We start from the raw sequence: 72,089 nt of genomic DNA on the forward strand, positions 1-72,089 counted from the left end.
ACAAAAGAACTTGTCTGGTCTAGTGGTTAAAACTTCTTTGGTCACTTAAGGAACTTGGCTTCGAGTCTTGTGAGGATGTGCTTGAAGAAAAATTAGAAAAAAATAAAAAAGTAAGTAGAAAAACTTATTAGATACCACAGTCAAAGGTATCTAATAAGTTCTAATAAGACTCCCCTATTAAGTTTCATTATCATTCTCCATACACCAATAATTCACAACTTATTTCACTCATAGTCACCCAATCCCACCAAATTCCGCGCCCCAAAATACAACACAAAAGACTCATAGCAATGCAAGCTAGGATTTTATCAAATGGTATCTAGAGCATTAGGTTCACGGTTAATCAAGAGATAAGTTCTCAAAAATTTTGTTCTTCAATTTTTCATATTGTTTACATGTTGTATTTCATGTCTTGATTTTTTGTTTGTTTTAGTTCTACCATTTTATTTGGTTTAATCGGTTCAAATAACTTGTTCTTTCTTGAACCATCTATATTGGTATTTAGGAGTTCTTTTTTAGTTTATCTTGTGTGCTTTTGAATTTAGTTGAGTCTTCTTTTAATTTCTTTTGGTAAAAATAGTTTATGTTGGTTTCATTTCTATTTTATGATCCATTTCTAGTTTTCTAAATTCATGTTGTTTCCATATATGTCATAAAATCAAGTAGTCTTTTGTTTGATTTTTTTGTTTCTTGTTTTTACAATGAATATCCATGTGGTTTGAGTCATTGGGTTCCTTTTGTGTGCTCTTCTTTTTATGTTTTTGAGTCTCTTATCTTGTTATTAGATCATTAAAAAGTTCATTAGAGTTATATTTCTATTATGTCTTGAGTTTCAATTCTTTTTATTCAAATCCCTTAGGTTTCTTCTTTTCCAGTTTTTGAGAAATTGTCTTTGTTTTTATAATTTGTTATGAGTTTTTTATTTCAGTAAAAAATCTCAAAAAATTCACAGAACTATACTAAGATGTTGTTGGTATCTATTTAAAAAGGAACATCCAAAAAACAATAGAAAAAATTTGTAAACAGTAAAAGTCAAGACGTTTCCAACCCAGAAAAACAGTTTCAGTGTGGTGTTGCTCTCAGTATAAAATTTACTGCACCTTATTCCTTGGGATTTTTTACCTGAAATTTTTACCACACCTTACTTGATGTGTTGTGGAGTTGGGATAAAGTTTGGAATTCAAATTCGTTATAATATTTCCCCAATAAATTTTTGAATCATCTTTGCCAGTGCTAAAAATAAGTTTCAATTTTCGAATACTGGTGCTGCAGTGTTTGATTTATTTCTCTTAGAATACACATCTGTTTGACCTAAAATTTGTTTCATTTGATCAAATATTGTGTTTATATTCTCACATAAAAAGTTCATACAAAAAATGTTTATGGATGAAGTTTCAAAAATTTTGGAAGTTTCAGTGTCTGTTTCATTCTAGATTTTTTTTTTTAAAAAAAAAATCTATTCTAGTGCTATTCTTAGGTTTCCTATTAGAGTGCTTAATGTTTTTGTTATCTTTAATTGTTGATTGATGTCTTAAAATACTCCTTGCAGTTGTCAAATTAAATTCATTTGAGTTTAGAAATTTTAATTGAACTTTGTTTGATTTTTATTTTTTTTTTACTTGTTGGCCTCATAAGGTGAAATTCATATTGAGTGGAAGTTTGGTTTTGAAGTTGTCAAGTTAATTTTTACTTGATGATTCATAGCTAAAGGCTAAAAACAGTGATTATTTGAAGAGGGCAGCAATTGAAGACAAGAATCAAGTTCATAAAAGGAGAAGGAAGATTTGACAACTTAAAGAAAATAACTTTATTAAAAAAACATGTTGTATCTTTAGCTTTGTATCATGGAACCTTTGTGTACAAGTTTAATTTCTTGCTTACTTTTGTTTTGTTTGGGAAAATGCTTTCAAAGAAATCCCATTAAGAAAATTGTAATAGTAAAGTTCTTAGTCTTGTGGAAATGTGTCAAGGGACTCAAAGTATCACTTGCATTTTCACCTAGGATTTTTGTCTAGATTTTCTTCCTTTACTTTACTTTCTTCTTGCTAATTTCTTGATTTTTTTATTTCTTTTAAGTCCCCGTGATACTTAGGTTTTGTTCTTCATTTGTAGTTTATCTTCTTTTGATCCTTAGGAAGCCTTGCACACACATAGGGAAAAATGTTTTGTAGTTATTTGAGAGAACTTGTTTTGAAAACTATCTAAGGTAAGCTCTGGCTAGGAAAATCTTGGTACTTAAGCAGTCCATTGTGACTCACCTTACTTTCCTAGGAGTGAACTTGGAGAAAGCTCATACTTGAACTCTTGATTTACTTCACCAAAAAAATATAAAAATATTTTCAAAATTTTTCATCACTCCTTGTTGAATCAAAACTCTTGTTAAATTTTTTTGCATTTTTTCAAAATGAGTGATCATTTACATGACAAGGAAGTAATAGGGAACAAGAAGATGCCTATGGGTGCAGAGAGGATAATAGAATTTTGATAGAAGATAAAGATAGAAAATGGAATGAGATAAAAGAAATTTTTGGCAAAATGGTTCTCAACCAAAATAAGGATAAAAGGTTTGAAGAAGAAATACCTATTCATAGAAGAAAGATTTATAACTCCCATTATCAAAGAAAGTAAAGGGTGTGTTTTGAGCCTAGAAGTTTATATTATTCTACAGAGCCTGAAGTATACATTTCCTACTTTGATGGAAACAAAAATGTTGAAGAATGGGAGACAAAGCTAGATAAAATTTTTAAGAAATACAAAGTGGATGAATATACTGGATTTTTCTTTACCTTATGTTTTCAAGAATATGCTAGGTCTTGGTGGCAACAAAGGAAACTTGATGTTAAAATTGGTACAACATCAAAAGTATAGTATTGGAGTGATTTAAATGCATGCATGAGAAGAAAATTTGTTCCTCCTTCATATGATAGAAAAAAAAAACTTAGAGAAGAAATGAAAGAGCTTGTTAGAATAGGAAGAAAATTTGTAGACAGAGAAAAAGAATATGCTAGAAGAGAAAAAAGGTTTGAAGAAAAATTACAAACTCTTATCAGAAAGAAAGAAGAGAAAGACAAAAGAGAAAGAGAGGAAAACGAAAGGAAAGATAGAGAAGATAAAGAAAAGAGAGAAAAAGTGATGATAGAAAAAGAAAGTACAAAAAACTCTTTTTCTGGATTCGAATCAGATATCGATAACATTTTATCTTCTCTAGAAAACCCTTGTGAGGATGTGCTTGAAGAAAAATCTATGTCTAGAGCTGAACCAGATATAGATATAAATGTTTTCTCCAGAAAAAATACAGAAGAATGTTTGATTGAAAAGGAAGAAGAAGAGAAAACCAACAAAGAAGAAGAGTCTTTTATGATACCCCCTACAAGCATAGTTGAGAAAGAATCCTTAAAGGGGGATAGCAATACTTTGAACTCTTCTTTTCAATTATATAATGCTCATTTTTATTCATAAAAATCTCAAAAACAACACTTTGTGATGTTGTTTCCTAGCTTGGGCAATAAACAACACAAAGTGAACAAAAATATTTTTGAAAAAGGTCTTATGTGTTTCTTTCAAAAAATTTATAAAAAAAAGGACCTTATTTTTATTTTATTTTGTTTTGTTTTAATTTTATTTTAATAAAGAAAATTATCTCATATTTGTTTAATGTCTATTGTAGATTGACATTTGATCCAAGAGGAAAATAACAAATAAACAAAGTTGTTGTCAATGAACATCATTCAGGATCTGAGAACATATCCTTCTCAAGGGGGAGGGAATGATGAAAACCCATCCAGCCTAGATTGGAAGTAGGAAAAGGATCTTAGAAGACTCTAACCTCAAGAAGACCTAATTGTTGTCTACTTTTCCATATTTAGATGGTTTTATAAACATTGTACAGAGTATAGGCTTTATTTTGGGCTTGTATTTGGGCCATGTTTTAGGCCAATTTTCATGGGCCATGTATTGGGCCAATTTTCATGGACCATGTATTGGGCCAATTAGAGTATGGTGTAAATAGAAAAAAGAAAGAGTCTAGCTAGTTACAATTGGGCCTCCTTGGACCCAATGCAACTCTAAATCATCTAGAGTGCACAAATAAATTACTGGAGTGCAAATAGAAAGCATGGAGTGGCAAGAAAGGCATGAAGGTTCACAAGTCATCTCCTTAATGGAAAGAATTCCCACCAATTTCAAAAGGACATTTGTCTTCATGGGAATGGATAGGATTCTCTCCAATTAAAGGAGGACACTTGTCAGCCTCTAATTTGAGAGGATTTGCTCCAATTAGAGAGAGTCACTTGTCCTTCTATGAGTTGAGAGTTTTTATAATTAAAGCTTACATTTTGGCTACCTATAGCACTATAAATACAAGTTTTATCCCCCTTTTAAAGGAGCTTTGAATAGATTATTGAATTGCTGCCAAAATTTCAGCATCAACTAGTCTCTTAGCTCACTCTTTGCTAGCCCTATTTCTAAGTGTTTTAGCAAGGAACCTCTTAGGAGTTGGCCTAACCTCTCTTAAGCTTCATTATCATTCTCTATAAACCAATACTTCACAATTTGTTTCACTCATTTTAGCCACCCAATCCCACCAAATTTTGCACCCCAAAATACTAAACAAAAGACTCATGGCAATGGAAGTTAGGATTGCATCACACCCCCTACAAGCATAGCTGAGAAAGAATCCTTAAAGGGGGATTTCAATACTTTGAACTCTTCTTTTATATTATATAATGCTCATTCTTCTTCACAAAAATCTCAAAAACAACACTTTGTGATCTTGCTACCTAGCTTGGGCAAAAAACAACACAAAGTGAACAAAATTATTTTTGAAAAAGGTCCTATTTTTTTAAAAAAAATTATAAAAATAAAGGACCTTATTTCTATTTTATTTTATTTTCTTTTTCTTTTAATTTTATTTTAATAAATAAAATTATCTCATATTTTATTTTTTCGGTTTCTACATCCATCAACTTATATTCTTTTGCATTCTCCTTGTGTTTGTTGTCTTTTTTCATATAGATTCATAAACTAGGAGGATTTTAAAGTCATTCATTTCACCTAAGGTGGCAATTTAAATTGGATTTGAGGACAAATCCTTTTGAAGGGAGTGAGCCTGATGGAGGACCATCCAAGCCACCATACACAAGAATAAAAGACAGATGAACTGTCTGTATCAATAATAAAATAAACCTGTATAGGATTTTGTATTTTAAATGTCCTTAAAGTATTTTATAGATGAAACAAAGATACTCTTGAAACCCCAACTTGTCACACAAGTAAGGGCTTCTACAACACATTAGAAGAGTACATACAACCTCCTTAAGCCACCACACTTACCATACTTAAGTTTACTTAACTAGAGTTATGGTAGCTAAAGGAGCAAGCTACCTTCATTTATAAATACTCCAAAATACTCTCATGTATTGAGATTTGCAAATATTGAATGAAGAACTCTGAATTTGAGATTCATTCTCTCCCAAATCTCCTTTTGCTAGAAAGCCTCCAAGGCCTAGTAATCCCTAGAAAGTTGACCAAACCTCTTTTTACTTCCTATCATCAAAACTACTCCAATTCTTCACCAAAATCTCTCTTTCTCGATGAAAACTCTTCTCCATTCTACTGCCACTGCATTCAACTTCTTCAATCCATCACCTTGGATTGCATCAGGAAGGTATCTTAATTCATAGATAACAACAACCTTTGGTTTCCATGACCTATTTAAGCTTTTAAGAATTTTGATGTTGAGTTATCCTCTATGAAAATTCTTTCCAAGAGTAAGAAGGTGATTCACTATATGGGTGAACCTTTTTTCTACATCATATATGTTGTTACCTTGAAACATTATAAACATCTCATACTCTTAAATCAGAGTATTTTTCCTTGCTCTTTTCACTTATTTAATACCTTTATGATTAACCTCTAAAAGATCCCACATTTCTTTACCTGAAAAACACACAAAGACTCTATAAAATTCATCAAGAGTTAAAGCATATGCTAATATATTCTTTGCTCTTACATCATAATGTGCTATTTTATTTTCAGGAGTCCACAAAGAAAATTCCTTAGGAACAATATTATAAAAAGATTTAGTAGGTTTAAAATAAACATTTACCACTACATCCTAAACCCCCTTGTCAACAGGATTAAAAAATATTTTTATTCTTATTTTTGAAAAAATAATATTTTTCTCTAGCAAAAAGAGGATGTATGTTTATAGATGCATTATCTCCAAAAGTTTGTGAATGACTAGCTATTTATAATAAAAAAATTGAATAACTCTCAATTTCCAACTCTTGATACCAATTGTTAAAATAAAGTGTGGCTAAAAGCTTAACCAAGAGGGTAAATAGGTTAAAGGAAAGACCTATTTTATTATTAAAAAAATCTTCTTACCATTCGAAATATACACTCTCTCGCATTTTCCTTCCCTCCATACCATCTTCATTCCCAATTTTTTTTTCCGCTAACCTTATCAATTTGACTCTTTGGAAACTAAAACTGACTTGGAACCCTCTTCACTCACAGAACCTCTCACTTTCCCCATACCCTCTTCACTCTCCAGAAACCCTTAAACCCTTCACTCTTCACTCACAGCACCTTCAAACTCTTCACTCTTCTCTACAAACCCTTCCCTTCACCCTTCAATTTGCTCAAAACTCTCACCACAAACACTCTCACACACATTCACCCTTCACTCTTTTCATGAAACCTTCACTCTCGCGCCCTCTCACTCGGTCTCTGCAAACCCTCTCACTTTCGCACCCTCTCACTCAGTCTCTGCAAACCCTCTCACTCCCGCACCCTCTCACTCAGTCTCCTCATAACCTAACACTCCTTCAAAAAAGATTTAACCCTTCCATTCACTCTTCGTGCGAAATCATTGTCATTGTTTATTCTGAACGCCATTGTCGCCGACTTGAAGGACGCCTCCTCGCAACGATTTTAATCGTTCGTCATTGCAACAGTCACTGACTTGCACATCAGTTCGAGATAACCTTGTCTTTGAAATCTATTGTTGGATTATCATTATAATTGTGAACATATATTTGGTTAATGTGTCAAATTGAGGTGTATGGCATGTTGCGGAGAAAAAGTGCCTCCTAATAACTTTTGTAAATTGTGTTATACCTTTAATTGTAATTGATTTCCTCATAAGCCATTTTATTGTTCAAATATTATTATTTATTAGTTAGACAATTTTAGGCTAATTGACAAGTTCTCCACCACTCTAAGTTTGAAGGGGAATTAGAGATGTTAGTTCAATTTACATTTCATAGTGAGTCATACAATAATATATAGCTAGTTCTCTTATTTTCTAAAAGGTTAATGAAATGACTTCAAGTTCCCTCTCATCCTATTTTGTAAACACTGTCCAATTTTTGTTGCAAACTTTTAAATTTCTTCTAAATTTTATTTAGTTTTCACACATTATTTTCTACGTAAAAGATCCAAGTTGTATGATTGTCATGATCTTGTAAAATCTCGTGCACCTTATGATGGAGATCAAGATCAAGAGAACATAGAGGCCAATCAACAAGATCAAGAGGAGGTGGAGGCACAAATAGAAGACGGCCATGGAGGTCAAAGTCCACCTCAAAGGCTTACAAGAAGCATGTTTAAAGCTTTAGGAACTAGAGGACATTTATTTTCTCTTTTTGTAATTTCTTTAGTTGAAGGTGCTTAGAGGGAAACTTTAGAAACCTCTATTGTTATAGCATCTTTTAGGCTTTAGTTAGGAGCTTTAGGGGGGGGGGGGGGGGGGGGTGTTAGTAGATAGGTGTAGAAGTAGAATAGGAGGTGCCAAAGTGAAGGAAGGAGTCACACCTTCCTCATGGCTTGAAATAGGCGCCGGTTTTAGCTTGCTTTAGGAGGGAAATTTGAATTGTTTTAGCTTGCATTTTCAGCACCTTAGGCTATAAATAGAGGTGCTCTCTTTGTAAAATTCAGATTGGAATTAATCTAAGAAACTCTACTCAAATTTTGAGTGAACATTGGAGAGCTTTTGAGCCTTCTTCTCTAGTCTTATCTTGATGGATCAATGGAGTCCTCAAGTGGCGGCATCACTCTCATCTAGGAGCATTCCACACTTCTAGTGGCGAGATCATCCATCATCCTTCCATCTTCATGAGCAATTCTTCTCTCCTTCCTTTCTCCTCTTTCAATTGTTTTTGTTAGCTTGTGTTCTTGAGTTTTGGTTTGGTGTTCTTGCTGTTTTTATGAGTTTTTGGTTCGGCAGTTTTATAATTCTGTCCATTCATCTTGTTCCTTTGCTTTTCTAGCTCATTTGTTCGGTTCAATTCATTCCTTAACTAATATGTTCGGTGCAATTGCATTTTCTTCCACTTAAATCAGTTCAATTTGACAATATGTGGAGCATCCAAATGAGTTTGGGATTTGGTACTAGTTTTTGGTGAGTTCTTGACTTAGAACAATGATCCAACTCTAAGAAAAGTGCCTCTATAATGTCCAGCTCAAGGTGATTCCTAAGAATGTCAAGAATCATTCTCTATGTGGCTAGTGGAATCACATCACCTTACTCGCAATATTTAGTGTTTCTTATTTTAGATAATTCATTTTAATAATGTGGAATTAGCAAGTGTTGTTATTGACCCTATGTAAGAATTTTTAAATCAGTATGTGGTGCATTGTTCTAACTGGTTAATAGGCTGCAACTTTTGTGTTGCTTGTTATCTTGTCATCTGTTGTGAAGCTGCTCACTGCATCTGTTGTGTGCATAACACAAAAAATGCCAAATTTTTATCAAGGTAGGTTGGTGTTGATGGTTATGAGTTTCATTCAATACATGTGTCTTTGGCCTTAGTTTTAATTGATGGAGGGTTTACATTGGTATTTATGGGGTTTCTTAATATTATATTGATACTGAATAGAATATTCACATTCTGAAGAGTTATTTCTAAATTCAATTATGACTTTTATGATTTTGAACATGATTTAGTGCTAAAAATATAATTATTTATATTGATTTAGTTATACAAATTATATCAAATTTTGATTTTGTTGCATAAAAGGGTATCAAGTTGTACAAAAGAATTTCTGAATGAGGGTAGACCATGTATTTCAAAATAGTTCTACATTTGGAAACAATTAAGATAGTGAAAATGGAGTTGACTAGGTCTAAGCAACATCTAATTTGTGCTCTTTGTTTGACAACCTTCGTAATGTGTATGAATGTGTATGTAGCTTATATTTTGTTGATTATGTAGTTGAATAATTTATTTGGAAGAATTTAACTGCAATGTGGAATTCAACATTGTGTATGTTTTTTCCTTTTTTGATTGGTAAAGTAATCTAATAATATCCTCTAACTTTGGTGTGTCTAATGGACATTTTCCAACTTGACAATCATCTAGTAGCTTATTCAGTTTTGACAACCATCACTCCAAGTAAGTTTGGTTTTTAGTTAACTATTTCTTACCTGTTTGAAAAAACTATTTTTTACAGCCCAATTAACTATTTTTTAGTTAAGTACTTTTTTTAGTTAATTCTATGTCATTTAACATAATTAACTTTAGTTACCAAACATGTAGTTACTTATTATTTGGGTAAATGTAGGTTTTAGAACAACATTATTTTAGTTAACTAATAAAATAGAGTTAACTTTAGTTTAATATATGTATGCCATACATATTATTTGTATGATCCCCTTCTCAGATAATAAGTAATTTTTTCTTTTGTTGTTTTGTTGTAGTCATGCCAATTGATAAATTGTGGATTTGTAAACCTCGAAACACCATTGAATATGCAAATGGGTTGAACATGATTTTGGAAATTGCAATTGAACATGGTAATGGTCCTGTAATTAAGTGTCCATGTGAAAAGTGTGGTTTTAGAAAGTAGCAAACAAAGATGTAGTTCAAGAACACTTAACATGCAACACATACCCTCGGAACTACAAAACTTGGTATTTGCACGGTGAAGGACCAAGTGTAACTGAGTCTATGGTCGCTACAAGTGCGCATATCATTAAAGATTTAATGAAATCTCAAAACCCAATGGAAGACTTGTTGAACGATGCATTGGGTTAGTGGGGCATGATAAAGATACTGAAGTTGATGAGGAACAATAATGAACCCTTATATAAAGGTTTGTACAAAGTATTTGAAGTTATCATTCATTTTGAAGTTGTACCATATCAAATGCATGAGTAGAATGCGTGACAAAGCAATTACCATGATTCTAGACTTGTTAAATGATGCATTTCAACATGCTAAGTTTCCTAACTTTTTCTAGGAGGTAAAGAATGTGATTACCAAACTTGGCCTTAATTATGTCAAAATACCAGTTTGCCCAAAACACTATATGCTATATAAGGGTGAAGAGAATGAAGGCTGAGAAAAATGTAAACAGTGTAAAACGTCTAAATAGAAAAATAAAGATAAAGCAATACGTACAAATATTGGGTTACTTTCCATTAAAACTACGATTGCAAATTCTAAGACGATTGAGTTTATAACATGGCAATCATCAAAGGATAATCAAGAGGATTGATGAGGCATCTTAGAGACTCTGAGCCTTAAAAATCATTTAATTTATTGCATCCAAAATTTGTACAGTGAAGGGTGAAGGACCAAGTGTAACTGAGTCTATGATCGCTACAAGTGCGCATGTCATTGAAGATTTATTGAAATCCCAAAACCCAATGGAAGACTTGTTGAACGATGCATTGGGTTAGCAGGGCATGACAAGGATACTGAAGTTGATGGTCTGCAAAATAATAAGGTGGGTGATCAAGGAAATACAAACTTTGTTGGATTGATGAGGGACAATAATGAACTCTTATATGAAGGTTTGTGCAAAGTATTTGAAGTTATCATTCACTTTGAATTGTACCATATCAAAGGCATGATTAGAATGCGTGACAAAGCAATTACCATGATTCTAGACTTGCTAAATGATGCATTTGAACATGGTAAGTTTCCTAACTCGTTCTATGAGGTAAAGAATATGGTTACCAACCTTGGTCTTAATTATGTCAAAATACCAGTTTGCCCAAAACAATGTATGCTATATTAGGGTGAAGAGAATGAAGGCTGAGAAAAATGTTAACAATGTAAAACGTCTAAGTAGAAAAATAAAGATAAAGCAATGCATAAAATATTGGGTTACTTTCCATTAAAACTGTTATTCCAAATTCATAGACGATTGAGTTTATGACATGGCATGCATTAAAGGATAATCAAGAGGATTGATGAGGCATCCTAGAGACTTTGAGGCTTGAAAATAATTTCATTTATTGCATCCAAAATTTGTACGGTGAAGGACCAAGTGTAATTGAGTCTATGGTCGCTACAAGTGCGCATGTCATTGAAGATTTATTGAAATCTCAAAACCCAATGGATGACTTGTTGAACGATGCATTGGATTAGCGGGGCATGACAAGGATACTGAAGTTAATGGTCTGCAAAATAATATGGTGGGTGATCAAGGAAATACAAACTTTGCTGGATTGATGAGGGACAATAATGAACCCTTATATGAAGGTTTGTACAAAGTATTTGAAGTTATCATTCATTTTGAAGATGTACCACATAAAATTCATGAGTTGAATGCGTGACAAAACAATTACAATGATTCTAGACTTGCTGAATGATACATTTGAGCATGTTAAGTTTCCTAACTCGTTCTATGAGTTAAAGAATGTGGTTACCAAACTTGGTCTTAATGATGTCAAAATATCAGTTTGCCCAGAAGACTGTATGTTATATTAGGGTGAAGAGAACGAAGGCTTAGAAAAATTTAAACAGTGTAAAACAGCTAACTAGAAACATAAAGATAAAGCAATGCGTAAAAATATTGGCTTACATTCCATTAAAATTGCGATTGCAAATTCTAAGACGATTGAGTCTATGACATGGCATGCATCAAAGGATAATCAAGAGGATTTATGAGGCACCCTAGAGACTCTGATAATTAACAAAATCATTTAATTTATTGCATCCAAAATTTGTACAGTGAAGGACCAATTGTAACTGAGTCTATGGTCGCTACAAGTGCGCATGTCATTGAAAATTTATTGAAATCTCAAAACCCAATGGAAGACTTGTTGAACGATGCATTGGATTAGCGGGGCATGACAAGAATACTGAAGTTGATGGTTTGCAAAATAATATGGTTGGTGATCAAGGAAATACAAACTTTGTTGGATTGATGAGGGACACTAATGAACCCTTATATGAAGGTTTGTACAAAGTATTTGAAGTTCTACCACATCAAATGCATGAGTTGAATGCATGACAAAGCAATTAGCATCATTCTAAACTTGCTAAATGATGCATTTGAACATGCTAAGTTTCCTAACTCGTTCTATGAGGTAAAGAATGTGGTTAGTTTTGAATTTGTACGGGTTAGTTTTGAATTTGTATGGATTAATTTTGAAATTTTACTGGCTGTACGGGTTTTATAGTGGTACATTTGTTTGTCTCTCTCTATTTGTTGGTTTGGGAGACCAGTGAATTTATCTCATTTTTTTAGGTATGTATGAGGGTTGAACCACCCCTTAAGTGGTTCCTGTTGTTCAATCCTTATTGTTGATAAAAAAAAATGTGGTTACCAAACTTGGTCTTAATTATGTAAAAATATCAATTTGCCCAAAACACTATATGCTATATTAGGGTGAAGAGAGGAAAGGCTGAGAAAAATATAAACAGTGTAAAACGTCTAAGTAGAAAAATAAAGATAAAGCAATGCGTAAAAATATTGGGTTACTTTCCATTAAAATTGTGATTGCAAATTCTAAGACGATTGAATTTATGGCATGGCATGCATCAAAGGATAATCAAAAGGATTGATGAGGCATCCTAGAGACTCTGAGGCCTGAAAATCATTTAATTTATTGCATCCAAAATTTGTACGATGAAGGAGCAAGTGGAACTGAGTGTATGGTCACTACAAGTGCGAATGTCATTGAAGATTTATTGAAATCTCAAAACCCAATAGAAGGCTTCTTGAATGATGCATTGGGTTTGCGCGGGGCATGACAAGGATACTGAAGTTGATGGTCTGCAAAATAATATGGTGGGTGATCAAGGATATAAAACTTTGTAGGATTGATGAGAGACAATAATGAAGCCTTATATGAAGCTTTGTACAAAGTATTTGAAGTTATCATTCATTTTTAAGTTGTACCATATCAAATGCATGAGTAGAATGCGTGACAAAGCAATTACCATGATTCTAGACTTGCTAAATGATGCATTTGAACATGCTAAGTTTCCTAACTCGTTCTATGAGGTAAAGAATGTGGTTACCAAACTTGGTCTTAATTATGTCAAAATATCAGTTTGCCCAAAAGACTGTATGCTATATTAGGGTGAAGAGAATGAAGGCTGAGAAAAATGTAAACAGTGTAAAACGTCTAACTAGAAAAATAAAGATAAAGCAATGCGTAAAAATATTGGCTTACTTTCCATTAAAACTGCGATTGCAAATTCTAAGACGATTGAGTCTATGACATGGCATGCATCAAAGGATAATCAAGAGGATTGATGAGGCATCCTAGAGACTATGAGGCTTGAAAATCATCTAATTTATTGCATTCAAAATTTGTAGATGAACGTCAAAATATACGACTATGCTTAGCTACTAATAGCTTCAATCCTTGTGGAAACATGAGTACAAACCATAGTATATGGTCAGTGGTTCTTATCCCATACAATCACCATCCTTGGGAGTGTATGAACCAAACATCTTTTATCCTCTCCATGATAATTCATGGAAAACAAATGGTAGGAAATGACATTGATGTTTACTTAGATCCACTCATAAACAAATTGAATGAGTGAAAACGTTTGATTATTTAAAAAATAAATGTTTACATCGAAGCGGTTTTGTTGTGGACAACTAGTGACTTCCCTAGGCTAGGTAATTTGTCTGCACACTCGTCTTTCTTGCCCTACTTGTAACTTTGAAACAGACTCTTGTTCGTTGTGCATGGGAAAATTCTGCTTTATGGGACACTGTAGATTTTTAAATAAAGAGCACAGGTTCAAATTGAATCGTCATCTTTTAAGTGGAACAAAATGAACTTTGGTATGCACCAAAACCTTTGTCAGGGTCAAACATATTTAAAAAAGTTGAGGGTGTCAATGTTACATTTGGAAAACCATTTTATATTTTGAGTTGGTTTAGAACGGAAAAATGAAAAACATGATTTTTGTTTTTATAAATATGTCAAGTAATACCATAAAAAAAGGATGAAAAGGTAAAAATAAGATAAACAAAAAAAGTTCATGATACTACTGAAAATGAGGCGACTTCTAATATTTGCTACTTGGAGTAAAATATAAATTTTTTTATAAATAGTCAATATGTTAATAATGTAAAAGAATTATTTTAGGAATGTATAGATTTTTTAAATTGCTATTCCTCCACAAGATTTTTATAACTTAAGATTTATTGATTTTTGTCCCTCAATATTGATTTTTGTTCTGCTTTATGGGACACTGTAGATTTTTAAATAAAGAGCACAGGTTCAAATTGAATCGTCATCTTTTAAGTGGAACAAATGAACTGAGGTATGCACCAAAACCTTTGTCAGGGTCAAACATATTTAAACAAGTTGAGGTGTCAATGTTACATTTGGAAAACCATTATACCCTATAGATACAAGTAAGAGGGCTCAAGGAAAGAATGTTGTTCAAGTTGGAGCAGAACAATAGAGAAAGAGAAGTATATTTTTTAAACTTCCTTATTGGCAGACCAACTTGTTACTGTTAGAATTGTAGGCCTTAAACAAGAGGGGTTGAATTGTTTATAAAAAAAAATTCACAAATTTTTAAGGTACAATGAAGGCCGGAGAGAATCAATTAATCAGAAATCTGTTCAGTTGAATTTAAAAATAGTTTTCACAGAAACAACAGAAAATCAATGGGTTGTTTTTGTGAAACAATCGGTTGTTTATAGCAGCAGTTATAAACTTCAAGCAAAAAACAGATTTAAACATAAGAGGGATACAAAGAATCACACAGTAAATTTATATTGGTTCACTCTTAGCCAAGAGCTACATCTAGTCCCCAGAAAACCTCTGAGTATTCCACTATGCAATCAAAAGACCTTGATTACAACACACACACCAAAGTGGTGATCTTGAACCCTTCAAGAACACACACCACCTTTGACAATCACAACACATAATTCTGAACACCCTTTGAATCTGCACACCAAAAATTATTACGTAAATACAATTGTTAAGAGAAAAGGGATGATCACACCTGATACAATCATAGATTGAAAATAGAAAATACAATGCAATTCCACTCTCAGAAAAGAATCCAAAGCCTTAAGCAATCTTGGAAAAACTTGATTTGAAAGAAATCTTGTGAATCAATAACAACCAGGAGCGTAAAATAGATTATATATACTCCAATCAATTGTTAAAAACATTTAATGCAAAATTCAAATCAGTTTTAAATCAATTAAAATAGATTGAACTAACTTAACAAAATTTTGTTAAGAAAATTCGAAAAACAATTAGTTGATTTTTCGAAACAACCGATTGAATAGGTTTGACAACAAAGTCAATCAAAGTCAAACAGTTTCAAATCCTTTTCAAAAACCTCTAAGGGTAAAACAACTGGTTGAAACGATAATTCAACAGGTTGATTTTCCACTTCTCTTTGTAAACACATCTTTTTCAAAAGGATTTAAAATCAAATAACCTTGGATCAATTCTATGAGTGGATTACAAATTCAAACTACCAAAAACCCACACACACAAGCAACAACAAAGCCTTCCACCAATCTTCATGGATTTGGAGACATCAAAGTCTATCTTCAATAGTTATGCCATTATCTAGATTGATGCATTTTGAGAAAAAAACGTGTGTGATAATGTTTTGTATACGTTACTTAATGATCTTAAGAAGTCCAAAGATAATCTCAAAGTCCGAAAGGTTCTTAAAGAAATGGGTATAAAGAAAGAACTTTGGCCAAATGATAAAGGAAGATTTCGACCAAGTGTGTTTTCATTGCCAAAAACAAAATGTTTTTGCAGACATTGAAAAATGCTAAAATGTCACATGGATACTCAAGTAATATTGCAAGGTGTATTGATTTGAAAGGTGGAAAGATATTTTAACTCAAGAGTCATGATTGTCGTATTCTTATGGAACAATTCCTACCTATTACCATACGTAATGTTTTACCAAACAATATGACTACAGTGGTAGTAGAAATGTGTTCATTTTTTTTGACAATTATGTGGGAAAAGTTTAAGTCAATTTGATCTTAATAAACTTAAGTCTCGCATGATTCAAACTCTTTACCACTTGGAAATGTTATTTCCTCCTACCTTTTTACAATCATGGTTCATTTAACTTCTCACCTAGCTGGTGAGACAAAGCTTGGAGGATCAATACATTACCATTGGATGTATACCATAAAAATGTAAATTTCCTGTGGACCTTTGTATTTTTTTAAGTTCAAAGTTTGATTATTCTAATTGCAAAAGCATTTTATAGGTATTTGGGACACTTAAAATTGTATGTTTGAAACAAGGCACAACCTAAAGGTTACATTGCTGAAGGATACCTAACTGAAGAGGTTTTCACCTTTTGCTCTCAATGTATGGAAGGGATGGTGACAAGAACTAATAGACTTCACATGTGGATGACTCTTTTAACACAGATATTTCATAATTGAATATCCTATTTCCACCAATTGGTAGAGTTGTAAGTGTTGCTTTGTAAGTGTTGCTTCAACTTTAGAGATGTCAACTATTGAGAGAACGCAACCACATTGATATGTATTATTTAATTTCCCTAATGTTCAAGCTTACATTATGTGAGTATTAACACTCAATATAAATATAATTATATTGAAAAGTTTTCCTTTATGGAATTATTAACAATATATTGCTTTCAAACAAATTTCTTAGGGAATTTAGACAACATTTACAAAGAAGGTCTAGAGGGAGAAGAATTCCAAATACAGAGCTAGAAAAGATTTTCAATAAGGACTTCATGAATTGCTTTCCCTAAAGGGTAGGTAAAATATGTTTTTACAAGTTAGAAATGTCAATTTCAAAGATATATTAACACCAATAATTATTTTTGTAGATTAACCCAGGCATTTGGAGTACAGTTGCAAATGATCTTAAGTATCTATCTCAAGGTCCAACACCACATGCTAGAAGAATTTATGCCTTTAATGTAAATGGTTTCAAATTTAGAACTAAAAGTCAAGAACATGGGTTAAAAACCCAAAATTATGGAGTTTTCTTAACTTCTTCAACATCATGTGTTGCAAGTGGTGCAAATCAAAACATTAGACAAGTGAATTTGGCATATTATGACAAATTAGAAGATATAATTGAGCTTAATTACTATGGTCATTTTAAGGTTACCTTATTCAAATGTAAATGGACAGACACCACAAGGGATAGGGGGTTGAGAAAAGATCTTTGGGGTTTCAATTGTATTAATTTTTCAAGGTTAATTCCCATGGGAGATCGTGAGGAGCATGATCCACACATTGAAGCTTCACAAGTTGAAATGGTATATTATATAGATGATGAGGTGAATAAGGATTGGTCAATTGTTGTCCATTTGAAACCACGAGACTTGTATGATATGGGAGAAGAAGATGGTGAAGTTTGTGAAGTAGAATCGTGTCGACAACAAGACTTAAATGAATTATTCAGCAACTCTGACCAATTGTCATTGTTTAAGGATGATAAAGATGGTGAATTATTAAAAGAGGACAAAAGTGATGATGAACTTCATGAAATGACTTAATGTCAGAGTAATAATAACCTTAGTTTATGTTAATATGTTCATTCATCTATTATGCCTTTATATGATACATGTATGAACCTTTTAATATATTTTCACTTTTAATATATCTTTCAATATGATACTTGTATAGCTTTTAAATTATATTGTAGTTGATTATTTCATTTTTATGTGCAGATATGCCTAAACATAAAAGGGTCAAGAACTTGCTTAAATCAGTTGTTGGTTCAGACAAATTTATGGTGAACTATGTAAACATTAATGATACGCCTCCTGCTACACAAGACCAGACAATAACTACTTATGCACATCCACAATTTGGATCTCCACTACCACAAGCATCTTAATCTATACATCAACAAACCTCACCACCAACACAATTAGAAACTTCACAAGTTCTACAATCACAAAATTCACAAACTTTACAAGTTTCACAATCACAAACTTCCGATTTTGCAACACTACATTCCTGTGAATCTAAAATCTTGATTCTTCTCGACTTACACAATCACATACCATTAAATACCTATAGTCACACCACACTAATGTATTACAACACAAAGCTACAAATAGAAGAAAAATATCAAATAAAGTGAGAAATGTTCCTAAAAATCACAAAGCTACAAATACAAACAAAAATATCAAATAAAGTGACAAATGTTCCTAAAAAATTATATCTAAAACCCTAATGTACTTTCAATGCTGGTTGATGATATTTTCAAGTAAAAAATGATTCTTCAATAACTATTATATAAGAAAGCAGTTAAAACTTTCGTAAGTATTTCAACTGATAACAATGAAATATTTTTCTATTTAAAGAAGTTTCAAAAACATGTTACGGACACTGAATCAATTACTTTTAATTATAATCGATTGTTTTGTTTTCAAAAATAATCAAAAAAACATTTTAAATCTATACAATCGATTATTATTAAACTTAATCGATTATATTAGAAAAAATTAATTTTTCAGCTTGCATAATATAATCAATCATTACATAAAATAATTGATTATTTGCAAAAGCTAAAATAAATCAATTTTGATCAATATAATTAATTATTCTTTTAACTAATTACTTAATTGTGAAACATTGAAAAACAAATTTCTAACAATATAATCAATTATTATTGTGAGAAAATTGATTATCTGCAAGCAAAATAAAGTTCAGTTTTAGTTTATCTTGACATAATTAACTATGAGATTAATAATTAATTATGTGTTTATAGAAAGCAGAAAAACAATTTTTAATACAAATTTTCTCGAGAACTTTAAAAATTATTCATGTTTTAAATTTAATTAACAAAAGACTACTTTAAATATCAATTTTTTTTTTAAGATTATTTATTAATAATAAAAATTATTTTAAATATTAATAATTTTTTTAATTTATAAAATCATATTTAATTTAGCCTAGTAACTAATTAACTTTTATCTTTAAAAATAATTTTTATCTAATAATTTTTTTATATAAAACGTAGTTCTCAATGTTACTTTTTAAAGTAAACAATTGTTTCATTAAAATACTTTTCAAAATAACTATTTCTTATTTTAAATATAAATTAGAAACTATGTTTAAGAAATAAATTAATTTAAATTAATTTGTCTAAATAAAGCATTTAAAAATAAAATAAATTTAAATCAAAATAATTCAAATTTAAACATTTAAAATAGAATTTTAAAATTTTCCATAAGAATATAATGTTAAAAATAAGAATATAATGTTGAAAGACACTATTTGAATGATACAAGAATATTTATTTTTCAATCAAGAGACAATATTTTTAATTAATATTTTTTATTTAATTTAATAATTTTATTTTTACAAAATGGACATAAAATTACTATTTTTCTCCTAAAATAATTTATTTGAAATTCTAATATTTCATTGGTATGAAATAAATTTTATTTATTTATTAATTTTTTCAATCATATAGTTAAAAAAATGTCAAATTCAGGATTTAAAAAAAAACAATAAATATTTATATATTTTTTAATAAAGTTGTTTGTAAGAAATTGCTTTATGTATAAAATTAATTTAAATAATTTTGTATGTTTGGTATTACACTATGCGGCCCTAAATAGACGGAATAATTAATATCTATTAAATAATATTATTAAATAATATGATATTAACCACTTGCAGTTAATAATGTGATTCACTAATAATCATTATAATGCGATTATAACCATCAATACGTGATCGATACGTGATCGAGAAACTCGACACCATTCTCTCTAACTAAAGCAGTAGTTATTGATACACATCATTCACTCTCTTAAGTTTATAAATATAATCACATAGAGTATTTATAACTGATATTTTAATACTCATTTACTACTTATTATTATTATATTCTTACTGACTTAATCGTCGGAGAGTTTTTTTATAAGTAGATTTTTACTCGACTTTATCAGTAAAGCTCCGCAATCCTTCAAGACGGAGATGGTCATCATTAAAAACTCCGATTCACCACCTTGAACAATTCAACACCAAACCTGGTAAGAACATTTAGTGCCCACCATGGTATCCTGGTAAAAGTTTTCCAACACCACAAAAAGTATGGTTTTCACCAAAAGACAAACAATCATTTCATCTCAATCTACTATGGATTCTTCAATCCTAGAAGTGCTAAAAGCTCACATTGACTCAACCATGAAAAAGAATGAGAACACAGTATAAAATATCATCGATTCTGCAATGTAGAAGAGCAAAACTATGATTCAAAATGCCATCACTGGAATACGTGAAGACATGGAGACCTTTCAAGCTCAAGATCAGACCGAGATGCAAAACCTCCACAGCAACATCGTGAGGAGATCCATGTTATTCCGCATGAGATGTAGCAAAATTGAATAGTTCATAGATCGGAACATCAACCAACACTCGAGCAGGAAAGCAAGTCCCAACTAACTTGTCATAATGAACAAAGTCAAATTTCAAATATGCCTAGTCACAATCAACATTAGGAGGCCCACACAATCATACCAGGTGTTTAGACACTTACTCATGTTACTCAACCACATCAACAAATTCCTTCAGAAACATTACCACCACCACAAGGAATTGTGGGGTAACAAGCTTTATACTTTTTCACCCCTTTACTAATGACATTATGCAAGCTCAACTTCCAAATTCTCTAAGGCATGCCAACTTTGAGAAATTTAATGGAACATTTGATCCAACTACTCACGTGAAAGCTTATTTTACCCAAGATAGTCTCCTTAGTAGTGATCAAAGAATTCAATGTAATAATATTATTCTTTACCTACTCATTTCATTGACTCATTCGACACCATCTACACAAGATTTACAACTCGGTTTGTCGATAGTTAACCCGTTGTCACTGACTCAGCATCACTCCAATACATTGTTAAAGGTGAAACTGAGTCATTAAGACAATACATTACTTGTTTAGCCAAAGCATCGTTGAAAATTCATGTTATGCATCCGACTGTGGCGACTTCGGTGAGTCCTCTTCCACATTCCACCCTCATTCTCTATTTAGCAGTCTCGTACTTGGCGATATGTTCAGTCTTGATATATAAAGAAGGGAAAAAGCAAAAAGTGTCTACTTCATAAGCTGGAATCTGCAATCGGTTGAAGAAAGATATCAAGTCATAGAGAAGCTCATCCTTGTTATAGTTTTTTCAGCTTGAAGACAAAGACATTCACTACAAGAAAATCATGAAATAGAAACCAATATTTAGAAACCAAAATAATTAGTTGCAATAGTAACTAAATTAGATACCATTTTAGAAACTAAACAAAAAATTGGTTTCTAAATTAGTTTCTATTATTTTCTATTATTGTTAAATAGTTTTTAAATTGGTATCTAATTAGCAACTAAAGTTTTAACTACCAAATATTTAGTTTCTAGATTTGGTCTCTAAAACCTTGGTTGCTAATTAGATACCAATTTAGAAACTATTTAACAATAATAGAAAATAATAGAAACTAATTTAGAAACCAATTTTTAGTTTAGTTTCTAAAATGGTCTCTAATTTAGTTACTATTGCAACTAATTATTTTGGTCTCTAAAAATTGGTTTCTATTTCATGATTTTCTTGTAGTGATTACTTCAGGAGCTTCAACATTATTATCCGCATTGACTACCCTATTAAGCAAGTTATTCAAAAACCCAAGTTAGTTGGAAGAGTGATAGCTTAGTCAGTTAAATTGTTTGAGTTCGGGCTTACCTTTGAAAATCGAGGACCAATGAAAGCATAGTTTTTAGCTGACTTTATCGTTGAGCTTCCTTAGAATAGTGAAAAACGTGAATGGTGGACCTTGAATGTTGACGGTTCTTCTAATAAAAAAAAGGTAGTAGAGTTGGAGTTATACTAGAAGGACCAGATCAAATCATGTTTGAACAAGCAATTCGCTTCAACTTTAAGCGTCCAACAATCAAGTCGAGTATAAGGCCTTTAGTTGCAAGATTGAAGCTTGCGCGTTAAATGGGGTAAAGAAGCTAATGTCACAGTGACTATCAATCGGTGACAAGTCAGATCAATGAGAGTATTAAGCCAAAATACCTTTACTCCACAAGTAATATCATATTGCGAAGAATTTAATCAGCCATTTTGACAAGTTTGTTCAAGCTCGCAAGCATAAGGAAAGTAGGGTAACATCGGACTCTGATTTAAGAAACATTAAACACTCCAGGTAGGGACCATGATGATGTCTTATATATTATTGTATGAAATTTCAGTTGAATGACATCGATCATCAATTACCTCATCAAATATGTGCTCCCGAGTGACTCCAATGAAGCCAGAAAGTTAAGATGACAGGTTTCATTCTACACCATGTACAATGGTGAGTTATTTAGGTGAGGATTCCACTTACCTTTGCTTAAATGTCTAGACAATATCTTTCATGTATCACAATTAAGGAAATATGTACATGATCTCAATCATATTCTAAAGTCTAATTTAGTGCAAGTAAAAGAAAATTCATCTTTTGAAGTGAAACCAATTAGAATTTTTTATTCTTACCATATTTAGTGATTTCAACCAGCGTATGTTCCTATGTACTATAAAGATTCTTTCTTTTTTTTTCTTGTGATTTTGTCATCAATCTTAGTAGAGTCAGTTGAGAAAAGTAATAATTTCAACTTGGTTAACCTCATACTTAAATTTAGTTATATTTGAATATTTTGCTCTAAGTATCTAGATTTTGAAGGGTTCTCTTGCTTAAGCTGAAACATTGCTTGAAATAAGGAATTTCAGGTAAGATAAGTTATTTATATTTTTTTTATGGAACCTTTGAATAAATTATCTGGATGTGAAGGTGATATGGTCACAATATTTTGAGTTTCATGAAAGGTTGTGTCTTGTTGAGCATGTTTCTAATTTTTTAGTTTGAGATGAGATTTATGTAGTTTGATTGAATGAAATTTATTGTGCGTTCTCATTTTATATTTGATTACTAGATTTGAAAGTTATAATTGTTAAAATGATTTTTGAATAAAACTTTGAAAATATGTTTATTTTGCTGCATGAGGTTGATTTTGTGATATTTTTGTTCAAATAAACCAATTCTGGCTCAAACAAAAATAACTCTACAATTCAATATTTTTTAATCTTGCTTTCATTGAAGCAAAGAATAACACTAAAAATCAATTATCTCTACCAAATTTTCGCTCAAACCAAAGTCAAATGTTATCTCTTAATTATTTATAAATAAACTTTTAAGATTTATAATTAATTGATAATACAATTTTGTGCATTAGAAGTTATTATAATTAAATTCATACTAAAATATGTGAAATATAAAAAAAATTATTTATAATGAATTTAATTTTATTTAGTCAATTGAATAACAATATTTATAAATACAATTTTAAAATAAGTTTTTTGAGGGACAAAAATCAATAAATCTTAAGTTATAAAAATCTTGTGGAGGAATAGCAATTTAAAAAATCTATACATTCCTAAAATAATTCTTTTACATTATTAACATATTGACTATTTATAAAAAAATTTATATTTTACTCCAAGTATCAAATATTAGAAGTCGCCTCATTTTCAGTATTATCATGAACTTTTTTTGTTTATCTTATTTTTACCTTTTCATTTTTTTTTATGATATTACTTGTCATATTTATAAAAACAAAAATCACGTTTTTCATTTTTCCGTTCTAAACCAACTCAAAATATAAAATGAATATTTACGTTTATTCCATAAACAATAAATTTATTTAATACAATCCTAAAAAAAGAAAAGAGGATTTAAATTTTTTTTGATTGTTTTCCTAGTTTGAAATCCTTGTACCGTTAATAGATCCTAGGGTTCTAAACTGAAAGTGGTATGCACCCTCATACAGAGCGCGTGAGGAATCTTCTAATTTAGGTAGACAAGAAGTACCCAACGTCTACATACTCAGGAGATCTGGGCTAAGCAGCAAGTCTTTTCAAAATAATAATTTTTTACATTATTTTCGAACAAGCAATTAATAATTTTGTTAAAAAATTACTATTTCCACATTTATAATAAAGGACCTTACTATATTTTAAAAGCTAATTAATTAAATAATTAATGGCGTCTCCATTTTAATACCCAGTTTGTGAATAAATATTAAACTTTTGTGTTCTCAAATTCCACCAATCAATCATTCATTCATTCCAAGGAGGGATCCCTTCTGTGCCTCCCACCCCCCTCTCTCTCTCTCTCTCTCTCACTCTCTTGTTCTTCTCTCTCCTCTGGCACCCCCAAAAGCTTCTTCTGTTCTTTGCAGGTGAATCCTCATCTGGGTTTCATTTCATTTTGCTCAAGTGGGGTTTGTATTTTTTTTCATCTAACTGGGTTTCATTCATTTTTTTTTTTCTATTTGGATGTGTTCAATTGGAAGTGTGGTGATACCCGGAATTTTTTAAGTGTCGTGTCCTGTGAATTGATGTTTTTCTAATCAAACAAGTAATTTTTTTGGGGTGGGGTGGTTTGTTTCTTGTTAGATTGGGATTATTGAGATTCTGGGGGTTTCATTTGCCCAGTAGGGTTTTTCTGCTGTTGTTGGCTCTCTTGTTTCAAAAAAGGGGTTTTCAATTTTCAATTTTTTCTTGTTTTAATTTTTCTGGCTTTGCATTAAAGTGAGTCCTTCTCTTAGAATAAAAAATCTTGAGTATTTCTAGGGTTTTGTTATGCTCGGGCCAGGAGCTCAATTTTGGTTGTTATTGCTTTTTTTGTTTAAATGTCTGTGTGGGTTTTTTCAAGCGATTGGTTGTACATTTTTTTTATTTTTACTTTCAGTTATTTGGTGTGTTTAAGTGTCTGAGAAGGGGCTAACTTTAGATGTTCCGTTCCTCTTGTGTGTGTGTGTAAGAATTTTTATTTTTTTGGTTGTGCAAAATGAGTTTGATTCACAACTTACTATTGATTATTTGTGTTTTGGTGGTTTTTCTCAAGGGGAATTACTAATAGTGGGTTACTGGTTTTCTTTCAGTTGATTACTTTAGGTTATTTGAGATTCTTGATTTATGATTTGCTGTACAATTCATTTTCTGGCCAATTCTTCACCCTGTTGTTGATTCTAGTATATTTTATTTTTTTATTTGAGTCCCATCGTTGTGCATAATAATTTAACACAACTTCTCACTCATTCGTGATAAAAATGCCTCTGCAGGCAGTTTTCCTTTTTGTGATTGCATCCTTTGCTCTAAGCAGAAATTGAGAATTCAGTTTGAAAAGGGCCACTCCTCCTTAGTGTCAGAACAAAGCAGGTGCCTCTGTACCGATGGTAAGTAATGTTTTGCTCATATGACTACAGCAATCTTAATAGAGTTCATGAGTCATCAATCTGGCATTTTATGATTAAATGTATTTTTATCACGGTTTTTTTATTCCATTAAGGTGTTTAATATTCTTACATTGTAATATGGTGCTTTTTGTTTTAGGCCACTAATGAAAATCTTCCACCAAATGTTATAAAGCAACTTGCCAAGGAGTTGAAAAATCTCGATGAGTCCCCTCCCGAGGGCATTAAAGTTGTTGTAAATGATGATGACTTTTCAACTATATTTGCTGACATTGAAGGCCCGGGTAAGTAGCTTTATGTTTATGTTGTGCGATTGTGCATTCTCATCATTTGGTTGAGAATTTGATGAACCGGAGTATAATTTTGCAGCTGGAACTCCTTATGAGAATGGAGTTTTCCGCATGAAGCTGTTGCTATCTCATGATTTTCCTCATTCGCCACCAAAAGGTGTGTTGTAGACTCCCCTTATGGACAATTTTATAATCTGCTAGTTACATTATTGAGACAACTATGCTGTTTAGTTTTTTGCTTTGGAATTCTAATTTGGTTATCCTTTGTTTTTTGAAACTTTTTTATTGGGTGGAGTTTATTGTTTATTTAACAAAATGACATATATTCTTTCTATGTTGCAAAAGCTGTTAAACTTATGTAACCATTTAATTCAATGTTGTAGGTTTTTTCTTGACTAAGATTTTCCATCCGAACATTGCAACCAACGGAGAGATTTGTGTCAACACACTTAAAAAGGATTGGAATCCTAGCCTTGGGTTACGTCATGTTCTTATTGTAAGTGCTTTAGATATTCTTCATTTATTAAGTTTGGGTAGATTGGTCTTTATATATTAACACTGATTCCCATTTTGAACAGGTTGTTAGGTGTCTATTGATTGAACCATTTCCAGAATCAGCTCTAAATGAACAGGCTGGTAAAATGCTGCTTGAAAATTATGACGAGTATGCTAGACATGCTAGGTAAGTTGTCCGATGATGCTATTCCTGTCGAATAATTTCTTATCCGGGAATTTGAAAAGTTAATGTGAAACATTGGGTGTTTACCAAGTTTAGAATACTACTATTAGTGGGTGAATGGTGTTGGTTAAAGAGCAATTTGTATATATACTTTGTTAGATAGGATTTTAAATATAATAAATGCATTCCTTTTCAATAGCATCCTCCTTTGTTTAACCCTGTTTTGGAATCTTTTGTGGCAAATGAAACTTGAACCGTACTATGTTGAGGGCTACCCCCTTTAAGTCAAATAATAGATTGCTTTCTTCATCTGCTGAAGTTCTTCAGCCCGACACTTCTGTATATCCATTCTGAGCTTGTGGTCAACACCTCTGATGTTTTAGAGAAAGGAGTTCATTCCTTATTTTGGACTCATTCTGAATTTGTTCCCAGGCATAGTAAGTTGTTGTCTCAAATGCTGTGTCCTGTTGAAAACTACCTCAAAAAAAGGCTCTACGTCATTTAATCTTATGATTCTTTAGTTGCTCAAATTCAAATGAGACCTGTAGGACATCATTGCTTATGTTTCATGGAGGTTTACACGAATTTTGATTCATAACTCAAACGTATTTTGTTAGTTTTGATCAATTTTCTTGAGTTTGTACAGCCATACTATTTTGAAATTTTAACATTACTTTACCTACTTGATTACTAAACCCCCTGCCCCCCAATTGTGGCTTGCAGGCTTTACACTGGAATCCATGCAAAACCAAAGCCCAAATTCAAGAGTGGAGCTATCTCCGAATCAACTACTGCTCTGAATGTTGATCAGACAAACACCTCTGTGCTCAGTGCTGACGTTAAAACCACTGCAGCGAGTGCTGCATTGCCAGTACCAGTGCCAGTGCCTGCAACAAGAGGAAATAGTCAGGAACAGGCAGCCACCTCTGTGATTACTTCTGCTACAGTCATTTCTACTGCTTCTGCACCTCAGAAGAAGGAAGCAAAAGCTCTGGTGGACAAGAAGAAGATAGATGCCAGAAAGAAAAGTTTGAAAAGATTGTAATGAAATTGTTCAACTGTTGAAGTTTTTATTTGTTGCTTAGTTTTACAATTCCATAGAGAAAGAGGAGTGAGTGATGTGTTCTTCTGGGAAAGATGGGTTCAACATTTGCTTTATACAATGAATGAGTTATTTCCATTGGGAGTAAAATGAATGAAATTGAACTTCTTGTCTTTGGCCTTGTGCTATACCATTGATCTTTCGGGAAAGTAGAATGCGCAGTAGAGAGGTAGACTGAAGTTAGGTTATTTTTGGATTCAAATAATTTATAAAGTTTAGGTTAAATCGAATTTTTCCTTTCAGTTCAAACTGCTGTCGTTTTAGATTGATGTTTTAGTTGAACCCAAGTTATGTTTTAGGTGAAAAAAATTCTAGCATAGTGTGAGGATTTTAACTATTAAGCAATTAAAAGAGACATTATTTGAACAGACGTCAATTTTCATCAATTTAACTCAAAAGGTTTACTAGTTAAACAAGTTTACTGAAAACATCTATATTAGTCAAGTGGATATTTATATTGACTGTTACTAAAGTAATTGTAAGTCCTTTTACAAAATTATATTATTATTAACTAACTTTTAGAATCAAAAGATCCAAATGGATATCGCTATATTTTCAAATGATTTTACAGTTTCTTATATACACATAAAAGTAATAAGAAATGAGAAATGAGAATAGTAAAATGAAAAAGAAATATTTATTTTGATTATGAAAAGAAGGATAATATGAAGATGTTAATGAAGCAAGTTTGAAAAAATTGTGGTAAGTAGGTAATGGTCTAAACCCTGCCAAATTTGACAAAGTTCAGGAGGCCTTCACTATCCACAGTGGTTTGTTTACTCATCAAGTTCCCTATCAAGGTGGTGGTGGGTATTTTTCTTCTCTAGTAGATGCTTTAATTGCATTCTATCTTAAATCAAAATAAACAAATATGAGTGGTGTTACTGTTTGGAGATGTGACATGGTATACTTGGAGATTGTCTAAAAGATTGTGAGAGGATAATGTTTCACCTCATTTTAACTTATTTTACTAATTCATCAAACAAGGATCACTTATTCTATGATTCTTCTAACTAACACTAAACTCCCCGACACTATAGTAATTTTTGCACAAGTGCACTGCATGAATGATGTCTTAATGCTTTTTGGAGAATATATTGCATTTAGAAAATGATTCCTTATTTAAAAATTATAAAAAAAAAATTCACTTTGATAGATAACTATTTCTTTAAAATATTCCAAGATCCACCACTTCTCTACTAGACTTGAGTTGTAAGCAAAAATTTGTACCTGTCATGTGTAGTTTCTAAAGTTCAATGAAGAAATTCACTCATTGGATTGAATACAAAATCTTACATCAAGAGTGTTGCATTCTATTGCCGTTTATAGGAAATTTTAGTAATGAAATGTTAAAAGCTCCGGAGCTAATAAAAGAAAACAACAGCAACAAAATGTTTAAGTAAAATTTAATTTAATATCTTAATGTGAGTAGAAAGAGGCAGAGCAACATTTGAACACTGAGTCCGATTTTATAGCCCTAGATTAATTAAGAAAATATCAATACTACATGCTGAACCAAAGATATGGTGTGATAAAATATTGCTTGATTTAATCTTTTTAATTATTTTCCTTCCGTAAATCACGTTTTTATCATTTTAAGATTACTCAATCTTTAAGGGTTTCATAAAAATATTTGTTACTTGATTTTTATGTAAAAATAATTATTCTTTTACTTTTTTGTTTACTATTAACTCATGTTGTGAAACTAAATTTCAATATACTTCAACCATTCATGAAAGTAGTGTTTCTACTTAATGTAATTCAAAACTTGCCAAAAAAAATCTATGAAAGTATTTTTTATACACTACTTCTAAATGAAATATAAAGGAAATACAATTAATGAAATAATATATATATATATATATATATATATATAAAATAGTATTTCACATAGAGATAAGTGGGACAGTTAGTAACTATACAATCTTTTAAAATATATATATAAAAGAGTTTCTAACATAATACAAAGTTTTTCACAAAATTTTATTAAAGAGGAACTTGTTTTATTCAGAAAATAAATAAAAAATCAATTAGGAAATGAAGTATAAACAATTAGGTTTTTTCTAGTTTACTCGACTTTAAGTATGATTAGTTTTCTTTAATTAAAAGGATTTCACTAATCAAACTTATTAATAACTAAGTATTATTATTATTATAAAAAAAACTTAGATAAACAAAATAGGAAAAGAAAGATAAAGGATATGAGAAGGAATATTTATTTTATTTTATTTTTCTTATTTAAAGAAAAACAAAGAGTTTGAATATATATAAGCAACACACTCATTCTAGGTTAAGTCTAACTAAAGAGACAAAATATAAAATAAAGAACAGATAAAGACTAAAATAAGAAAAGACAAACTATAGGCTAAACATATATATAAAGAGAAACAACTAAGAATTAAAAAAGACAAAATTAATATTAGTTTTCTTTAAAAAAACCTTTTATACGTGTCCTTTGTTAATTATGTATGTCACTAATGATATATTTTAAAGATTTCTCCTTAGTATTTAGGACACCTAATATTTATCTTTATGTCACTTCTTACTTTTGAAAATAGTAAATGTTTATAAAGAAAAATATAACTATCTAATAAGAGCCAACAAAGTGAATATAACTTCTTAAAAACATAATACATAGTATATCTCATAAAGATTATGTCGTGCAATGTGTATTTCAAGTTTTTGTTTTTGATTGCCTCACTTTCTCATCAATCTTAAATATTTAGTTTATGTTGCAGATCTTCTTAATTAATAGTTTTCTTACATTTATTAGCTTCATGTATCTATTGTAGGATTTATGCAATTTTTTAACATGACTATTGAAATAAATTCTATAACTTTATGCATTATGCATTTCGTGACAAGGGGAAGGAGAACAAAAAGTGTGGATAACCTTACTCTGTCTTGTACAATTTTGGCACGTGCACAATGTCTTGATTTCTTTGTTTTTGAGAGTCAATTATTTTTATTACAACATTTAGAGAGAAAAAGACAAAGTATATAAGAATTACATGTTGAAGCTGGAGGAAGCTTCTTCCCTACCAAGGCTTGATGTGTGTTTGATGAAGAAAATGGCTTGAGTGCTTTGAAGATTGTAATAGGTTTTTAGATTCATTTGTAATTAGGCTTGTAAATGTGTATGGTTGCCTTTTGCTGTGTAACCTATCCTAGATGCCTAACCAAGTCTAGATCAAGCACATGATGTGGTTAAATGGTTTTTGAAAAGCTTTTAAAATGGTTTTAACAGTTTTAAAACAGTACACAAATAAATCTGTTTTATGGAGAAAGAATCTGTTTATTTCTTCTCTGTTAAAAGGCTAATGGTTTTTTTGAAAAGCTTTTAAAATGGTTTTAACAGTTTTAAAACAGTACACAAATAAATCTGTTTTATGGAGAAAGAATCTGTTTATTTCTTCTCTGTTAAAAGGCTTTTCTAAATTTCTGTTAGGGCACCAAGGGAAAGCTCAGTTCGTTATTTCAGTTAAAGCTGAGCTGGCCTGTGTGCTATATTTTAAATCTGTTTCACTAAGAAAGAACAGGTTTATTCCTTGGTGAGTTGAAAGGTTTTTCACAAGTTAGTTAGGACTCCAAAGGTACCACTCAGACAGTTATTTCTGTTAAGCTGAGTTGGCAGTTTTCACAAAATAAATCTGTTAAGTTCAAAAATGAATCTGTTGTTTTCTTAACTGCTTTTCAACTGTTTTTTGAAAAGAAGTTAGAAATTGTTTTCTATATAAAGAAAAGTCTATCTCACATGAATTAGTGCTGAGGAATTACGCTTTTGACAGAGATCAAACAATTTCCATGTGAGAAGAAGGATTGAAAGAGTTTTTGAAAGGTTTTCCAAAGAGATTTTCAAGTGTGCTTGTTCTAGGAAACCTTGAATCTTGGTGAAGGTGCTGGTGCAGTTCTGCAGCAAATTGAACTACTGGTTTTGAGTTCTTGCATCTTCTTTTCAGGTGTAATCTTTCCTTTATTCTGTTTTGTAAAGGTGTAAGTGTTAGTCACTCCTTGATAGGGTTTCTTGGAGTGCAAGGTGTGCTGAAATAGGGTTTTTCAGCATTGTGTGTGTTGTTCTTGTAGTGTTCAAGAACTGCTGGTTTTGTAAGTGATTGGTACTGTTTTTAGTGAATTCCACCTTGGGGTAAGGTGAGACTGGATGTAGCTCTGTATGAGTGAACCAGTATAAAAACGTGTGTATCTTGTATTCTCATCCCTGCACTCTTTTCTGGTTTTTGCTTAATTCTGTCAATAACTAAATCTGTTCTTTTTAAATTGAATCTGTTAATTCTGGGTTAAGTGAAAACTGTTCTTCCTGATTTGTTGAAGTTTTCTGATCATAAACAAGGTTGCTGCATATAATGGTTTAAGTGAATTGTGAACAAACTGATCATTCATTAAAACCTGAGAAAGGATCATACTTCTTGAAATCTTGTGTTGTGTAGCTTTTGATTGATTTCTAAGCACAGTTGTATCCTTCATCCTCACTATATTAAGCTGATCTGGTTCTGTCATAATTCTCTGTTGATCACAATTTTACATTGAACAAAATTCAAATTGTGCCAAGACTGCTCTGAAGAATCAATCTGTTTCATGTAAAACAATCTGTTCTTTTTGCCTCTGGAATACTGAAAAATTGTGTGTTCTTGCGAAAATTTTATAAGCTCAATTCACCCCTCCCCTCTTGAACTTAGACACTAATAGACCCAACATTACAATCCATTATTTTTTCCTTTCCATGTTAAGGTTCTTTGAATAAGTCATTTGAATGAGAGGAAAAAGTTGTTAGTAAGAGAGTAGTTCATATTAAATGTGTAAGCAAGTTCTTAGTGTTTAACATTGACTTTGACAATCACCTTTGACCTTTTTTTTTATCATTGAGTTGGTCAATAACATCCCTAATTTTTACCCATATATAATAAAATAAAAGTAAAACAAACATTATCTACTTAACATATGAATATATATAACTATCTCATAATTGTATCTAAAAAAAATAAATATCCCTCTTCATAGGGATTTTAATATATACATCAAAAGTTTTAAACACAAACACAACATTCAAATTAAAACTATCACATCCTCCAGCTGCTCACTTAGGAGCTCTATTACCTGCAATCTCATATGCTCTTGTGTACAACACGATCATCATAAATAAAGAAACAAACACAAACAAATAACTGGGTAAGCTAGCTATAACAAATTTTTTTATATAATTTAAATTTCAAATTGATACACGGAATTCATAAATTCTCATACAATTTCTCAAACATTTCACATAATCATCAAGTGTCTATCACGCTCATCATCCCCATTACTTCGATTAGATTTCTACTGACTCACATACTCAGACACTTGACTCTACTTTCGGAAGACTCATGTATTGAAATTAGCATCCAGAGACAAGCACCTGTCATACTACTCACTGTGAAATCCACACAGCCATGCACATAATTATCTCAATATCTCATCATCTCATATGACAGGGTAAATCCATTTGATCTGCTCTTATCAGTTCTTTCAAACCTCAAACTCAGCCAAATGGACCTCCTTCGACTCTCACAAACTGAATAATTTCATCTATGTGATTTCATTATATCAATAGAGTTGGGATCGTCTCATTCACAGGACACTCACAAATCAATGCACCCTGATAATAATCTCAACAGGGTATTTCCTTTCCTGAAAATACTATGTCTTGATCACACTTTCACTTTATTACATACATCATTTAACACATCAAAGCACCATTCAATCAGATCATATTTTAAACTTTCAAAACAATCTAAATATATCTCAAAATTCACTTAAACATATAACTAAGTTCCAAATATACGCTCTCTAAATCAATCATCATCTAAAATCAAACAATCACTTCTCATCAAACTTTTCATTTAAGTAATTCAACAAAATATTCAAAAATAGTTCAACTCATTATATTATCATTCAAACACTTTCAATTCTCAATCACAAACACTTTCAACAACTTATTCACCTTAAAATCAATATAAAAGATTCAAAATCAACCGTTCCAGTCAATATATTACTTTACTTTTCAAAAGAAACAATCTTGCAAGAAAAAATTGGAATTGGTGACCACGTCACCCCACATCCAGATCTTCTAACCTAGGGTTCTATTTTAAAAATAAAACTAGTTTCCCTTACCTGGACTTGAGCATATGCTCACTAAGAGCTCCAACCCACCAAAAGCTTAAGGATAACCTAACTTGCACCACAAAATCCTGATCACAAATCTAACTATATCACTAGAACCCTAATCTAACAGAGGCTAATTCTAAAGATAAAAACCTCACATGAAAACTTAAACTAAAAGGCAACCCTAACCAGATCAAAACTAACTCAAAGGAAAATGAGCCAAGAATGAACTTACTCTATCTAAGATTCTGATCGGGCAATCTCGTAGAGTTCACTGCCAGGAGTCCAATGGTAGACTCCGATCGTCAAACTGATGAGCGAGGAGGTCAGAATCTTAGAGAGAAGGGAGAGGAAAGGAAAAAGGGAACAAAAATGAACTTACTTTATCACAGATTTTGATCGGGCAATCTTGTAGATCTCGTTGCCAAAGTCTAATGGTGGACTCCGATCGTCAAACTGATGAACGAGGAGGTCAGAATCTTAGAGAGAATGGAGAGGAAAGGAAAAAGAAACTTCTAGAGAGATGGTGATTCTTTTAAAATGAAACCTGAATAACTAAATTTCTATTTATATAAATTTTTCCTTTTTAATAATAAAATATTCAGGTGCCATTTTAATTGTACCATTTCTACTCTAAGACTATTTTTCTCAATCCTTACATTCTCCTCAACAAGAAAAATTTTCGTCCCCGAAAATTGACTTACCAGAAAAGAGATAAGTATAGGTTTCGTTTCTCTAATGGTTTCTTCTAATTCTGAAGTTGCATCACTAGACTTATCATCCCTGATCCTTCCACACAAATTATATTGTATTTTCGACACACAAATCCAGCAAAAATAAATTATACTAACAGAACCAGATGCATGCACACATTGGATTCAAAACAAATGCAGTGTCTAGCCATGGACAGGAAATTCAGTTATTAAATGAAATCAAAAAAAAATTTTATATCATCTGGAAAGGATGGCAATAATAAATTACAAAGTCAACAACTAGTAAGGATGTATTTATGGGGCTGTATACCCATATGTTACCGTGTTTTGGTGAATGAAGTTATTATCACATGTTAAAATAAATATATTTTGTTCATAACTGAAGTCAATCAAACCTGACAAGACATACTTAATTTGCAACAATCACACGGAGAATAATTTGTTGTATTTATTTAAACCAAGTGAAATAATTTAAGAGAATTGTGACCGTAAGTGTACCGGTATGGGTGAGACTGAGAGCTGGTCTTCCTAACCGAGACAAGGGAAACCAGCCGGTCGACCGACACCAACCATTCAAGACTCATCGGATATACCCATCCTCGAGCCTGGGGGGCAACTGTACCGGTATGCCCGACCGACACCATGACGTGTCTCGGTCTCCCTGCCCGAGATGACTGAGACACGTTGGCACGACTATGTCAACATGGCCGACCGACCGACACGTATAACCATTAATGCTCAAACCAAGGTTAGTGAAGCTAAACCATCATTAAGGATTAGGTAGTGCAACCCTAAGAGTGATCCACTCCACTAATCAGGCCCAATGAGGTAAACCTATTAAAATAATATAAATAACACACATTCCAAGGAGCAAAGTACGTCATTTATTACTGTGCACCTACCCGAATATTGATCACCCGCTTTACTGACTTGAGCGTCGGAGTGCCTTCCACAGGTACCCCCCCTCCCCCCCCCCCCCCCACCCCCGCCCCATTCGGTGTTCACCCAGGACTGAGAGCCGAAGGAGAAGCACCAAGATGAGAAGGACCCCAGTCAAGCACCCAGCAACCTGCCCGACCGAAGGAGGAAGACGAAGACTTCAATAGTTCTCTAGGTCTCATCTCCCTAGCAGGAACAAATGTAACATCCCTAATTTTTACCCATATATAATAAAATAAAAGTAAAACAAACACTATCTACTTAACATATGACTATATATAACTATCTCATAATTGTATCTAAAAAAATAAATATCCCTCTTCATAGGGATTTATCTTTAAGTCACTTCTTACTTTTGAAAATAGTAAATGTTTATAAAGCAAAATATAACTAACTAATAACAGCCAACAAAGTGAACATAACTTCTTAAAAAGATAATACATAGTATATCTCATTAAGATTATGTCGTGCAATGTGTATTTCAAGTTTTTGATTTTGTTTGCCTCACTTTCTCATCAATCTTAAATATTTAGTTTATATTGTAGATCTTCTTAATTAATAGTTTCTGTACATTTATTAGCTTCATGAAAGTATCTATTGTAGGATTTATGCAATTTTTTAACATGACTATTGAAATAAATTCTATAACTTAATGCATTATGCATTTCGTGACAAGGGGGGAAAGAGAACAAAAGGTCTGAATAACCTTGCTCTGTCTTGTACAATTTTGACTCGTGCAAAATATCTTGATTTCTTTGTTTTTGAGAGTCAACTATTTTTATTACAACATTTAGAGAGAAAAAGACAAAGTATATAAGAATTACAGTCCATTATTTTTTCCTTTTCATGTTAAGGTAAAAAGTTGTTAGTAAGAGAATAGTTCATATTAAATGTGCAAGCAAGTTCTTAGTGTTTAACATTGACTTTGACAATCACCTTTGACTTTTTTTTATCATTGAGTTGGACAATATAAACACATTGGGAATTGGATATAACATGGAGACTTGCCCTAATAATCATATTGATCGAAAAATTTGAGAAAAAATGATAGTATTGATTATACATTATAAAGATCTTCATATTTGTCTCATTTATACACAAACCATTGTATTATCAAGAATTTAGTACATTGTTATCATAAAAGTCATTAGATTCATTGGACTACGTTAGGATAGTTAGTATTGGACCATCTTTCCAACACTAAAATTCTTCTCAATCATATTATCTATGTAGCTCAATTGGTTACTACAATATATTATACTTTAATTATTGAAAGTTCAACAATTGGTTATATTTTTAAGATCATGATACAACACTTGTCCCAAATTCCTGATTTTTTTAAAAAAAAAATTCTACCTCTCTTGTCCAAGTACTAGTTGTATATCTAACAAGCCTCAAGCCTCGCATAATTGATATTAGCATAAAAAATTGTATCTGTAAAAGTACTTTGGTTATATTTAAGAATTGTTTTTGTTGCTTGTAAATGAAAATCATGTGTCACTTGTATAAATATGCTAAGAAAACTCACTCCATAAAGTTATTTGGTCTAGTTGTAGTAAAAAAATTTAAACTTTTAATCAAACTTTAATATCGAGCTTCATTAACCGTTTTGCCTTCAATTTTTTCTTGTTAGCTTCAATATTTTTCAACTAGTATGGAAATGCACTTTGGATTTTGGATTTTTCATCTTGAATTTCTTCAAAATGTCACATAATACTCTTTTTGGAATGAAAATCTCATCATTCTATTTAACGACCTCAATGCCAAATAAAAAAACAAAAAAAATTAAGCCTACATTTGTCACCTCATAGCAACTTATCCTAATATTATTTATTTCTAGAACCATCTACACTCTTAATGTGTGCTTTAACCCATACAAAACTTTATTCAATATACTTTATCTTTGTCTTCTTTGACTACCTATTCTACAAGTGGTTCAACATGAACTAGTTATGTCTTTTGTTTATATCTTTTTGCAACCAACCTCACTTTAGAGCGATCAATTTCTAAGTTGGGGTTGTATTGTCTTGTACACATATTTCACTTTAATAAGATTGTATTTGCTAATAAATCTATTAATGCTCACATATTGTTCTTCTCAATAGCATGAAATTCATCATCCATGTCTTCACTCCAATTCCTATTTTACTAATAATTGATGGTTCCTATATGATTACTATATGGTTTTGGTATATCAAAAGTTGAATATGGGATTTTTTTTTTCAGAGTTGTTAGTATTAGAGAAAAAATCAATAAACATCAAGTTATTTTGGGTAAGTGCTTATAATAAAGTGTTAACACATGAATCTATCTTAGTATCAGATCATGACATACTTTGTTTGATGACAATAGGCACAAATGTTTCGTATGAAGACAATAGACGGAAAACACCTTGCATACATATATGCATTTGATAAGCTTATGCGTGAGATAGAAAATAAGATAAGTGTATAGTTTTTCTCTTAACTTTATAAATGTTTCTATTACGTTTGCAAAGAATGTTTCTTCATCTAACCACTAAGAAGACCATACAAAATTGTCAACATTAAATGATTTCTCAAGAAGTGCATTCAAGCTACTTTATGGTAAAATCTTCACGGAAAGGAAATTTTGTCATTATTGCATAGACTTTCATCTCATACGATCTTAACTTTTACTCTAGATGAGATATAGTAATATGACATGGACCTAATAAGCTATGTTGATCAGTACTAAAAGTTTCCTTAAAATAGAAGTATGAATGCTGCATGGAGATCATCAACCCTCATGTTGATGAGGACATGCACAATATGAAGAATGAATGACTTCTACTTCTCTCACAACAACTAGTTAAGGATTTGCAACGATTCTTTCATAAATCTCTATATATAGAAGATACCTTTAAATAAGAGCGTTTATGACAATAACAACACTCAAGAGATAAACTTACGAAGTTACGAACAACTCTATATAAAGATAAAATCTTAATTGTGAAAAACCTAGCTCATTGGTAGAACAATTGTGTGTTCTTTAGTTATCTCGAATAGCAAACCAAATCGTATATACATTGTAAGACACAATGCCTCTTTTAGTGAGCGAACATGTGATCATTTGATCGCACCCTCTTGGAACCAAGTTGTATTAGCCATGAGTAGTTGTGATCCAAAGAATACTCAGTCTTGCATTGATACAACCCAACTCGACAAGCAGATGACTAAGGACACCACAAACAATTTATAATTAGGTCAGTCATCTTAGCATCCCAAACAAGGTCCCACCAAACATCAGAAGGACCTTAGCAGAAGAAGAACTGGACATAGGCCAGAGCTTCAAATGTTATTTCTTCTGGTCTTTTTACAAGACAAGTTTATGTAAATAATTTTGGCTCTTTTGGGGGGTCCAAATAGAAGAATAAGCTAGAGTAGGGTGTGCTTAGTAATTTGGTCTTGTGTCAACCCCACCTTTCATGACATGTGCTCCTAGGTTTAAGGTTTCTTTGACCTACCTTCTAGAAGGTTGCTCACAAATGACGCTTTTACCCCTCTCACTCTTGCTCCCCAAGTCACTCTCTCCTATATATAGGGTGTCTTGCCTCATGTATTTTTACACATGAATTTTGAATAGAAGAAAAACTCTGCTTGAGTGATTAGTGAGCTCTGTCTCCTAAAGGTTTTTGGATTTTATCTTGTGAGTATAGTGATCTTCTGATAAGTGGCTAATTTCAGTAATATTTCATATTAAAATATAGGCACTTATGAGGATTTATTGCTAATTTACATATAAAATAATTCCTAATTTATGAATTTATACCTTTTTACATTTTTATGAGCTTTATTTGAATAAGAGCATTTTATTCCCAGATTTGGTGTTAATTGCATATTTCTAGGGAGAATGGAATGTGATAGAAGTATGCGTAGCTAATTCTACCCTTTGGGATTGGAAGTAATCTGCTCAAACTCTTATGTATTGAGGTGATATCTTATATATTAATATTCAGTTCTTGATTGATTATTGGTATTGTTGTTTTACTTTTAACTTTTCGTGACAAATTGAGAATCTTAAATCTGACCGAGAGGTATTTTTAGGATTTGGACCTAAACATCAATACTTAGCATATTTGAGTGCTAGGGATAGACTTGAAATGTTAATTGCCATTAACGTCTGAGTGTGATTCTAAGTTGTTTTTATAAATATGCGAGGGATCGATATTTAGGAAACATTCTTAAGGATTTTATATGCGAGAGATCGATATAAATGAATTTTCTACGGGCATCAATTTCAATCAAAGAACTCAATATTAACATGCTAATCAAAATACATGAGAGTGTGAGAGATGAAACCTAATCCCTATTTTTCCAATTGAAGCAACTAATTCTTTGTTTGTTTTCTGATTGATTAGTGCCAACACAGTAACTTATAAACTCTTTTTATTGTTATGTTGTTATATTTAGCGAATATTGTACTTGATAATTTACTGTTCCTTGTGGATCGATATCCGTCCTGAGGGACAATTATTACTTCTGACAAACACGGTGCACTTGCCGTAAAAGGTCATCAAGTTTTTGGCGCAATTGTCGGGAAACAGATTTGATTTGTTGAGTATAATTTCCTAAATATTGTAAATATTTTAATTTTTTTTATTTGTTTTGATTTTTTATTTGTTTTATTATATTTTATTTTTGTTTTTTTTAGGATTAGTTTAAGTAGTTTTATTTAGGTTTACCTAACTGTTATTTATTTGTTTTAATTATATTTTATTACTAGTTTTAGTTTTTATTTCTAAGTAAGCTAGTTAGTTAGTTGTTTACAATTATAGTTTTCATTTTTATTTTTTTAGCTTTATTTTATTTTATTTTATTTTTTATTTTTAAGTACGTTATTTATTGTTTTTAGTGTTTTCTTTAATTCTGTTTTTAGTTTGTATTTTATCTATATTCTTTTTTCTTCTTCTTTTTTTTTTGAATATTTTTGTTATTTTTCTCTTAACGTCATTTTAGTGTTTTATTTTTGTTTTTTTTTATTTTTATTTTATTTTACATATTTTGTTTTTATTTTTATCTTCAAATTTATTTTGAATTTATTTTATTTTATTTTATTCTTTTTAAAGAAAAAAAAGTACTCAGTTTTTTTTCTCCACTAATATGTTTTAGGAAGAAAGCAACATGGCAGAAGAACAAGCACCACCTCCGAGGAGGACACTTGGAGATTATGTCATGTACCAAGGACCAAGACATTTTTCTAGTATTGCAATACCTACTACTGCCAAGGCCTTGAAAATAAATCTCGATTTTCTCACTCTCATTAGTGCCTATCAATTTACAACAATGGAACATGAGGATTCATATTCACATTTGGATACATTTTATGAATTGGTAAGAACAATGGGTTTTCAATCAGGTGATCTTGAAAATGTTTATATGCGCTTGTTTTCTTTTTCATTGGCAGGAAAGGCTAAGGAATGACTCAAATCACTTCCAAATTAGCTGGAAGGATGTAGAGGAAAAAATTTTGCAAATATTTTTTCCAATTTCTTGCTACATCAAAGCAAAGTCTGAAATCTCTATGTTCAGACAAGGAGCAAATCTAGTCTTCTGTGATACATGGGAAAGATTTAAGATGATATTGAGAAAATGCCCAAATCATGGGTTTGAAGATATTGCACAACTGAGCATATTCCTGAATGGTCTCAAATCTGACATAAAGATGCTCCTAGATGTTGCAGCTGGTGGCACAATGATGGCCCTTAATGTAGAACAAGCGACAACAATTATTGATGCATTGGCATCAACTGATTATAAAGCCCAACATGATGGACAAGATCTTTAGAATAAAGGGTTGTTAGAAGATGCACTCTTAGCTAAAAATAAGATTCTGGCACAGCAGATTGAGCAACTAACTGCACAAATGGCTAAATTGCCCCAACAATTATATGTTGTTCATTCATCTCAAAGCCAGAGTCAGTCAATCAGGTGTGATTTTTGTGGAGGTGTTCATCCTAATGGTCACTGTTTTTATCATAACAATTCACCTGAAATTGAGGATCCATCCATGCTTGAAAGAATGAGTAAAATTGAAGACGCCCAAACAAAGATTGTGAGCGCGCAGGACAATATTGTGAGAGCGCAGGACAATAACATGGCCATGATTAGGAGTATAAAGATCCAGATGGGACAACTGACCAAACAAATTGCACAAATTGCAGAGGAACAAAATGGCCAGTTTTCAGTCAATAGCCAAACCAACTCAAAAGAGCATTGTGATAATGTAGTCGCTGAAAAAGAAGAAAAAGATGAGACAAAGGGGAAGAGAGATAAGAAAGAGAGAAGTGAGGAGGAAAAAATAAAGAGAAAAAAGTGAAAATAAGGAGAAAGGAGTTCTTGAAAAAGATTTATCATATCCTCATTCTCCTTAAAAAAAAGAAGGAAAGAAAATTCTTTGATAAATTGCTCCCTAAAAATTATTTTGCAGGAAATTTGAAGCAAGATTCAACATTTGAAAGATTTCGAAAGAATAGGAGCTATATTGAAGAAAGAAATATAGAGCTGGAGAATAGATACAATGTCATTATTCAAAAAGGCTTGCCTCAAAAATTCAAGGACCTAGGGAGTTTTAACCTTCCCGTGTCTATAGGTGCTTTATTAGTAGCCAATGCTTTATTAGATTTGGGAGCAAGCGTAAATATAATTCCTTTGGCAATGCTGAAGAAAATAGGTGATTTGGAGATTAAACCCACCAAGATGACTTTAAAGTTAGCTGATCAAGTAACCAAGTATCCATATAGTGTGGTTGAAGATGTTCTCGTCAAGGTGGATAAATTCATATTCCCTGTGGATTTTGTTGTGATGGACATGAAAGAAGATGAGGAGGTTCCCTTGATACTTGGAAGACCCTTTATGAAGACTGCTAGAATCATAGTTGATGTCGACAAAGGAGAACTTCAAGTTAGAACTCAAGATGAGGAGGTAACTTTAAATCTTTTTTATGGTCTTAAAAATTTTAATGCAGGGGAAGAATGTGTACAGAAGGATGGATCAAAGAGATATTCCACCTTGAAATAAACAGGCGTCAAGCTAGATGACGTTAAACGAGCGCTTACTGAGAGATAACCCAGTCCACATTTTAGTTTTATGTTGTTGTTACCTTTGTTTATTTTATTTTTCAAAAAAAAAAATTTAAAATCCTGTATGCCTCCTAATCATTTTGAAGGTTATGTATTTTGACCTGGGGACAAGTTCAATTATTCAGGGAGCAGATCTAGCAAATGAAGCAAGACTGTAGATAAAGATTTTAACAAAATGCTGGATGACTTCTTAAAAATAGAGGATTGAGCAAAAATATGGTTTTATCTTTCTAATTCTCTTTTCTTTTCAATTATTTGAATTTTGTCTTATTTTATTTATTTTATTTTTCGGTTATTTTTGTTTATTTGCTTATTTGTTTAGTTTGTTTTTATTGCTTATTTTGAATAAATTTCTTGTTTTGTTAGTTTGTTAGTTTTAAGTCTTGAATTATCCTTCTTGAATAAATTTCAGTTTTAATTTGTTTTTTTTCTAGTTATTTTTTTATTTTTATTTTTTTCAAATAAAAAAAAGAACTCGAATATTAATTTTGAATTGTGGAAAAAGAATTTGTGTTTAAATATTAAATAGTGAGATGAATTAGACACAGGTTAGAAAAGAAAATATGATTGAATCCCTATTCAAATGTAGTTAAAATTATGATACATGAAAATTTAACAGGATGATTGATTAGGACAAATAATGACAAGACAAAAAGGAATGAGACCATTTAAACCAAGTGAGTGTGTGAACCTTAAACAATTTTGAGAGTTTTACTGATGAATTGACAGTTGTAGTTGCTTAATTTTTATTTTTGTTGCATCATAAAAGAGCATGAAGATGATTGAGGCATTTGTTTGTGTTAATTAGGAGCCAGGGCCAAAAAGCCAACCTTTATATTAGAATTCCATTTTTTTTATATCCCCTTTGGGCCAAGAAATTTTTTGTTAATATTGCACCTTAACCTTTATTGATATAATTTCCTACCCTTTAGCATGTCTAAGGAAGGAGAACATATATGCAATACATATAGAAAAGGGAATAGTTGGTTATGATTGTGAAAGCTCAAAAAGTTGAAAATAAGAATAATCTTTTCATATTATTGGACAAAAAAAAGAAATAGAAAAGAAAAAAAAATCATCATGAAAATCATGAAAAGTTAGAAAGAAAATGAGGAAAAATGACATCGAAAGAAAGTGGTGATTAGATAACACATATGTTCTCTATAACTAAATTGTAGGTATGTTCTTCTTCTTTAAGATGTGCATTTTGTTATTTAAGAAAAACCAATATTTTTTGGAAGCCTAACCTCATTACAACCCTGGAAAAGACCTCAAGATTCATGTTTCTAATATGTTTGTGATTTGAAGATGAAATGAAAAGCAACCGTGATTTGTTATGATTCAGTGAAAATAGAGAGAAACACTTACCTGTGAGCATATGAGAAGATATTCCTAGATGAATTGTCATTTGTTTGTTTTGATTTGATCCTGGAAGTTGATTGTGTCTATATTTTTCTATATTTGAATTTGGAAGCATCATAAGTTTCTAATTTGATTTGTTGTTTAGTGAATTAAGCTGTTTGATATTAAATTCAAATATATTCATTTAATTTGCTTGAGGACAAGCAAGATTCTAAGTTGGGGAGAGTGATAAGTGTCTAATTTCAGTATATTTCATATTAAAATATAGGTCCTTATGAGGATTTATTGCTAATTTACATATAAAATAATCCCTAATTTATGAATTTATACCTTTTTACATTTTTATGAGCTTTATTTGAATAAGAGCATTTTATTCCCAAATTTGGTGTTAATTGCAGATTTCTAGGGAAGATTGAAGATTTGGAAAAAAGGAGAATAATTTGAGCTAAAAAGATAAAGTCGTAAGGTCCCATAATGAAAAAAGATGCAAACAAAGATTGGGCCTTTTATTATGTTTTATCATTTAGCCCATTAGCGCGACACATGAAGCAACCTAACCCTAGAAAACTAGGATAAATAGAGGGCTAGAGGCTCAACCCTAGTGTGTCAGATTGAGAGGAAAACACCATAGAGTGAATTGTAACCAATTGGGAGAATGGAAGGTGATAGAAGTATGCATAGCTAATTCTACCATTTGGGATTGGGAGTAATCTGCTCAAACTCTTATGTATTGAGGTGATATCTTATATATTAATATTCAGTTCTTGATTGATTATTGGTATTGTTGTTTTACTTTTAACTTTCCGTGACAAATTGAGAATCTTAAATCTGACCGAGAGGTATTTTTAGGGTTTGGACCTAAACATCAATACTTAGCATATTTGAGTGCTAGGGATAGACTTGAAATGTTAATTTCCATTAACGTCTGAGTGTGATTCTAAGTTTTTTTTATAAATATGTCAGGGATCGATATTTAGGAAACATTCTTAAGGATTTTATATGCGAGAGATCGATATAAATGAATTTTCTACGAGCATCAATTTCAATCAAAGAACTCAATATTAACATGCTAATCAAAATACATGAGAGTGAGAGAGATGAAACCTAATCCCTATTTTTCCAATTGAAGCAATTAATTCTTTGTTTGTTTTCTGATTGATCAGTGCCAACACAATAACTTCTAAACTCTTTTTATTGTTATGTTGTTATATTTAGCGAATATTGTACTTGATAATTTATTGTTCCTTGTGGGATCCATATCCGTCCTGAGAGACAATTATTACTTCTGACAAACACGGTACACTTGCCGTAAAAAGTCATCATCTTCAAGTGGCGGTTCGTAACCACTCATCTTGGAGTCTTCCACCCCTCCAAGTGGCATGACCACCCTCCTCTTTCCATAAGCTTTCTTCATCTCATCTTTCTTTTATTCTTCCATTCCTTATGCCATCTTCATTGTTCTATTGTTAGTTTTCTCTTATTTTCCATTATTGTTCTTTATCTTTTTCTTCTTAACTTCTGCAGCTTGTCATTATCATCACCATATAATTGTGTTTTCTCTTTTGTTATCTAGAAGAGAGCCTTCACACTTACTTAACCACTTGGTTAAGTTCGTGTCCAGTGGGAATCTTCTTTAGATTTCTCAACATAATTGTTAATCTCAAAAAGCTTAATCAAAAGTGAAACCTCTAAAATGTGCCAATCTAAAATCAACTCACATTATGTTGTATAAAGAGCATGGTTTTAATTGTGCTTATCTTTTTTAAGTTGATCTTCTACTTTAAAATTCCAACACATTTCAATTATATCTTTATCTTCCAACAATTTAAATTTCGCTTTACAATTTAGCACCTTTCAATTCAATATTTAAATTCCTTGTCATTTACAATTTTGGTTTTTATTCATTAAGCAATTTAAATTTTGCTTTTGAATTATTTTGTGTCATTTTTTTTACCTTACCTATTTTGCTTGAGTCTTATGTTTTTAGTGTTCTAGGAGTCTTTAAATCCATTATTCTTATTTTAACTTTAATTGTGAAGTGCTAAAAGTAATTAGAATTTGTTAAAGTGGTAGTTGATTTAGTTCCAAACAAAGAATTCAAGAGATCATATGAATTGAATCTCAATCATTTGCAAAAATTGAAGGTGAATTGAAAAAAATTATGCATGTCAAGAATGTGGACATTTTACATCCATAAAACAAAACAAAAAAACAATTTGAATGTAATTCACATTTCAAGTTTAAAAGTACTAAATATGATTCTTTTTATGTGGCAAATTGTTTTCATATTTGTGGAATTTTATCCTTCTTGCTTTTACAATTTCTAAGAAAATCAAACTTCACAGTTAAAAGTTAAGTAAGTTTCTTTGAGTCTTAGTGCTTTTCTTGTTTGTCTTATTTAAAGTTTTTGTGATCATCGTACTTCCTTTTTGGTTTAGCTTTCTTCTTTTTTTTCAACTTTTCTTACTTGTCTTCAATTTTTTTTTTCTTAAGTTTTATTGGGGGTTCTTTGTGTGAGAAACTGATAAGAGCTTTGACCTCTTTCACTTGAAGTGTTGCTACCAAGTGTAAACCCTTTGACAAAAATTTGAAAACCTTTCTTGAGTGAATCTAAAAGAAAGCTGAGTGATACAAGTTAGTGAGTTCAATAATTTGTTGTTTAAACTAATTGTTTGATTTTTTGTGCATAATTATGCACCACTTATCTTCAGGGGAGTCTTCCAAACCACCCTCTCATCAAAAGGCAAACCTTTTGGTGGAACTTGAGGAGATCAAAAGAAGCTTGATGCAAAAGGGAGGAGACATGAGGCAACTAGTCGCAAGGATGCAAAGGCTAGAGGATACACAAGAAAGACAACACCGAGAGCAAGATGGGAGCCTCGGAGAGCTACAAGACATTACATGCACTATGGAAGTCAAGAAGAAGAAGGTTGGAGAGTGCAAAGTTTTGAAGCTAGGTGTCATCATCAACAACCAAAGAAGACCCTACCTTTTGTAAAAGTACCTACTTTTAATGGGGATAGTGACCCAAATTTATATCTAGGATGGGAAGCTAAGGTAGAACAAATTTTTAATGTGTATGAGGTCGCAGTGGACCAAAAGATTAAGTTAGCTTCCCTAGAATTTGAGGACTATATGCAATGGTGACATCAAATTGTAATGGACATTGGGCTAAACACGAGGCCACTCGTGGTCTCTTGTCATGATTTCAAGTTATGCATGTGCATGCAGTTTGTTTATTCTCATTATAGGAAAGAACTCTTGTTGAAGCTTCAACGGCTTCGCCAAGAACCTAGGATGTGTTGATGAATATTTCAAAGACTTAAAAACTACTTTGACTAAAATTAATATGCATGATAGTGAGGAGTCAAAGATGACTAGGTTTGTAAGTGGTTTAAGGAGAGAAATTCAATATATTGTAGAATTATATGAGTACTTTTCTTTAGAAAAATTGGTTCACCTAGCCATCCAGGTGGAATCACAAGTTTTGAAGAAAAACATCTTTAAAAAATGCTCATAATGGTGACATCTATAAATCTTCATGGAAGGATAAAAACAAACATTCTACTAAAACTTTTCCTTCCAATTTCTCAAAAGAAACCACTTCCAACCATAGAGTTTCTAAAGAAACCCTTCCACCTCTACCCCTAGGTCTCCCACCAAAACCTCAAGTAGAAAATGCTTCAAATGTTTAGGTTTTGGGCACATAACTACCAATTGTCCAACAAAAAGAACCATGATGGTCAAAGGGGGGTTGTAGTAAGTGAGCATAGTTCCCAATCTTCAAGATCTCTCATCTACCTCTTCAAAAAGCCAAAGTAGGGAAGAATATGAGAGGCCTTGTGAAGGTGATAGTAGTAAGGCACATGCCTGGACAACTTGAAAAACTTTTTGATGAAAGTCAAAGGGAAAATATTTTTCATACAAGCTTATTAATGACAAATTATGTTCATTAATAGTAGATGAGGGTAGTTGCACAAATGTGGCAAGTACAAGAGTGGCGGAGAAGCTTAGACTACCCATCATCTCTCATACAAAGCCCTACAAATTACAATGGCTTAGTGAAGAGGGACAAGTAGTTGTTAATAACCAAGTCCTCGTATCTTTCTTAATTGGCAAATATAAAGATGAAGTGTTGATAAGTGTCTAATTTCAGTAATATTTCATATTAAAATATAGGCACTTATGAGGATTTATTGCAAATTTACATATAAAATAATCCCTAATTTATGAATTTATACCTTTTTATATTTTTTATGATTTTTATTTGAATAAGAGTATTTTATTCCCAAATTTGGTGTTAATTGCAAATTTATAAGGAAGATTGGAGATTTGGATTTAAGATGAATGATTTGAGCTAAAAAGATAAAGATAGAAGGTCCCAGAATGGAAAAAGATGAAAAGAAAGATTGGGCCTTTTTTATGTTTTATCATTTAGCCCATTAGCGCGACATAGGAAGCAACCTAACCCTAGAAAACTAGGATAAATAGAGGGCTAGAGGCTCAATTGTAGTGTGCCAGATTGAGAGGAAAACACCATAGAGTGAATTGTAACCAATTGGGAGAATGGAAGGTGCTAGAAGTATGCGTAGCTAATTCTACCCTTTGAGATTTGGAGTAATCTGCTCAAACTCTTATCTATTGAAGTGATATCTTATATATTAATATTCAGTTCTTGATTGATTATTGGTATTGTTGTTTTACTTTTAACTTTCCGTGACAAATTGAGAATCTTAAATCTGATCGAGAGGTATTTTTAGGGTTTGGACCTAAACATCAATACTTAGCATATTTGAGTGTTAGGGATAGACTTGAAATGTTAATTGCCATTAACGTCTGAGTGTGATTCTAAGTTGTTTTTATAAATATGCGAGGGATCGATATTTAGGAAACATTCTTAAGGATTTTATATGCGAGAGATCGATGTAAATGAATTTTCTACGGGCATCAATTTCAATTAAAGAACTTAATATTAACATGCTAATCAAATACATGAGAGTGGAAGAGATGAAACCTAATCCTATTTTTCCAATTGAAGCAACTAATTCTTTGTTTGTTTTCTTATTGATCAGTGCCCACATCATCACTTCAAACTCTTTTTATTGTTATATTTAGCGAATATTGTACTCGATAATTCACTGTTCCTTGTGGGATCGATATTCGTCCTTAGGAACAATTATTACTTCTGACAAACGCGGTGCACTTGCCGTAAAAAAGTCATCAAGTGTTATGTGATGTTGTGCCCATGGAAGCAACCCATATTCTTTTGGGAAGGCCATGACAATATGATAGGAAAACTTTGCATGATGGCCTAACTAACAAGATTTCTTTTAACTTCCAAGGCCATAAGATCATATTGAAACCTCTATCTCCAAAACAGGTAAATAAAGACCAAATAAAAATGCAACAAAAAAGAAAATCTGAAAAAGATGACGAAAATAACAAAACGAGGTTCATCACCTCACCAAACGTGGTGAGAACTGTAATGTTGCTCCGTCCAAAAATAAATACTTTCGGCTCACTTCAGTAATCTCCTTCCTTCTCTTGTTTATTTATTCATAGCTCTAATTACATGCAAGATTTGTAAGAGAAATGTGGGAATATTTTTCAAAATCCTTCTAAAGGTTTACACCTTATAAGAAACTTTTCACACCAAATTCCCTTTGATCCTACACATTCTCTACAAACATTACATGTAACTAGAACCATTCCACCTAAACTCCTAAAATTCAATGAACATAAGTTTGCTTCACAACTCACATATAAAAATCAAGTGACCAAACTAACTATGTTATTTTTAGGAGTTCTAAATTCGAGGTCGAAATCTTTCCAACTTGGGGAGCATAATACAACCCAAATCGACAAGCAGATGACTAAGGACACCACAAACACTTCACAATTAGGTCAGTCATCTCAGCATCCAAGACAAGGCCCTACCAAACATCAGAAGGACCTCAGTAGAAGAAGAACTAGACATAGGCCAGAGCATCAGATGTTCTTTCTCTGGTCGTTTTACAAGACAAATTTATGTAAATAATTTTGGCTCTTTTGGGGGTCCAAATAGAAGAATAAGCTAGAATATGGTGTGATTAGTAATTTGGTCTTGTGCCAAGCCCACCTTTCATGACATGTGCACCTAGGTTTAGGATTTATTTGACCTACCTTCTAGAAGGTTGCTCATAAATGACGCCCCTACCCCTCTTACTCTTGCTCTCCAAGTCAATATCTCCTATAAAACATGGAGAAAACTAATTCAATAAACAAGAAAAATAGTAAGGTAACAAGAACTTGTAATAAAGTGAAATAGAAAATTGAAAGAACATGCCACCTTTGTGATGAATCCCATAGAATAAGTACAATAAGATTCTGACTTGAAAAACTTCTCAAGATAAAGAAACAAAATAAGTATAAAGACTACTCCTAAAAGAAAATTTTCATTCAATCTTCAGAAGTGATTTTACAATAAGGTTTTAGGTTCATTGTATATATATAGAATCAACAAAGAAAATAAATTCTTATGAAGGAAAACCATGACGTGATAACAAATTATACCAATAACCTTTCATTTAATATACTAAAATGTAGTTTTCCTTTGAGTTAAACTATTGTATTGAAATAATGCTATTTTTCCTTATTCAAATGTCATAAATAAAAGACTAAATTAATATTAAATTACTTAAAAATGAAAAAGGTTGAGATTTACTTCATTAGTCGTAGACTTTCGTGTTTTAACAACCTTTTTATGAACCAATTTTTAAAAGACGTATTAATAAATGGTGTCCCAGCCAGGGTCATGACGAGGCGGTGAAAGAAACATTGAAGAACAGAGGAGTCATACCATAGTTTATTATGAAAAAATACGAGAAAAGAAAACATAAAGGTCTACAGAATCGAATTTAGGGTCTGGAGTCAGTTATGTGTATGGAATGTGTTGACACCCTATAACGTTCATCCTAAGACGATATCTTTAATAAATATGCAAAACAAATATAATTTTTCAAATATTTATTTTCCAAAAAAAAAACACAAATATACATGAAAATAAAGAAGATATTTCTGGAATTTTTTATTTGGGTCCGACAAGAATTGACCTTGCTCCTATGTATTTTCGTTCACAGTGGAAAATCAATATTTATAAGGACAAAGATATTTATTTGTATTAATATTTGTTAATTTTAAAATTTTTATATTTTATATTTTTTATGATTCACGATTATTAGATTATAAGATAGTTTGATATTGTTTATTTGGAGAAAAATATACTTTTTATTTTTATTTTTTAAAAACAAGGTATTGAGTAGAAGATGATGCCTACGATTACTCATATACTCGCATGGTTATGTAAAATGAGGCATGAAATTGACGGGCCTAAAAGCTCGGCCCAAACGTTCTAAAACAACAATATGTTGGGAGATGTGTATATAAAAAAAAGGCAATTGCTTCCTGTATCATATCATTACACCCAATTCCAACGGAAAAGACGAAACTGTCCTTAAAAATTTTCCGAAATATGTGTTCTGGATTTTTTTTTCCAGAACGAAATTTTATATTACGGATTTTTTATTCTGGGTTTTTCATTTTTTTTTCTGAATTTTCATTTCCGAAACACAATAATGTTTTTTCCAGATTTTTTTTCTGGAATGTATTATTTTTAATTCCGAATTTTTTTGCCTAAAATAGAATTTTAATTTTCTTTTTGGATTTTTATTTCCGAAACTCAATAACTACTTCCAGATTTATTTTTCCAGAATATATTATTTTCAATTTCAGATTTTTATTTCCGAAATAAAGGACATTTTTGGAAATTAAAAAATATGTTGGGTGCAGGTTAAAAATGATTGGGTGTAGGAAGCATTTGCTTAAAAAAAACCTTATGTAAACTGGGGCAACGTACAAGCCCATATTTTTATTAACAAACAGCTTGTAGAAATAAAGAAGGAAAATTCTTTCTGCTCAACGCTCATATTTTCAAAAATACCAAAATCCAAAATATAAATTTTAGTTTGTATTTCAAATTCTACAATTTAAAATACAATGTATTTCAAATTTTATAATATGAAATATATTGTACTCCAAATTCAAAAATCCAAAATACATTAAATCTATTAATTTGTATAATAAATTATGCAAATTTGGAATACAATTTCTTTTCTTAAATGATGAAGGTGGAGGGTTGTTAAAATATTGGAGGTGAGAGGTAGCTTGGAGAGTGGAAGTTAGAAGTGAGGTTGCTTCAAGTAAAAAGGAAACGGAGAAGATAAAATAGAGAATAAAATTATCATTTTACTTTTTTTTACTGAGTGGAAGAAGACAAAGGAAAAAGGGGCCAAAACAAATATATTATAGCATGAAAATAGAGATACATAAAGTAAGAATGGGCCCCATGTGTAGTTCTAGTTTCACACTTCAAAATTAATTAAAACCACATTTCAATTCATCAAATTGGATAAAACCAGCAGGCCCCACAATTAAAAAACTCAAGGCAATTGCTTCCTGCACTCGATCAATTGTGACTGGCACCCGACAAATTTTTTAAAATTCCATTATGCCCTTGTCTTGCGCAGAACAACAATAACACTACGGAAAAAATTATCCGCAAGTCAAATGTCTCTTGCGGATAAAAATATCCGGAGACCATTCTTCCACAACTGCAGATAAAAATATCCGGAGGCCATTCTTCCACAACTGCGGATAAAAAAATCTGGAAGTCAAGTGCTCACTACAGATAAAAATATCCGGAAGCCATTCTTCCACAACTGCGGATAAAAAAATCCGGAAGTCAAGTGCTCAACTGCGGATAAAAATATCCAGAAGTCATTCTTCCACAACTGCGGATAAAAAAATCCAGAAGTCAAGTGTTCAACTGCGGATAAAAATATCCGGAACCCAGTCCTGAACTGCGGATAAAAATATCCGAAATGTAATAGTAAATTACGGATAAAAACGTGCGGAACTCAATAATGAATTACGGATAAAAATATCCGGTAGGCATGACAGAGTACCTTTCTCTGACGATGGTTTCTTCTCCGACTTCAGAAGCTGACGGTGACGGCTGCTGCTCTGCCTGCGATGATGAAGCTCACTGATGGTGAAGGAAACCAAGGGAGACGACGGTGGATGATGGTGGTTGAGGGTGGCTGCAGCTGCTGCTTCAAGCACAAATGAACAAGAAGAAGAATAGGGTTGGGTGCATAAGATTGGGTGCCTATCACATTTTAAGATTCATTAAGGGTAAATTGGACTTTTCCTATGATTTATTAAGGGTAGATTGGACTTTTACTATGTGTGATTGGGTGCTAGTTAAAAATGATATGGTTAAAAATGATATGGTGCAGGGAGAATCTGCCAAAACTCAATGAAATGAATTTCTCATCACTTTGTATATATCCACCAATCAAAATGAATGGGAAGCATGGGCCCACATGCAATGCAATTGGTACTTCAATTATTTTTTCAATAATAAATAAAAGGATCGAACATGTCTGGTTTCGGGAAGTAAAAAGTTGAAAGTGTAAATGAGTGAAAGTGCGAACATTTCATAATAAAGATCGTGAATCAAATTTTGGGGTATGTTAGAATAAATGTGTGAGAAAAGTTTATTAAAATAGGTTAGTAATGTGATGATTGTAAGATATTTTAAATTATTTTGAATTGTTTAAATTGTAAGACTACAAATTTATCCTTATGTATAAAAAAAGAAATAAATAATAATTAATTTTGTATATATTTTAATTAATTAAAATAATTTAAAATTTTAATTATAAATAAAAGAATAAAATAATGTAGAATTTAAATAAATAAATAAAATATAAAATTTAAATATAGTTATATTATTTTTCAATTTATTATTTTATTTTATTTTTTTAGTTAAATTAATGTATTTAAATAATTTAGTTAGTTAAATTAATGTATTTAGATAATGTATTTAAATATAAACAGAATATTTTTTAAATTTGATTGTAACAAACATTTGAAATAGATTTTATATGACACTCTAAAAAATCATTTAAATGGATTCTCAATAATAAATATATTTAATTTATGAATTCAATTAAAATAATCTAAATAATCATATAAATTCTATTACTATCTTAATATTTCTATTTTAAAATAATCTATATAATTAATTTTCATAAAAAATACAAAAATTATTTTTATGAATAATAATATTTTTAAAAACATATTCACATATGTAATTTAAATTAATGTCAAATAAAATAAAAACTTATATTTTATCAATTTTTTTCTTCAAAAATACAATAATAAATTAGATAAACAACTTAACAGGATAACTAATTGAGTAATATAATTATTGAATTTCAAATAAAAATTCACATCTAAAATTATAAACTTATTAACATAAATAACTACTTTAAAATAATTTAAACAAATTAAATTCCAAAACCCTAAACATCCTAAACCACAAATTTAAAATAAAAACAAAAAGATATATTTTAAAAAATGCATACAACGGGGAGGAAGAAGAAGTTGTGCCCGAAAACAATACACATTTGATTGAAAAGAAAAACAAAAACCACGCAACACAGAAATTAAAAAATTAGAAAAAAATATGAACATAACCGATTATCCTCTGCCTTAAATATACCACATAATCAATTATCCAAAAAATTTAGAGGCATAATCGATTATGCTTGCAGTTACAAATCGAACATAATCGATTATGCTACAGCATAATCAATTAAGTTGATATTTACACAGAGTAGATAATCAATTATGCTCCCCGGAAAACAATAGATAATCAATTATGTCACCAACATAATCGATTATCAACTATTTTTAACAACATAATCGATTATGTTCATTGTTGTTTTTCAGTGATAATCGATTAGGCACGCTACAAAAGTCACTCTCACCTGAGATCAAAGATGCACTACTAAACTCACTCTTGTACCACTCTGCTAACTCAGTAACCTCTCCAAGCCCCCTAAACCAATGCAAATGTCTGTAAGGATAGTTTGAATTTGTTTGAGTGCATTCTTAACTTTCAAGAAGCTTTTATTTATATACGTGAATGAGCACACTTTATTATGACCCATCTACTCTCACCAATGAAATTCATGACATTCAAATCGCATAACATGGTATTTCAACCTCTCCCACGTGGCTTTCCCCTTACCATCCTCTATTTTCTCTTCAGTGGTGAGAGGACGACCTAAACCCACAACTTTCCTCCCCTCGCACCCTCATCCTCAATGCTCCATTGAAACAAACGGGGGGTGACACCCGCTCATCTGTCTTCGCTACAGTGTCACCCCCAGAAACAAACACTACCTTAGGGTTTGTTTGGAATCCGGAAAGGATTTGTGAGGATGAGAGGGAGTGAATTTGTGAAGATTATGTTAGAATATATGGCTTTAAACTAGAGGGGGGTGAATTGTTTAAAGAGGGTTTTCGAAAACTTTTAAGTCAAGAATGAAATTATCTCAAGAAACAAATTATAAAGAATTCAGTTTGCCAAAAACTAAAGCAAAAAGCAACTGCACCAGAAAAACAATCGGTTGTTTCGCAGAAACAATCGGTTGTTTATACTGGTTTGCAAATATCAAAACTGAATTTAAAGAGTTAAGGGATAGAGAAAATGCACACATAGATTTATACTGGTTCACTCTAAACCCAGAGCTACATCCAGTCTTCTCAGAAACCACTGAGGAACACCACTAAGCAATCGAACCTAGATCACTTACAACACAACCAAGAAAGTGACCTTGATCCCCTCAAGACACACACTTCTCTTGGCCAACACACCAACACTAAAAATGCTGATCTTGATCCCCTCAAGAACACACAACACTTCTCAGCAAACACACAAAGATTCTTGTTCAACAGATACAAGGATTACACTTGTTACAGAAGCAAATCTGAAATCAATACAAGCAGAAATCCTATCTCACACACTTTGATCAATCTCAATCTCTAAGCAATCTCAACTCTTTTAAAAACTCAAAAACTTGTGTTAATTGTTCTTTTTCAAATCTGTTTTTCTGAAGATATTCAAAGATGATGTTTGTTACCAAATCTTAACAAACTATTCATTGCATTTAAAGATTGGTCAAAACATTAAAGACTGGAGCGTAATCAGTTAAAATCATTTAAAGCTTAGTCAAAACAAAAACTATTTTTCTGTTATGGTACCAAAACAAACAATCGGTTGTTTCCTCGAATCAATCGATTGTTTTGGTTTTAACAGCTCAACCATTTGAAAAACAGTTTTCAATCTTTTCTAAAAACACCTAAGTATAAAACAATCGGTTGTTTCGACAAAACAACAGGTTGTTTTTCACTTAGCTTGAAAAACACTTTTTCTTTTAAAAAGATTGAGAACGCCTATGCTTTGGATTCAATCAAAAGTGGATTACAAAACTCAATCTACCCCAGATCCTATCTAAGACAACTCAGCAACAACAAGCACAGTCTAGTCTTCAACATCCTTCAAAGGGTTTTGGATTCTTCAAAGCTTGAACACCACTTGGTTCAACAGATTAGAGAGGACATCTGAGAATGTGTGAGGTTGTTTGGATTGAGGGATGATAAAGTGCTTTTGTGAGGATGGTTTATTGAAATTTGTGAGTGATATGATAATTGGAAAGGAATTTATAAATTTTTTAAAGGTGTAAAATATAAGTTTACAAATGTACCCTTGTTATTAAAAAATATTTCTTGTTATTAAAAAATATTTAAATAATGAGTTATGATATATTTTTTTTTAGATTTGAAGTACTATCAAATATTTTTTTTAGGTTTCAACTACACAATTCCAACCACCCAAGATCTAACCTGAAAAGCAAGAGAAAATATAAATACAATTTTTTAAAATTAAAAACCCAACAAAAAAAAAGAAACATAGTAAGAGAATTGATTCTCTATGGAGTTCAAATGCAAGGAGAATCGACTCTCAATGGCACCAAATATAACAAAATCGATTGTGGATGTTTTACAAAGACATGATAATCGATTGTCTTGAGTTATGCTTTGAGATTCCAAAAGTTTTGGCACGCCAGTCACAATGAGATTCCAAAGTTAAAGTTAACTGGACATTTGTATAAAATGGTTATATTTACATGGATATTACCTCTCATCTTTGCAAATGCGAGAAGAATGAAAAATCCTCTATCCCACTCGTCCGTTTACACATTCGCCTCCAAAAACCTCAATGAAAAAAAAAAAATATTCGTTCGTTCATCCGCCCATCAGTTGCATGACTAAAAATGACTAAAAACAAACAATGCATTAATGGATTTTGAAATCCTATACAGTACTACATGAATATGTGATAAGTGCAAAAGAATCTGTAAGAAAAAAAAAAGTAGCAAAGAAAAGTATTAAAAACACAATGACCCATATGTGGGTGCAGGCAAAAAAAATACAACGACAAAAGCACATGGATTAAAGTACAAAAACCAATAATGTATATTAAAGTGAAATAATAAAAAACTTAAAATATATAAAGACAAAAATTGTACCCACAACATTATATGCAAGTATTTTTAAGCGACTGCAGGCATGAAAAGTGCAACGAATCCTCCACGCAAATAAAGGTGCAACCATGCATATAGTGAGGAGGAATATAGAATATCATTCACTAGGCTATTAATTGATGATATTAAGTTATCCATCAGATTTTAAATACGATTTCGTTTTTAGAAAACAATCAATTTTGTTGTACTTTATTTCCTTTTGCAATACTCCTCCACTCTGGTTTTCCTTTTTTATTCAATTTTCACATTGCATAGAGTACTGGATTGTTAATAAATGTGCTCTTAAAACTTGTTTTTCTTCAGATGATATTGGGTTTTGGAGTTGGGTACTCTTGTCATAGAAGTACTACTTGAAGAGGACATTGATCATATGGTTGTCATCATTATTTGTGTGATATTTACCCATGCATTATGTGGTCAGAACATTATAATCACATTAATTCAGTTTACCTCTTCCCTTGCCCCCAATATGCTTTATCTTTCTTCATTTGTTCTTCTCCAACATTCCTTGTGAAAATACTGTTTTTGTCTTTTAGATAACCAATAACAGTACTCAGCCTGTAAATAGATGTAGATCGTGTACTATATAACACTATTCTTTCAAAACAAATTCTTCCCATGGTATTAATATTTGGATTCCCATATTCTACTTGCCTAATCCCATATATATACTATAGATCCTACAAGTATGTGAAAAAATGTTTGTAAATACAATACTATTGGAAGCAATTTCGTTTTTGGATTTTTCTTAGCTACAATGTTTTCACCACAATTTACCACCATTTTATTTATTCTTTGTGGATAAAAAAAATATTTTTATCATGCAATGATAAACACAAAAATATAGAACCATAAGAATAGATTGACCAGGAATATAGATGAAAATTTGAGATCATCACTGAATGAAAATATTTTAATGATGTATAATATATATATTTATATATATATATGAAATTATTTTTATGTATGAATAATAGGAATAATTTTTAGAGTAAATTTTTTAAAATTAAATAGAAGGTTACATCTTGTACTAAAAAATATAAATCATCCCCATAATCCCCATAGATCGTATAGATGTAGAGAGAATAAAGATTGAAAGTTTACTTTTTGGTGTAAGTGGTAAGAAGAAAGATAAGTTCTACGAGATTGTAGATCTCACCAATAAGATAGGATCTTTAGAAAAAAAAAGTTGGTTTAGGTAAGATAGACATTAACATGTGCCTCTAGTCCATGGAGTTGTCGTACTTTTCAACACACGACGACTTCCATTTGTCAAGAAGTCATGCATGCTTGAATTCGAGCGTGAAGGGGTGAAAACCAGCCAGGTTGGCTTGCATCTTTGCATTACACAACTTTAAAGAACATATGTTGATCACATACTCATGATTCCTTATGTGTGAAGGAACCTTAGATTTGTCTTATGGGTTGTGCATGAGTCTGCATGTATCCTTGGTGGTTGAATACCATGTGTCAGTCGATATGTATCTCCAACAAGCTTATTGGGGACAACAGGGCGAGACTCAATGACCTACTTTGTGTATTGAGTTCGCACTTGTAGATTCTACAATGATTCGATCTTGGTGTATTATGGTGAGTTGTTCTTGAAAAGCTTACAACTCATCACAATGTTGATTCTGCAAAAGTTTTAGGACCTTGACGAACTTGTTCTACAAGTCTGCGAAAGCATTTTGAACATTTTCTTCATTATTCGGAAGAATAGACTCCATATGAACATTTAGTTCATCAAGAGAAGATGAGTACATCTCACAATATATTGATATTATAGTTTAGCTTTTGGTGAGTACTATAAAAAAAAAATCATGTTATTCCAAATTCTTAAGATTCACGGATAATTTCTTATATTATTTTTAAAAATTGGTAACCATATCTTCGAGTATCTCACAACATGCTGGTACAATTTCAAAATATATTTTTCTAATTCAATTGACAAAAGTAAATTTTTTTTATGAAAAGAATTTCTCGAACAACTTTATTTTTTTGATAAGCTTAAATACTGTTATATTAAATATATTTTAATTTAAAATTATTTCACAATAAAACAAGTGTTAGATATTTTTGAAATTGATTCCTTAAAAATATTATATTATTTTTTAATTAATAATGTTAGCATACTAATTTTGATTTGAGAATGTCACATTTCAACATATTTATAAATTTCTTATGAGAATAATCACATGTCAATACTCTTAATTCAAGAGTAATATCATAAATTTTAAAATATGGACATAAAAAACACTTAAAATTTAGAGATACAAATTTTTAAGGTACCAAAATAATCATTTAACTCTACATATTAAATAATAAAAGATTGTTTACATGGATAGAGTGTGTTTGTTTAAATGTTAAAATTTTATTTGAAAAATTAATATTCTCATATTTTATATAACCTTTAAAAATTATTTTGGATACTTTTCATGCTTGGAAAACTTTTTATTCCTTATTTGACTTCATTTTTACCTATCTCACGAGGAAAATATAGCTACATTCGCATTAAAGTATGATAAATTGTTTTCTAACCTAATTCTAACTTCTATTTCTATTCTTATTTTGTATTCGAACATTTAAAATTTACAAGTACTTATAAAAAAAATACTAAAATCTATTTTTTTAAATGTTATACCAATTTCACTTTATACTTACTAAGATTGACAACATTGTGGATTATTCTGCTCCTTAGGAAGCATAATGAGTCGTTCATATAAGTTAGCTCCTCAACTCAAATTATGTACTTAGAACTTATTATGTCTTAGGCCTAGTTCATACTAACACTCAATTTTAGAAGGTAATTACTTTCTGCATTTGCAAATTTTTCTCTCATAACTTTTTTTTTAAAAAAAAATACTCATTTTATCCTTTGTTATTTGTATTTCTTTCCCATTTTTCCTTAATTACTTTCTGTATTTGCATACTTTTCTTACTATTCAATCTTCTTTGCTATACGGAACAAACCCATTTCCTTTTTTTTTTCTCCACTTCATTTATCATCTGATTTTTTAAATATAATTTGCTTCATTTGTTTTCATTATCTCTTGAACTCTCTTTCTACACCATGTTCTGCTGAGAAATTTAGGAACTTGGATGATTAGAAATTTATGATTTTTTTTTCCTATTTTTAGTTTGGTGATACTCATTATTTTTTTCTCTCTTTCATTTCGATAAAAAAAAAATATTCTTTTCTCTCTTTCTTTTCCCACGTCTATCTAAATTTTGAATTTTTTTATAAAACAATTCAATGTTTAAAAACATTAAAGCACAACCAAAAATATCCTAAATGTCATATACCATATTACTTTCTTTTTTTAATGATTACATGTTAGTGGTAATTATTTGGACCCTCCTTGATTCAAAATTTTACGTCTACTTTTATAATCAATTAACGTTATCCTCTGTTTGTGTGAATAGCTAAAAGACATTTTTATGGATTGTGGAACCAAACGGATAACTAGTGGTATAATGTTGACCCAGATAAAAAAATTAATTTCGACTTGGTAAATGATCAGATGACGCCAAATGTCAGTTGAAGTACAATAGATATTAGCCACAAAATTCCCTAATGTCTATAAATTGTTACTTATTATTGCGTCGCCTACATGAAAAAGGGTAACGGGTGAAAATGTAAATGTTGAGAACGCTGGAGTAGAATCTGGGCTAATTATGAAGATTTTAAACAAAATTATAATACTATAAATAATGGTAATATTTCATCTGTTAATATAGGCATGGACAATGAAGCTGAAATAGGTGAACCTTTTGTAAATCGAGTACTAGAAAATGAGCAGTGAATCTTATATCTAATCATCACAAGAGTGATGATGATTTGAGTTTAAATATGCACAAGAAAAAAGGATGGAATTCATTGAAGATGTGCATTCAGATGATGGTAGAAAAGATAATATATACATTGACAGGATCTAGAGGGAAGTCATATTGGAAATGGATTTTTGTTTGTTGGTGTATATCATTTTAGACTCTAATAAAGGAGGGATTCAAATTCTCAGACTAAAAATTTTCAAGTTTGAAGACTGTACATCTCATGATTCTCTATGCCCGGTGAAATGACATATAACATCAAAACCTACAATGTTGTACTCAACTGCATAAGACAAACCAAAAACTGGGGAAGCTACTTTTGCTTGAATTGCTAAAAGGCTGGAAAATAAGCACAGAGAAGATTATGAAATGTCATGTGCTAGAATAAAGGTAGGAAATGATGGAGATGTAGGGATTGGAGCTTAATAAAACAATGCAACTATGACATGCTCATAGGAGAGTCATTGATGAAAATAAGGGGTAAGTCTTATAATGTTACTCCTGCTTCACTGAGGTGAGTCAGAAATACCAAGAAAGAATAGTAAAATTAGAATTACAACATAGAATCAACAAAAACCTAGACTTCAAAAAGGTTGTATGTTACAATGCAATAAAAGAAATATTTGTACGAGGATATCAACCATGTTAGTCATTTCGAAGTTATTTTTTACTTGCCTTGTCTGAGACAGTCACTTGAAATCAGAGTTAAATAACACAAAAGACACCATTGCAACACAACTACCATTAGCAACAGTAATTTTCACTAAATGTCGTTAAGATAGAATTCAAAAGCATCACATAAATATTTAGAATGGAGACAGTAATGATAGTAGACAAGGACTAGATGTACTATATAACACAGTCAACCTTGACATATTTTGATCACAAATTTTTCATCAATTCAATTCAGAATTTAGTGGAGATGGTGTACCATCACTTGGCCATCATGACCTTAACAAACTCCTCATAATTGATTTGGCCATCACCATCAACGTCAGCCTCTCGAATCATCTCATCAACCTCTTCGTCAGTGAGCTTCTCCCCAAGGTTGGTCATCACGTGGCGGAGCTCAGCAGCAGAAATGAACCCATTCTGGTCCTTGTCGAACACTCGGAACGCCTCTTTCAGCTCCTCCTCAGAGTCAGTGTCCTTCATCTTTCTGGCCATGAGGTTCAAGAACTCAGGGAAGTCAATGGTGCCATTGCCATCAGCATCTACTTCGTTGATCATGTCTTGGAGCTCTGCCTCAGTAGGATTCTGACCCAAAGAACGCATGACAGTTCCAAGCTCCTTTGTTGTGATGCAACCTGCAACAATATCAAACACCATGTAAAAATCAACAAAAAAACCTCCCAATTTAACTCATGCTTACAAATCTTAATCATGCTCAAAGGGATGGATGCCACATACATAATGAGAACAAGATTTTAAATGCTTCTGCAATCTACAAAAACTTAAATTGTCTTTCAAATTATCTTTTATTCGGACTTTTCAGATCCCTTCCCCTCGGATTTCAAATAAAATTGAAAAAATTAAAATAAAATCTGTTTTTCAGTAAACAAAACGGTGCATACCCCAGGTTTAAACTCCAGATAACTAATCAAGCTACAACAATTTTTGCAAGTTCATCCAAGCTTTTGTAATTAAAATCAAGTTAAAAAAAAAATTGACAGAATTCTTATAAATAACAACTTAAAAAGTATATATTAAATGTTGTAAAATCAATAAAATTTACCATAACTAGGTTTGGCGTATGTGTGTCATTAACAATACTTCTTTTAACTAAACGGACTTGTATGTTTCCATATAATATGAGAATGTTGGGATGCAAAACCAGAAAGAAAGGGGAAAAGAGAAAAGAGAAATTAACAATTTGTTTCATTTAATCTTTTGTCTATAGAATAAAGTGAGAGGTTAACGAATCGAAAATGCGAAGGAAAAATTGAAAAAAGAGAAGAGATGTGATAGGAACAAACCATCGCCATCCTTATCGAACAAGCTGAAGGCTTCCTTGAACTCAGAGATCTGGTCATCGGTGAGTTGATCTGCCATTGTAATTAGAATGAATTGCTCTTTCTTTCTTTGAATGGGTTTTTTTTTTCTGCTAATTTTCTGAAGAAAGAGAGAGAAACGAAGAAACTGCAGAAAACAGCGTTTGAATCTTATTCCGACAAAACCTCCCCTTCTTATATCATCTCACCAACACAGACACTCCTCTCTTTTTTCTTTACCGTAAATAAGATTGACTTGTTTCCGTTTTTTTCTATAACAACTCCTTCTTTTTTCTCATCCAACTATTCTCCTATTTTACTCCATCTCAAAATTAATGTTAAATGATTTTATTTAAAGTTATTTTATTATTAAATATATTTACTCCATTAATAAATTTTTTAAGATTACTTTTTTTAAGATTACTTTTTCTAGAATTTAAGAGAGTTTTTTAAATTATCCTTGTGAAATTTGATTAAATGTATTCCTTTTAAGAAAATAAATAAAAAGAAAGATTTAATATATTATAGAAATTTATAGAAATAATAAATCAAAATTATATATTAATTTATAATTTTAAAATAACGCGATTTCAAAAAAATTATTAAAATTATTTGTACTGGTCATTGCTAATATAAGTTTAAAATTAAATGAATATGTAATTTATAATATAAAGTATAAATTTGAACTATTAAATTAATAAAAAAAATATTGATAATATTAATTAGTATTATATTATAATATTGTAAAGTTGACAAAAAAAAGTTAAATAGATTTATTTATTATAGATAATATGTAAAGGTTAAAATTTATAAAAACATTTTTCATAATTAATGACAATTTCAATATATTAATAATAGAGGTTAATGTTCTTTTAACAAAAATTAAGTAGTATGTTTAATTAAATAAAAATATTAATTGAGGTAAACGTAGAAAATACAATTTTCTTAAAAATTTAAAATAGTAATTTCATTCTTTATTAATTACAGTTTAATTATTTATAAATAATTAAAAAAATAGTTTTGTTAATAAAACTTGTAAACTATTATTGTAGGAGTAAATACACAATGCAATAGAGAAATTTATTTTAAGTACATAAAATTATGTTTAAAAATAAATTGATTTTATAATTAATAAATATTAATTGGCATAAAAGAGTTATTTAACAGAAAAAATATTATATAAAAAAATTAGTTTAAAATTTATGAAATAATACAGATTATTTAAAAAAAAATTGTATAAGAATAGTTCAAATTTCATTTTTTTAAAGTTAAATGTAGATGGATAGAAAATAAATGAAATTAAAAGAATAGAACGCGATTGAAATTAAATAAATGTACATTAAAATAAAACTTGAAAACATGATAGAGGTTTTCATTTTTTCTTGTGAATCTGGTTATGTTATGTTTATCAGTAGTTACTATATTCTAAGTGTTTTATGTGTAATTTTTTCTTTGGAAAAGTAATTTAATCTTGTCACATGATTCTTCATGTTAAACGCTCTGATCTCACATGTGAGTTGATTTTATGATTGTATATTTTATGGTTGCACTTTGTTTAGGAATTTTTGAATTAAAAATTATGGTGAGAACCCTAAAGAAGATTTCTACTGGACACGAACTTAACCAAGTGGTTAAGTAATTGTGAAGGTTTGCTTCTAGAGGGCAAAGAGAAAAATATAATATAGGATGATGATGATGATGAAAGTTTATTTTAGGATCACACATTTTATGGGTTGCACTTTATTTAGGATATTTTGAATTAGCGATTATGGTGAGAAACCTAAAGAAGATTCTCACTAGACACGAAATCAAGTGGTTAAGTAAGTGTGAATGTTCACTTCTAGAGGGTAAAGAGAAAAGTACAATATAGGAGGATGATGATGTGCCAGAATTAAAGAGCATAAATGGAAAGGAAAACAATATAGAAACCGAAAAGGGAAAAAGAATAATACAAATTCATAAGAGGGAATGGAGATGGCACATGGTGAAGAAAAGAAAAGATAAAAAGATAAGAGAAAGCTTATGGATGGTGAGAAGTTGTCACGCCACTTGAAGGAGGGGATACTCCAAGATGAGTGGTGAAGAGTCGCCACTTGAAGTGTTTCGCACTCAAGATAAGACCCAAAGATAATAGGAGACTCAGCTCACTAAAGATTCTGACAGAGTTTCTTTACTTTCAAAATTTAATGTCTCAAATACATGAAGCAAGAGATGTAAGAAATGTAGGGCTAAACAAGAGGGGGGTGAATTGTTTTTAAAAGATTTTCGCAAATACTGGATAAGAATGAAAGTAAATGTAGAATTACAGATAAAGCAATCAAATCATCCAAGAAACAAAATGTATTTAAACTGTTTCTAGAATAACAATCGGTTGTTTCTACGAATCAATCGATTGTTCTTACCAGCACATCAACAAAAACAGATTTAAAAGCAGAGAGGGAGAAAGAGATTTACACACAATGTTTTTATATTGGTTCACTCATAACCTGAGCTACATCCAGTCCCATAACAACCTCTGGATAATCCACTATGTAATCTCAGATTACAAAAACAAACACATCAAACAGTCTATCTTAATACCTTCAAGACTACATGCCCTTTTGAAGCACCACCACACACAATCAAAACACCATCTGACTTAAACTACAAAACACTTTACAATATTCAAACGTAAACAAAAATACAAGTATGAATAGAACAGGTTACACCTGATACACGAAGGAAAACACAACTCCTATTTCACTCTTTTGACCAAGGCAAAGCATATAACAATCTTGCAATCTTTTTGAAAAATTATAAGCTATTTTCTGTAATCTTATTGATGTGTTAATAAAGATTCAAAACCCAGTTATAAATCCACAAAAATAGTCGTTTGTTTTAGTTAAACAAAGCCCAAAGCATATGCATATCAAGCCAAAACAATTTTGACAGTTAAAACAAAATTTGTTATGTTTTTCAAAAAACAATCGATTGAAACCTCGATTCAATCGATTGATTTGGCTCTGACTTGTAAAATCAGCCAATTTTAGCTTTTCAAAATCCTTTTCAAAACTCCAAGTATAAAACAATCGATTGAAACGTAGAAACAACAGGTTGTTTTTCACTTACTTTGAAAAACATTTTTCTTTAAAAGATCTTGATTGTTTTAGCTTTAGATTGGACTAAGAGTGATTTAACAAATTCTAAATACATAGAACAAAAAGCCCCCCACAAGCAGCAACCCATCTTTAAGCATCCTTCTTAGATTTGGAATCATCAAAGCTTCATCTTCAACAAGACACTTTATTTATAGGAGAGAGTGTCTTGGAGAGCAAGATAGAGGGGTAGAGGTGTCATTTGTAAGAAACATTCTATAAGGTAGGTCAAAGAGGAGTGTCTCCTAAGCTAACCTACATCTTATAGAAAGTAGGTTAAAAACCCTAATTCTAGGTGTCTTGTCATGAAAAGTGGACTTTGGCACAAGCCCAAATATACTAAGTGCACCATACTTTAGTTTATTCTTCTATTTGGACCCCCAGAATAAGCACAATTTATTTACATAAACTTGTCTTTTAAAAAGACCGGAAGAAAGAACATTTAATGCTTTGACCTATGTCGAGTTCTTCTTCTGCTAAGGTCCTTCTGAAGTTTGGTGGGGTTTTGTCTTAGATGCTGAGATAAATGACTTAATTGTGAAGTGTCTGTTGTGTTCTTGGTTATCTCTGTGTCTAACTGGGTTGTATAATGCCCCAAGTTGGAAAGAATTCGATCTCGAATTTAAAACTCCTAAAAATAACATGGTTAGTTTGTTCACAGGATAGATAGAAACATTTATAGTAATGGATTAAGAAAAAATTTATGAAAGTTTTTGAGTGATGTGATGAGTATGATTAAAATTGTATTTTTTAATTGATAAAAAAGTAACATTACAAATATATAATTGTATTTAAAAATATTAAAAAATAAATATGCTTTATTCACTTGTGAATTTATGATTAAGGGTTAGGATTATAATTATAGTTAAGGTTATATAATTAGGAGTTTGGGTTATGATTTAAAATTAGAGTTCGAGGTATGTTTAAGGTTAGGATTCAGATTATGGGTTGGGATTATGATTTAGGGTTAGAGTTAAAATTAGAGTAAAGATAAAGGCTAGTAGGGATGGCAAAGCGGGGCGGGCCATGCGGGCTGGCCCGCGGCTCGCATGTAAAAAACGCGGGATGGGCTAACCTTTTCAACCCGCTAACCCGCATTAGCCCGCAGCCCGCGCGGGCCAGCAGCGGGGCGGGGCGGGCTAGCCCGCTAACCCGCAAGAAAAAAAAATGTCATTTTTTTAATGTGTGCAGATGACGGGGAAGATTATAATTATGAAAAAATGGATGAAAGTTCTTCTAAGGCGACATCCAATGTTATTGAAATGGAAGAATGTCAATAATGTTTATGTTTAATGTTTTTTAATTAATGTTTATGTTTATGTTTAATGTTTTAGAATTAGGTATGTTTAATGTTTTGGAAGTGGAAGAATAGTGATATTTGATATTTATCTTAATGTTTGATTTTTTGATGTTTGACTATGTTTGAAAAGGAAGAATTTTTTTTTGGATTTGATAGTAACAAATATATAGGTTTAATTTAACAATTTTTTAATAACAAAATTTAAAAAAATAATATTTAATTTAAAAAAAAAAGAAACGCGGGCTGGCCCGCAAACCTGCGGGCCAGCTCTTATGCGGGGCAGGTCGGGAATTCTAACCCGCAATAACTTTGCGGGGCGGGCTGGCCCGCTTTGCCACCCCTAAAGGCTAGTAATGGTGTTAGAGTTAGAATTACGGTTAGGATTAGGATCAGATTTAGAGTTAGAGTTAGGATTAGGATTAGGATCAGGATCACAGTTAGAGTTAGGATTAGGATCAGAGTTAGAGTTATTGTAAAGTTAACATTCGATTATGACGCTATTAAATAATATATATTTTTTATTAAATAATAATTAATTTTAAAAATAAGAAATAATTAGTTATTAAATTTGTTAAATTAAATAATAATTTATAAATTAAATAATTATTGATATCTAAAATAATTTATATTATTAATAAAATTTATAAAATTATTTCTAAATTAATATTTAAGTTCAAGGTTTTAACTAATTATCGTATATTTTAAATTAATCATTAATTTATAATTAAAGAATAATATAGAATTTACTTTATTTATAATAAAAATAATTTTATAAAGACTAATATTAAATACAAATTTAAAAACTATTTTATAATTTTTTAATAATAATATAAACTATTTTAGATACTAATATTTTTTTTAATTTATAAAGTAACATTTAACTTAATGCAATAACTAATTATTTTTATCTTTAAAATTAATTTTTATTTAATCATTTATAATATATATATATATATGAATGAGAATTTGGAAATCTGTTTTAGAACTTTTTTATTTTTTAGAAAAAAAACATATTATAATTTAAAAATATTTAAGTGTTTAAAGTTATAGAATTTTGAATTAAAAGGGCAAGCATTTAGATTTAATTGTACTCTTTCTTATATTACATATATTTGGTAATAATTAAACTTTACTATTCCAAATAAAAAAATCAAATTTTAAATCTGTGGTTTAGATAAAAAAAATTGAACTAAATTTTTTTCAGAAAATAATAATTAAATTATACTCTAAATAATACTACTTTATTTTAATGAAAATTTAACTGTTACTTCAATCTCAACATAATATTACTATAAATATATTAACACAAAAAATAAGAAATTGATCAAAAGAATAAGAAAAATGTCTGCAATATACATTATTCATTTTTCTCAAATGAAAACAACATCGAAAATCAGCCTTCACGGCCAAATTTTTAATCAAAATAATAAGAATTTCTTTCTTTTCTTTTCTTCTTGTCTATTCAATGAATTGAATTATTATGTATGATTGATTTTATAAATGTAAAGTGAGTATTAGTTTGTTATTCATTTGATTTGTGAAATTTTTAATTGATGTGTGTTGTATGAAAACTATTAGTGGGAATGATAGAATTCAAATGAAATTGAGGTCATACATTTGGAATAATGTGAGTCATTGTTTGATTGTGTATTAAGTATTGACACCTAGGTTGTAATAGATATCACATAACTTCATTTATAGTCTAAATCACATGTACTAAGATATCAGGTGGTGAGAAGCTAAATGGAGTGTTCTTACACATTGTGACCACATGTAGATACACAATTTGGGTTGTAATGAACTTATCATGATCCTTTCTCTTAGGTTCGCTTGTAAATATAGGTCTTGGGTATTGGATCAGATGTTAGTCTCTAATAGAATATACTTAATACAAGTCTTCCGGAAGACGTAAGTTGATATTGTACTTTTTGAACATTCTTTATGTACAGATTTATGTGTGGTCTATATGGTTGTTATATATGGGTAATGAGATGAAATTGAATTATCATAGTTGATACATGGATCTTGTATGTTTATGTTGATTGAAAAAAAAACTGAATTATTTATAATCTAATTACTTTTTATATATGTATGTTAAAAAATTATTTTAATAATTTACCCTTACATGTGTTTGTTTTATTAGGAATTATAATAACAATATTATATACGAGCGTGTATATATATATATATATATATATATATATATATATATATATATATATTACCCTTATTTTTTTAAAATATTTTGTATTTATACATACTAGGTTATTATAGCAGGAGAAAGATTTTATCTATAAAATGGGAAAAATTGTATTTATGAAATATTATTAATATATTAATAACTAATTAAATAATTGTAATTTATGTAGGTATATATTTTAATTTTTTTGTTACAATAAAGATTTATAGAGATGTCTTAAAGTGTCTTATATAAATATTTTTATACAACCTTAAATTGAAATGTTTTAATAATAATAATAAATTTTACAAAATATATATCTTCACCTAATACAATCGATCTCATACAATTTGTAAGTAAAGAAATTTATACAATATAACAAAGATGTCATATTTATACAAAATAACAAATCACAAAAAAAACATAAGTTAGAAAACATAAATATAATAGTTATAAATATTAATAATGTTTGAGCAACCTATATTGTTGCCCACATTAAGTCAAACTAAAATTAAAAAATTATCCTTTTTATCAAGCTTTAAAAACAATCATGACTCCCAAATACATTACAATAAATTTTCAATCAAATTATTTTCATAATGATAACTCGAAAGTATTATCATGTATGCTCATCATTTGCTTCACAAATAATTTTATCATTCTCTTGAAGTGAGTGTTCCTTGCAGAATTCTTTCCATCCACTTACCAATTTGACAGTCTTTTTGGGAACATTTCGGATTAGAACTTTGCATTGCACCTGTTCGTTCGGACCGTGCAAAGTGACATTTTGGAATCTAACTCTTCGCATATAAACTGCAAAAGTCACAGGCAAATCCTACACAACAATAAAAAGTTAAATATTTGCAATTGTGAAAAAAAATACATTTTCATTTAATATATGTAAAGCAAAAGTTGGTTATAAAAATACCAGATGACTTGTTGTGCACTGGAAACAGTCAAAGTTAGTGTAAAATGCACAAGTGCATGATACGTTATTGAGCTTCGCCTTTCAATCTCTAGAAAAAAATCTACGACAGTATTTTCGGACAACGTATCCTCAAATATCGTTACATCAAAACAGTTATCCCCCACGTAATGGAAGAGAATTTGATGAGATCCTTCTTTTAACGCGTACAGCTTAAACACAACTATTCTAATATTTACTTCATCCGATCATGGTATCAATCTTACTATCACTATTGTTCTAGGGCAGGTTGTGCTTCAACATTTGCTTATTGATTTTGAAGATAAATTGCTCATTCTCATCCAATTTGTGGATGAAATCAAAACTCTTGTCTTTAGCTTATATATGCACAATGTCTTAAAAGGAGATGGTTTTTTATGCAATTTGTTTTCAGAATTACTAGAAGCTTCTACAACATGATGTTAATGTCAAAATTCAACAACTCTTACAAAATTGCATCTTAACTTACTTGAATTTGAATGTCATAACTATCATTCACAAAAATCATAAGGCTTAATGCAAATTCCTTTGCGTAATTGTATTCACAAAGATCAATAAAGTTTAGCAATAGTTGGGCAATCTATTCATCATAATGTCACCAAAGAAAGAATGTTTGAGCTCAAATCCAATACTACGCTTGAAATCTCATTTATTACAACCTATTAATAAATGCATTACACGGGTTAAAGTCATGCACTGCATAACACATTTGAAAGATACAAACAATACATTTGATTATTCACATTAATAATCAAATCTCATACATGTTTAAAATATTGTATGAACAATCTTCAATCTTATAACAATGTCGTGGAACATTCTGGTTCACCTCTGCAACTTTGTTATGGTAGAACTTTCAGCATACTCTAACAATCTTCATCCATTGATGATTAAAACATACAAACCTACAAAATAGCACAACTATACAATGCAATACATAACTTGTCATACATAATAGTAATCATAATATCCTCAAAACATAAAATAATTCTGACATTGTTTTGCATAATATATAAAAAAAAGTAGTAATCTGAAATCCAAAAAAAATAGAAGACAACAAACCTCGTCTAACATGTTCATCATTTGGAACTTTCCTTTGGTTTCCTTTGTCAATATGTCATCCAAATTTGGAAAATTTGGTATAAGTGGTGCTATAACAGATGGTAAACAAATATTTGCATATTAGCAGTAACATAGAAAATTGGTAATGGATTTAAATATTCATCAGAAACAATAAAATTAACATATAAACACATTATAAATGGCAATAAATCACAAATGTCAAAAACAGTAATGGTGAAAAAAGTAAAAAACAGAGAACCATTGTACCGTCCAGGTCATCGGGTGTGATGACAT

At 30.8% G+C, this 72,089-nt stretch overlaps 2 protein-coding genes, 1 long non-coding RNA gene and 1 pseudogene across 6 annotated transcripts; 1 reads left to right on the plus strand and 3 right to left on the minus strand.

The window, feature by feature from the left end:
• The first annotated feature begins 24,149 nt into the window (after positions 1-24,149).
• Positions 24,150-27,682, plus strand: UBC22 (ubiquitin-conjugating enzyme 22). Of its 4 annotated transcripts, none has more exons than XM_068616192.1 (7): positions 24,150-24,523; positions 25,367-25,480; positions 25,638-25,782; positions 25,868-25,945; positions 26,172-26,284; positions 26,367-26,470; positions 27,191-27,682. In XM_068616192.1, the coding sequence occupies exons 2-7, from the start codon at positions 25,478-25,480 to the stop codon at positions 27,510-27,512; spliced, it is 765 nt and encodes a 254-aa protein (XP_068472293.1). In that variant the 5' UTR covers positions 24,150-24,523; positions 25,367-25,477; the 3' UTR covers positions 27,513-27,682. The 4 variants fall into 4 exon arrangements, with proteins under 4 accessions (XP_068472293.1, XP_068472292.1, XP_090157354.1 ...); XM_068616191.1 differs by having other exon boundaries at positions 24,302-24,481; XM_090301228.1 differs by having other exon boundaries at positions 24,347-24,518.
• Positions 27,683-40,898: 13,216 nt separating this feature from the next.
• Positions 40,899-41,004, minus strand: LOC137816809 (small nucleolar RNA R71; annotated as a pseudogene).
• An 11,098-nt stretch (positions 41,005-52,102) lies between these two features.
• LOC137815471 (uncharacterized) lies at positions 52,103-53,013 on the minus strand. The gene is made up of 2 exons (XR_016521220.1): positions 52,841-53,013; positions 52,103-52,523 (listed from the first exon to the last, which is right to left on the minus strand). It is a non-coding gene; the product is annotated as an uncharacterized LOC137815471 (long non-coding RNA).
• Positions 53,014-61,909: 8,896 nt separating this feature from the next.
• LOC137813773 (calmodulin-7) lies at positions 61,910-63,460 on the minus strand. Its single transcript, XM_068616193.1, has 2 exons — positions 63,142-63,460; positions 61,910-62,472 (listed from the first exon to the last, which is right to left on the minus strand). Exons 1-2 carry the CDS (start codon positions 63,215-63,217, stop codon positions 62,099-62,101), a joined length of 450 nt encoding a protein of 149 aa, XP_068472294.1. The 5' UTR covers positions 63,218-63,460; the 3' UTR covers positions 61,910-62,098.
• Between the last annotated feature and the right edge of the window lie 8,629 nt (positions 63,461-72,089).

The sequence above is a fragment of the Phaseolus vulgaris genome, chromosome 1 (genome assembly GCF_051622355.1).
Source record: "Phaseolus vulgaris cultivar YP4 chromosome 1, ASM5162235v1, whole genome shotgun sequence".
Classification (NCBI taxonomy): Eukaryota; Viridiplantae; Streptophyta; class Magnoliopsida; order Fabales; family Fabaceae; genus Phaseolus; species Phaseolus vulgaris.

Bases quoted from the DNA above. Each gene is read 5' to 3' on its own strand.
- UBC22 (XM_068616192.1), top strand. The intron at 25,946-26,171 runs GTGTGTTGTAGA...TCAATGTTGTAG, and splicing joins TCCTCATTCGCCACCAAAAG to GTTTTTTCTTGACTAAGATT. The intron at 26,285-26,366 runs GTAAGTGCTTTA...CATTTTGAACAG, and splicing joins GGTTACGTCATGTTCTTATT to GTTGTTAGGTGTCTATTGAT.
- LOC137813773 (XM_068616193.1), bottom strand. From the start codon at position 63,217: ATGGCAGATCAACTCACCGATGACCAGATCTCTGAGTTCAAGGAAGCC. The intron at 62,473-63,141 runs GTTTGTTCCTAT...ATATTGTTGCAG, and splicing joins GTTCGATAAGGATGGCGATG to GTTGCATCACAACAAAGGAG.